The sequence below is a fragment of the Helianthus annuus genome, chromosome 15 (genome assembly GCF_002127325.2).
Source record: "Helianthus annuus cultivar XRQ/B chromosome 15, HanXRQr2.0-SUNRISE, whole genome shotgun sequence".
Classification (NCBI taxonomy): Eukaryota; Viridiplantae; Streptophyta; class Magnoliopsida; order Asterales; family Asteraceae; genus Helianthus; species Helianthus annuus.
Window position 1 is genome coordinate 6683931 of NC_035447.2, and position 72089 is coordinate 6756019.

The following is a 72089-nucleotide window of genomic DNA, read 5'->3' on the forward strand; positions in this document are numbered from 1 at the left end:
TATATAACACAGGACTTTTGTATTTTATATATAGACGGGCGTACCAATTTTTCCAGCCTTTTTTTGTATTTCGCTTGCATTGAGACATCCTTAGCGCTGTTGTCCAAAACTTCTACCTTCATGTCCCTTAAATTAAAGCATACACAATAGAAATGAGCTCCGTGTAAGACTGGTACAAAGATGAGGGCATGTTCAGGTATCTTTTTGACATCAGCTGAAACTAAAACCGGTTCCATGTTGTCTCCGAATGTTTTTGCTCTTGATTTTGCATTTTTAATGTAGTCGTCTTCATTCTGCATTTCAAATTAATCGTGTTAAACAATATTACTAAAGTTGACAACTTAAATTGCAATTCCAATATGATCAGCCTTACCAACATATTTACTGAACAGAACAGGCGTGCGATGCTCCCCTTTAGCTTGAATTTTTCTTCGTAATTCAACAAATCCGCCCACGCGCTTATTACCAATATGTGCACCTCGATTCCCGGCAATAATGATTCGAGCGGAGATCTCATCACCGGCACTCCTTTCTTAGTTCTAAAGACAACATCCCTAATGTATACAAATGTGTTTTATTAAATGTGTTACAATTTATTCATCAGAATCAGTTTCAAACTATTGTGTGAAAATATTATTTGTAGAAACATTCTTAAATTAAAGTGCATGTTGATAACATACCACATTGATCCCCAGGCTGAGAACATGTATGAGCTGACGGAGAGCTCAGCGTTTTCAAGCTTTGCCTTAATCGACACTGCCCGCTTCACGTAAGGAGACCTTAGAGCATCGGTCAACTCTGTTTGTCTTTCCGGTCTTATTTTCGGCTTTCCAAGGTCCAGATCGTGTATAAGCTGCCCACGTCTAATCGTATATTCGTACTCCTCCTGTGTTTTCTGGGAGATTGGTGTGACAGCGAGTGCGGTCTTCTCCATTTCTTCAACCTGAGTCTTCTGTGCGGGCGGCTCAATTACTGCAAGCAGAGTCGTCTGTGTGGTTGTCTTGTCAACCGTCTTGCATACCTCTTCTGCCAATGAAGGTGTCCACTGCGACAACTGTGACATATCCAAATTCTCCTTATTTGCCTCTTTTTCCGGTGTTTTATCATCAGGAGTTTGTGGTTGTTTGGTTGTCGCACTCGTTGATCCGACCTTTTTCAACTTATCTGTCCACAATTTGTGTACTTCTTTGATTTTTTCACTTTGAGGGTACAATTGGAAACCTTCTGTAAAAGTGTCGGTTATCCTTTTTACACATTCGTCGAATTGATTCAAGAACACCTCCAACATTCCCGCATGTACCTGAATTACATCATACACACTTTATCATATCCTTATTGCTCCAATTATGCAACGTGTTTTTACCAGAGTTATAATGTGTTTTTTCCTATCAATATTTGTGGTTTTTTTTAATTTTTTATGTTATTTGTGTTTTACCTACCAGCAGTGTGTTTTAGCAATCAGAAGGTGTATTAAATCAGCATTTGTGTTAGTTCCAAATCCTGCAATATGTTTTTACCATTATTAAAGTGTTTTACCATTTTGGAAAATGATATTTACCAATCATTAGTTTGTTTTTTTATTATGCTCATCAGTATTCTGTTTTACCAATAAATAGTGTGTTTTAATAATTCCAGATTCAGTTTTTTGGTATTCTGAATGTGTTTTTTAGCAAACAGAATGTGTGTTTTAAATGATCAGGCTGTTAAACCTGTAATGTGTTTTACCATTCTTAAAGTGTTTTACCATCTTGAAAAATGATATTTATAAATCATTATTTGGTTTTTATATTTTTTCCATCATTATTCTGTTTTAACATTTAGCAGTGTGTTTTACTAATACCAAATATGGTTTTTAGGTATTATGATTGTGTTTTAAGATGTTAAGTGTAAATACTTGGAAAATTAAAAGATTACCTCGTCGCTTTGTGTCGCTGGTGTCGATCCATATTGAGATGCCATAGATGAGCTAATTCCCGGCTGACTTTGTTGTGTTTGTCCCCACTCGCCGGTTTCTCAGTAGTATCTTTCTATATCAGATGTATCTATAAAAGGCACTCGTTCTTGGCCAGCTTCTTCATTCATGCAATCTGCGAAATCGGTATGGAAACCCGCATTAACCGGGATTTCTTCTACAACACGCGCATTTTCCGGGCCACTTTCATTACAAATTTTCTTCTTCCCAGCCTCTCCGGCTTTCGGCAGCTGCTTTTCAGTCTGTTTTTTTTTCGGTACCGGTGAGACCGGAGGTTTACCATGTGTTTTACCGGCCGGCTTCACAACAGATTTTTTCCTTTTTTCCGGAACACATTTGGTAATGTGTTTTTCAGCCTTGGGTTCATCTTTTTGCTTTGTTTTCACTACTTCTGCTTCGATGTCATCATCACTCTTTTTTGCAAATGGATACCTTTGTTCCGGTTGCAACTCATACTCTTCCACTAAGATTTGATCTAATCTGACCGAGTCCAACTTTATGCTTACTGCCTCGATATCGTCATCATTGATATCTTCGATGAGATGCGTTGCTCTTTGTTCACCTTCTTTGTATATCTTCTGGTCACGTATCAACGCAGCCTGTAAAAAACCAAATAACGAAACTGACGTCAGATGTGTTTTAAAGTTTTGGTATACTTCAGGTTGTGTTATATCACCTATAATACTGTTTAACTTTTCTTAGAATGTGTGTTGATGGTTTTTATATACATAATGGTCTTCAAAATATGTTTGTGAGTATATCGGTGCATTACCATTTTTTCGAATACAACATTAATGTGTTTTACCAAAAACAGATGTGTTTTAAAGCACATTATTTTTTGTTTTGACTTAGGAAATTACATATGTATTTAGAACATACCACTAGCAATGGCATTGGTCCAAGGAAGGGGTCCTTTGGTGTCCATGCTTCCACCGTTCGATCCAGACATCTGATCATGTACTCACACCAGTTAAAACTTTTGATATCCTTCCCTCGATGCAAGGCTGGTAAAAACTTCATATTAATTGATGAATTCGTAGTTGTCTCTCCCAGAAGTGTGTTGTAGAACAACAAAAAGTTCAACACAAAGATCCGTCCGCTCGCTTGTTGCCCCTTCATGTATGTTTTGAATTGAACAGGCGTCAAGCGTGCAGGATCACTTTCGAATTGTCCTTTCCATTCTGCCACAACCTCGTGGAAATCAGCCCTTGCTCTCCCTACTTCCTTTATTTCTTCATTCCCTCTCGGTACTCTGAACACATCGTGCACCAATTCCTCTGTTATTTGAATGTGGTGGCTACCGCAATTCAAGACCCGTGTTTTAGTGTCGTAATTATTTACCAACCACCAACTCAGAGTTGAGGGAATCTGACCCATTCGAAAGCTAAGTATTGACCCGAAACCTATGTTTCGGACAGCCCCCCGTTGATTTTCGTTCAAAGATTCCACTAACTCCCCCATGTGCTTAAGAGCCAATCGCAAAGTTAGTTCCCCATCAGCAAGTGGTATGTAATTCTTTACCGGTTGTGGCTTCTTGCGTGTTTTAGAGTCTTTGATTGATGTAGCATCTGCGGGTTGTTGTGTTTTCTCAACAACTTGTGGACCCGCACCTGACCTTGTTTTTTTCCAAGGTGGGTTGTCAAAATCATCATCAGAATCGTCTATTGTCGTACCTGACAAAACACCAATATACCAAGCCGGTCAGCAAGTCAGTCTTTTAAGTATCTGAAATTTAGTTCTTAATATTAAGTTTACCGTGTGCTGCTTCTTTAATCGGCTTAACTGTTTGTACATTCGCAGCTTTCTTTTCATCCTGTATGATTCCAGCCTTTTTGTGCTTCCTCTTCTTACCGGTATTGTTTCCCTTTTTGATTGTGTCGGCTGATTTAAAGCCCATAAAATTTGTTAGTATTATGCTGTTGTGTTTTAACTCATTAAACATATGGTTTCACGTTTGTTCATTTAACTTACATATGGGAATTTCACTTTTTTCTTTGGTTCCGACTGTAATACGACATTTATATCCATTACGTTCGGAAAGAGATGTGCAATGTCAGACAGAAGGGTACCGGCAGGCGGTTGTTGTGTGGACGATACTTTGTTGTCTATTGTTTCTTTATGTTTTTTAACACGCTCAACTGTTTGTAACAAAAAATAACACAACTGATCAGACAGGTGGCCATATAAGTTACCCACCCCCCCCCCACACCCTTAACTGCCACAACTAACCGTACCCTGTAAAGGTGATCCTTCTTCTGTGTCTGATTCATCCAGTATTATTGGCTTGTCCGGTGGGTTTCCGGGTACCCTTGAAAGCCATTTTCCTTTTATTCTCTCACTTTTTCTCCGTTTGACTGAAAACACATCTTTATTATTTATAAAACACATTTCTACTGCCTTATCTAATAAATTAACCTTAAAACAAAGCATGTTCACCGTAAACTTATAACCAAAATGACCTTAAAACACATATGCTTTACGCACACCTCTAATAAAAAACCCATTAACAAAAACAGTTTTTGGATAACACATCATTAACCTAACCGTAAAACACAACATGCTAAAACATTCCAATAAAACACATCTTGTTCAAAACGTGTAAATCAAACATATTTTTTACGAAAAAAGCACTTACAGGCTGACAGTAAAACACATCTGCACTGTTCAAGTAACAGGCTGACATTAAAACACATTTCAAGTAACATAACCATTAACAAACACAGTTTATGGAGAACCCACCACACAACCTATCCTTAAAACACATTATCTTTACACCTTTCCCATAGTACATAAAACACATTTGTCCATTGAAACCATCTAACTACCTAACCTTAAAACACATCACTGGAAACACACCCATAAAACACATTTGGGGCAAACTCATTAACATAGAGAATTGGTCCACACACAACTCACACTCACAAATTGATACTCTATACAGAGTGTAAAACCTATATAAACATTCCATATCACACATAACCAACAACAAAAAAATCAAAACAAAAAAAACACAGTCATCCCCAACAATCGGAAATCATACTCACATTTTTTACTCTAAAACACATACCTAAGGTTCTCGCTACTACAACTTTGCTCCCGGATACTGGGTTTTCACTTTCACCGACTTTGATTTTGCTGGAATCCATCTTGTTTAAATCCTCTTTTTTTTTTGAATTTCTTACCTGCAAACATAAAACACTTCAATGTAGACAACTATCGAACCCTAATCGCCTTCTAAAACACAGCAACCAATGTCCAATTGATCTTACGTATATAAAAGATTGAAAATCTCTTATCTTCATCCATGATTCTCGGTATTTTTGGTATGAATTTTTACTGATTTCCTCAATGGTTTAGAGAGAGAAAGTGAGAGAGAGGGAAATTCGCGTGTATTAAGGAGATGTGATGTGTTGACGGTTATACTTGATTGTTTTAAAACACTGTTAAGACGATTTTGCCCCTCATCATTTAAAACATTCTATTAAATTTAGTTGAATATTATAATCTTGTCATTGATTTGATCTCAACCATTAAACACACCAATCCAATGGACAATATCGCTTCCTAGACTTTCTAGGAAAAACACACTTTCCGTGCGAACCCTACTCTTTTACCATATCCATACCCTTATTATTATTATTATTATTATTATTATTATTATTATTATTATTATTATTATTATTATTATTATTATTATTATTATTATTTGTGTATGGAATCTAAAAATCAGTTAAATTCAACGGTCCAATGGTTTTTGGAACGAAAAAGAAACAGACCTTTTAATTCATGCAATCTTCCCCTCTTTTTCCTCCGTTTTTTCACACAAATTGATCTCCCTCCATCAATCTTCTTTCTTTTTTACTCAATCGATTCATCATTCCACCAGGTTATCATAACATGATTACATTAAACGCACAATTTCGCTAGGGTTTGCTTCCAATTCGTCCATCGTAAGCTTCTATTTCAATCAATTTACATCCTCCCAACCCTAATTTCCTGTTCGTATGCTTAATTTCAATCAATTTACGCATATGAACCCTAATTTCCGGTTTAATTTGTTCCGTATGCTTAATTTAAATCAATTTACAGCATCTGAGCCCTTAATTCCGGTTTAATTTGTTCCGTATGCTTAATTTAAATCAATTTACAGCATCTGAGCCCTTAATTCCGGTTTAATTTGTTCCGTATGCTTAATTTGAATCAATTTACAGCATAGAACCTTTAATTTTGGTTTAATTTGTTCCGTATGCTTGATTTGAATCAATTTACAGCATCTGAGCCCTTAATTCCGGTTTAATTTGTTCCGTATGCTTAATTTGAATCAATTTACAGCATATGAACCTTAAATTTTGGTTTATTTTGTTCCGTATGTTTAATTTGAATCAGTTTTATAGTATATGAACCCTAATTTCCGGTTTAATTTGTTCCGTATGCTTAATTTGAATCATTTTTCTGCATATGAACCCTAAATTCTGGTTTAATTTGTTCCGTATGCTTAATTTCAATCATTTTGCAGCATATGAAACCTAATTTCCGGTTTAATTTGATCCGTAAGCTTAATTTGAATCAATTTACAACATATGAACACAAATTCCGGTTTAGTTTGTTCGGTATGCTTAATTTGAATAAAATTACAGCCTATGAACCCTAAATTTCGGTTTAATTTGTTCTATATGCTTTATCTGTTCTTAGTTTCTGTAATTTGAATCAATTTACAGCATCCGAACCATAAATTGTAGTTTAATTTGTTTAATCTGTTCCGTATGTGTTCTCAGTCCCTAATTTTTGTAATCTGAATCCATTTGCAGCCTCTGAACCCTAAATTTGGGATCTGATGATCCAATTTAGGGCGATTTTTGGTCGTGAGATGTACGTGATGCAGATTTTAAAGGTTTAGATTGGTTAACAATGGCTGCCACCAAGGGAATAATGGATCACCTGATTACGGCCACCTGCGAATGGATTTTGATGTTTTGGATGTTCGTAGAAGCGGCTATCGCATATTCGCTTAGGAAATTTGCTAAATACTGCAAGTTACAGAGACCGTGCTTGTTGTGTTCCCGGCTTGACCATTTGTTTGGGAATGAAGATTTGCATTTGTTTTGTAAAAAGCATCAGTTAGATGTCTCGCATTTGATATATTGTAATGTTCACGAAGAGCTGGTTGACGTGCGCGAAATGTGTGAAGATTGCGCGAATTCCGCGAGTTTGGAAACACGGTCTAATTCGGAAAGTTACAGGTTTGTTGGGGAGCAAAGATCATATTATGCATGTTCTTGTTGTAAAAGTGGTTGGAAAGAAAAGTCAACGGGTCAACAACCGATTTGGTCGAATGTTAGTTCAAGGGGGTCTAAAGCTACCACAAAACCTCCTTTGCCTCGTGTTACTCGGCATGGGAGGCCAAAGAGGCCGAAGAATAAAGTCAAACATCGGCATAGGGATGCATTGTCTCCCGTAGGACAATATCCCGGAATCAAATTTACGTCTGATTCGGAGCTTGAATTTCTTTTTTCGGATACTGATGATGGTGGCTTCAAAGTGGTCGGGATCACTGAAAGAAGTATGAAAAACGACGAGAATGATCTTCTTACTCAGTACAAGAATCTCGGAAAGCATGCTCATAGTACTCCTGATCTCCGGTCTTCATTTCTTCTTGAAGCACACCTTAACGAATGTCCTAGAACTCGATCAAGAACACGGTCCGCATCTTTGACACCCGATTGTCTAATCAGGCATAATTTGGTTGAACTGAAACGAAGAAGCGATCAATTTGACCCGTTGAAGATCGGGATAGATAAGAATCCATCATCATCAATGAACGCTAAAACACGTGGATCATTCGACGGTTCTATATTCTTGAATACCAATATTGGTAGTCAGAATCGATGCAACATTTTTTCACGGCATTCGTTTAGTGCTGCTGATTTGGGGTCTGCAATTCGTCTAGAGATGCAAAATAATAATCCTTTACGGCAACGTTCTGCATCTTTAACGCCAAATATGCCATCTGGTTATGGTTTGGGAAATGATCATTTACGACAACGTTCTGCATCTTTAACACCGAATATGTCATCTGGCTATGTTTTGGGAACTGATCATTTACGACAACGTTCTGCATCTTTAACACCGAATATGTCATCCGGTTATGGTTTCGGAGAGCATCAAATGCCGAAAAACGTTCATCCAAAAGAGAAGAAACACAAGAAAGTATCATCTCATCGGTATGGATATTTAGATGATTCTGTCGTCTTGATTAACGCGGGTAAGCATCATAACCGAAGCAAGATTCCTCGACGACATTCGTATAGTGTTTTCCAGCTTGGCGGTGATATTCTTCTAAACATGCCTACTGACGAAAGTCAAAACGGTTCTATTCTTTACGCTTTCGATGACTATAAAAAGCTGAAATCACGTTCACCAGAGCAAGATTTTATGAATACCATGCAATTCGCACAAAAAGAAGATGAAGCTTACACGCCATTACAACCCATTAGCTTTATTAGAGGCGATTTACCAGTCGCTTTTATCGACAGGAGTAAATGGTATGGATCTTTTTTAGATGATTCTGCTGTCATGCGTAACACAGGTATTCAGTATCAAGACGTTACTCCTCGAAGGCATTCGCATAGTTTTTTCGATCTCGGCCGTGAATTTGTTCTAAAGGTGCCCGCTAACGAAAGTTTAACAAACAGTTCTGCGTCGTTTGCACCAAGAGGTTCTATTAATTATGGTTTTGAACAACCGAACAATATGAAATTCCAAACGAGGCCTAATCCTTTTGCTGATTCTGTTCGACGCCCTCGTCGAAAAAGTAAACGAGGCAAAAAGTCAAACAGGATTAGCGGGTATGAATCGTTGGATGATTTGGTTGTTTCATTAAATGATGCTTATAATCATGGTTTTGGAGAACCGAAACAGCCGGTATTCCAAACATTCCCAACGGTGCATAATTTTAATCAACCAACCTTTTTTTTAAACAAGAATCAAGGAGGGTATCAATCCATGGATGATTTGGTTGTTCCGTTTAACACAGGTTTTTACGAGAAAAACAAAGATCCTCGAAGGCATTCTTATAGTGCTTTCGAGCTCGGGAATGCACTATTATTAAACGTGCAACCTATTGATAGAAGTTCAACCATGACACAAAATGGTGCTTATAATCATGGTTTTGGAGAACCGAAACAGTCGGGATTCCAAACGATGAATAATTCATCTCATCCACTTGTGTTTTTAAACAAGAATCAAGGGTATGGATTTATGGATGATTCTGTTGTAACGCGTAAAACGGTCATTGATAACCATAACCATTATCATAACCAAAACAAGCTTCCTCGAAGGCATTCGTATAGTATTTTACAGCTCGGCGGTGATATCGTTCTAAATATGCCGGTTGATGAGTCCATCAGTCAAAGTTTCAGAGACCCGCAAAGGTCATTCCAAAAGGTCGAAAGAGATCAGAATTTGTTTTCGTTACCTCCAACAGGATCGGTTAAAAGATTCCGTCCATCGTATGATGTCGGAAGTGATTTACCGATAGATAAGTCGAAATGGCATGGCTCTTTTGATGATTATTTGATCTATCGTAGCATGGCTAGTCAAAGTCAAAGTAGTAATCCTCGAAGGCATTCGCATAGTGCGTTGGACTTGGGTCGAGCACTTCTATTAGAGATCAATCTCGAAAACAGTTTAAGAAACTTCAATGCATCTTCGGCACCACACGGGTCAACCGGACATGGGTCAACCGACTCAACCGAACATAACCGGTCTCATCATCATAGAGCTAAGAGAAACAATAGTCAGTTGCCACCACCATGCCCCATGAACCACCCATTGGGTTCGTCATCCGATTCTAGAAACGATCTACCAACGTTTTCTTTCGATACGAATCACGGGGTTCGATCAATGGATGATTCTTTTTTCTCACATAAAACCGGTAATCATAATCAAAATCAAAATCAATATCATAACGGTAATCCTAGAAGGCATTCTTACAGTGCATTCGAGCTCGGGTGTGCACTTCTGCTGAATATGCAACGCGAACGCGATACAAGCTCAACACGTCGATCTGCATCTTTGACACCAAAGATCCAAATAGTCAAAGAAAGTCAACTTCCAAACTTCAAGAAAGCCGAACCGTCATTCGTATCAGTAACCACCATTACAGATGATTTATCCAATTTATCCAGCACTTCTTTATATAAACCTCATGGGTATCTATCTTGTGATGATTCCGGTGTTTCAAAAAGCGGTCAAAAACGATCGAAGAATCTCACGAGGAATTACTACAGTCATTCTGATCTAACATCTCCAGTTATCCTGCAAATGACTCTTGATGAAGGTTTGACCAAAAAGTCAGCATCTTTGACTCCAGATTTTGGAGATATAAATTCATTGAAATTCCAAGCTGGATCAGCTTCATCTCAACAAAGACGCAAGAAAAACGAACGTTCGAAAGCCAAACGAAACAAACGATCAAAAGCCAAGAAAGGCAAGAAACCGTTGAGAAAAGTAAACAACGTTAAACCCACGAGTTCAACAACTAACGCTCTAAGTGATGCATCGTATGAATCTTTCGAAGATTCTGATGCATATGAATCTTTTGATGATTCTGATACATATGAATCTAACGCGGATAGTCAAAACCGGTTCAATATCTTTTCACGAAATTCCCAAAGTGTTTCTGATTTAGGATCTGCAGTATTTCATGAAATGCAGCCCGAAGACAGATCAAGAAACCGATCCAAATCGTTAACACCAGAGTCTTCTTATTTTTTCGATGATCCGGTGCAATTCACAGTTAAAAAAGGCCAAGAAAAGAACCCTGCAGAAGTGGAGAAAGATAAGAAACCATTACAATTACCGCCAACATACCCGCCAAAAGAAATGGATTCATCGAGTACTGCGAGACCCAGTTTGTGTCCTACTTGTTCGTTAGATGGTAGTGAAATCGACTACTTTGGTTTAGAAAAGGTGAAACGACAAGCGGAAGATGATGTCCGATGCATGCGATTACTACAATCAGAACTAGAAGCCGAACGAAACGCTGCAACTGTGGCTGCAAATCACGCAATGAATATGATCACACGATTACAACAAGAAAAAGCCGCTCTTCAAATGGAAGCTTTGCAGTATCTACGAATGATGGAGGAACAAGCCGAATACGATATGGAAGCGTTACAGAAAGCCAACGAGTTAGTTGAAGAAAAAGAGAACGAAATTCAAGATCTGTTAAACGAACTGGAACAGTACAGAGCCAAATACGGCTATGACCCATTGAACCTGAACGCTGTTAAAAGTTTTGACGATGAAAAACGTTACATTTTGGAATCGCTATCGACACTAGAAAAGAAGATTAATCAGTTGTCGAATCGGGCTCATGATAAATCTCCAGAAAGTGACTTTTTGAAACTGGAGCGTGAAGTTTTCGAAATGAAAGAGAAGATGGAAGCATTGCAGGCTGATCTTGATCTTATTAAGCATGTTTGTAACACACTTCATGCTAATGAGGGGATTGAATTTATTCAAGAAATAGCTCATCAGTTACAAGATATGAGAAGAATAATGTTTGATAGAAGATTAGTTTCCAGCAATTAAGGATGCATCCTTCAACAAAACCATGGTACGTAATCGAAATAAATCTATACACTGTTGTAAAAAGTAAATTTTATTCCTCCAATTTGATAAACTTAGGCGCCTGTAAACGAACCGAACATTCATGAACTTGTTCGGCGGGATGTTCGTTTATTTAATAAACGAATGAACATGAACACACGTTTTGTTTGTTCATTCGTTGTGTTCATTTATGTTCGTTTATTACATTTGTTTATGTTCGTTTCAATTTAAATACATAAGTAGTTAAATTAATATAAATATTAAACATAAAAGGAACTTTCTAACTATTTTATAAATATAACTGATTAGTAATTGGGCTTTCTAGTAATAAAAATGGGCTTTCCAATGTAATTCATCGTAATTAATCACTAATTAATATAAACAATTACTTTATGTTTAGTAAATTATGTTCATTTGTGTTATTTATGGTTTGTTAAATTACGTTCGTTTAAGTTTGTTCGTTCACGTTCGTGAACTGTTCATTTAGGTTTCAAACGAACGAACATAAACGAACATGAACATGCCCATTTTCTTTCTTAATAAACAAACATGAACAAAAAAATGTGTTTGTATGTATGTTCGTGTTCATGTTTGGTTAAAGTTAAGTGAACGAACACGAACACGAACACGAACATGCCTATGTTTGTGTTCATTCGGTTCATTTACAGGCCTAATAAAATTGTTCCGTTTGTCAACTTTTCATACGCCAATTTCGACGTGTTTACTTATGAATGAGTAGGTTTGGGACTTGGGTTGTGTTTTATCTCAAAAGTGTTTACAAATTATTATATACTTTTTTTTTAACATAATTAGCAAATGAAACATTTACAAATCTTTCTAAAATTGTCAAAAAAAGTGTTTACTGTCAACCTGACCCGACCCATATTAGACCAGGACCTGCTTAACCTGTTTGACCTGCCCATCTTGCCACCTCTCCTGCTGGTTTATAAACGGTAATCTAATTTTCTACTTAAAATCATCTGATGCGGTTGCTTGCATCTTGTCCAGTTTCCTGAGTTGATAATGAGCATAAGACGAGTGACCCGTTCCTTGAAAATCAGGCTCGGTTTATTTATTAGCAGCAGGTGCAGTCTTTCCCTCTTTTCTGTATATTGTATGTATGTCATCAACAATTCTCTTGATTAGCAACTGATCTAGGTATTTACATTTTGCTCCAGTTTGTCATTTTGATATGCGTGCTACGACTGCAAGAAGACTTTTTACCCGTCCGACCCGTTCAATTTTTACAGCTTTTTTTTGGTCACTTTTGTGAAGTTGAATATGATTCCTTGTACATTTGTGGTATTGTAGTTTAGATGGAATTATGTCTTATGTTTAACACTGTGAACACCACTAATAAATGATTCATTTCATTAAGAATCATGGTTTTTGTTTTTTCATTTCGTCTTTTATAGTTTTCGACTTAATCATTTTGGTCATTCCAAGTTCAAAAATCCGTGTCTTTGTAATCGTAATGTCTTATAGAGAAAGCACGAGTTAATCTATTTCGGGGCTTAAGATAAAAATAAAGAAAGGTTTAGCTTACAACTGAAGTTAAAAGAAAGATGTTTTTATTTTTTACTAGTGTTATATATAAATGATTCTTAATATATAACTTATAATATAGCATTTAGTGTGAACCAAATATAGGAAAAATATTTTTTTGGCCTTTAAAGCTTTGTCTTCATAAGGCTGGTCATATGAAATGATAAAATGGAAAATCACTTGTATACATATGCCCATTTTGACCAACCAATTTTAAGAAAATAGCATTTTGACTAAAAGTAGTACATACATGGCATTTGACTTCTGATAATTTTACAAGAAATACTTTGACCATACTGACATATTGGCATGTGATTCATGTGATTTAAAGTTTTTTATGAAATTAAATTTTTTACGTGATTTAAGCTTTTTCGTCGATAAAAATGCTCCACTCTATAGGTGAGAATCACCTTTTTTGCTTTATTTTCTTCTTTTGACTTTTTGTGTGGTAATGCAATTTCCTCGATTATGTTTTTTTTTACGTGATTTATATGCATGACGTGTAACATTATTCACTAAAAACTCTTAAATTTTGTAAAGAGATAACTATCTATAAAATGCTTATATTGTGTAAATCTTATATCGTCAATTTAATTGATTATATACTAAGACCGTGAAATTTAATCGTGTCAATTTTTTACCGTCTTTTTTTCAATTTTTAAATTATTACTAAAGTAAAGGCTATACAAATTTTCTTATAAAACATACATTTTTGGTTCAAATGTACATAATGATTATTCATAAACTTAATTGATTTTATATAAGACAGATGACTAAAAAAGATTGTAGTAATATATAATTATGCATCGGATTTTTATTAAGTTGTGAAAATTTTGGATAAAAATAATAAAGATAATAAAGAGAATTATAATAAAACTATTCTAAAGCACGTGACTAGAAGGGCGTGAGTCAAAAATCATCACGTGGTGAATGTATCCAATAGAAGCAATGAATCTACTTCCAATGAGTCAATGAATATACTGTTCATATTAACGTCATTCTTAATTTGTTTGTATTTTAACATAAAGTTTGATAAAGTTATTTGATCCACGAATATACAATCTTGTCAAGTTAAAATATGTTGATTAAACATGTGCTTCAAATATATTTTTTTAGTGAGAAATTTGGATCACTAACGGATTACTGGAGTATTATCATGTCATTGGTGGAACCATCCGATCATATACATTTATGGCGAAGCTTGAAAATTTTCACCGGGGGGTCGGAAGTCACCAAATCTAAAAATTCTATATAAGTATTTTTTTTTATAAAACCGGGGGGTCGAAAACGTATATACCTAAAAAAATTACACGAAACGTACATACATAACAATACTGAGCGAAAAGTTCAGGGGGTCGGACGCCCCTTACGACCCCTCGAAAGCTACGCACTCTATGCAATTTACGAAAACCATAAATTATGACAGGGAAAATTCAGGCAAAATTCAAACAAGTCTAGTTAAATTCAACCTTCATTATTTTGGTTTGAAAATCGCGTTTGATTCCAAAAATAAAATCCAATCTTGATGCAATTCGATGAATAATAACTAGAGTTTATTCATTTTTTCCCTTATAAATTAAAACCAAATAAAAAAACCGAAAAACCAAGAATGGACAAGGAAATGGAATGGATGAGGGAATGAAATGGACGAGGTAATGGAATGAAATGGATCATTCCATTCCATTATGATGTTTGGTTACTCATATGTGAATATAATGAATTATTACTTTTTATCATTTGATAAAAAAAGATGAAGTAACGAAACACAATCGTATTAAAAACGACAAAATTTAATTGCCTCAATAATAATAATATTTCAATGGTAAAAAAATTAATAATTATTTTTTTATATACATTAATATTAGTATTAATAATACAAATACAAATATATTTCTTTCCATTCCTTGAAGGAATGAAAAAAACACCCATTTATCAAGGAATGAAAATTGTTATATTTAGAAGGAGTTACATTCTTTGGAATGCTCCATTCCATTACCAAATGATAACCAAACATGTTTCCTTTCATTACATATTCTATTCCTTCATACCAAATGCTACCTAAAATCGAATCTAAAGAGGCATATGAAATTACTTATCAAAGATGCAACATTTCTTTTTGAACGGCTTAAATTATATTAAATACGATTTTTTCGGGTTTGAACCCTTGATCTAAAGGAGATCAACATCTCAACTCCAATAACTAGACTCCATCTTAACTTTTGATATAACAATCACCACTTGAAATTATTTGTTATTTATTCAATTATTTTTCAGGTAAATGAATAGTCTTTAATATGGATTTTTAAAATTATTCAATTTATCTATTTACTATAAAACAATAAAAATTGATTAAAAAACCACTTTAAGCAAGAAATCCTTCACGGATGCACATTTCTCTATCAAGCACGACCCCACTTTGAGCAAAGAAATCCTTCATATATGCAGTGGCGGACCCAGGAATTATTTGTTGGGGGTGCGGATGAGTGGCTCAAGCATATTTTCAAGGAGTGCGGTCGGGTTTTTTGCATAAAATATACACTGAATTTTTTTTTCCAAGGGGTGCGCCCGCCCACCCTGGACATAACCTAGGTCCACCCTTGCATATATGCACATTTAATCAGAAAATATTTTTAATGGGTGTAGCCGAAGGATTTAACTAAAATTTTAAAAGGTGCGATTGGAATTTTGCACTATAAAATATACTATTTTTTTTTCAAAGGTGCACCCGCCCAGAGTGAAACAAAACAATGACCTTAGACTCTCACTTTTCTAGGGCATCAAATTATAAAAAAAAAATATGTAGATTAATTTAAATATGACATTGTTGACATTAAGGTATAAAATCTATAATTATGCATACACACGATGAGATATGAATCATAAGATCTAAAACAATTTTTTTAGAAAAGGATCCTAATTTTATTATCCTCTTTGTCCTCTACTCATCATACGATACACATCTGCATAACATTTTTAAACAATCATATACCTCTATACTTACATATACAATCATGTTGCCGTATACAAGCTTATACAATATCACACAGAGTCCTATACGTTAGCAATGAGCATTTTTATTCACCGAGTACCAGTACAGTATCAACACGGTATTCAATTTATGTTTATACTTATTTTCGATCAGTGGCGAACTTTAAGATTTTCGACAAGGGTTCGAAAACATATATACCCAAAAATTTCTATAGAACCAGGCAGTCAAAAACGTATATACCCAAAAGTTTCTGTACAAAAACCACACATATTACACTACTGAGCGAAAGATTTCGAGGGGTCAGACGCCCCCCCGACCCTTCTAACATGCGCCAATGCTTTCGATACCTATGTTGGTTTGATACCGATCTTATCCCTATTACACACAAGCCATACACCCTATACAACATGATTATTATAATATAAAATCATCTTTATTTATTCTTTCCCAACCACACGTTAAATTAAGGCTCTCCTTGTTCAGTCACGCCAAACCGCCTTTGTTTCAGTCACATGCTACACTAACTCTTTTCTTTCTTTGCTTCTTCATTTTTCTCCACTTTCTTTCCATCTTACCCACCATTCTTCAGGTATCATTTCAATCTTTCTTTATTTCTCCTTCAAACCCTTAATTTTCTTGCTGTTTTTCTACCAAAATGTCGATAAAAATCTCTTCTTTTTCCAAGATTTAGGGCTTATTGTAGTGAATATCATGGAATTTTATTGTAATTAGCTAATTTAGTTGGATTTATTAGAAACCCTTTTGTAGTTTTGTTTAGGATATTAATTTGCTTGATAATCTGTAATTTTAAGCTGCTCTGTTTCTTGATTTTTTTTCAAGAATTTTGTTTGCTGTGTTTATGCAGATGGAAAACCCTTGTGGGGAAGGGTTATTAATATTAATAAATAAATAAATAAATAAATAAATAAATAAATTAACCTTTTAAATAAATGTGTAAATTACTCAGATAAAAATTCTTGCTTTTTTTACTTTTAGAATGAAAAAAAAATATATATATTAAAAAAATAGAGCTGCTAAAATTGGGGAATGGGGAATAATCTTTGAGTTTGAAATCTGGGTTTCATATGATGGAATTTGGTCCGATAATTGGTGGCGGTTTGTCGCATCATTCGGCTTGTTGAGACGTCCCATTCGATTACTTATGGGTAGTGACATGACCCGTTAACGCGACATGAAGTTAAACAAGTTAGTGTTTGGTGTAAATGGCTTGATACGTTAATGACATGATTAAAAAAGTGTATAAATGGGGTTAACGTGCTTAATCTGTTTATGACACACATAACACGTTTGACTTGTCATGTTAAATAAGTCGACATGACATGACAATTTTATGACTAGTTCATTAAAACGACGTAGTTTATAATAAAGGCCCAAACTATCTACACACCAAGTGTGTAGATAGCCACACCCAAAAAGGTGTTTTTTGTCCTATATGCATACCCTACAGTGTCGAGCTGTGGCTAAAGCGCGGCGTTTTGGTCCGGTTAACCAGACAAAGACTGACGAGTCTGTTGACCGGACCAAAACGCCGAGCTTTGGCCCTGTTTTGGTCCTGTCAACCAGACAAAAAACTGACCGGGTGTCAGTCTTTTGTCTGGTTAACGCGGTCAAAGCTCGGCGTTTTGGTCCGGTCAACAGACCCGTCAGTCTTTGTCTGGTTAACCGGACCAAAACGTCGCGCTTTAGCCACAGCTCGACACTGCAGGGTGTGCATATAGGACAAAAAAACACCTTTTTGGTGTGCCAACAGGCAAATGGGTGTGTGAATAGGTACACCCTTTATAAATGATAAATTTGAATCGTCTTTTTGGAAACTTTTATTTTATTGTGTTTAGTTAAATGTGTCGTGTTCAGGTTTATAGGTCATGTCAAACGTGTTGTTTTGTACACGACACGTTTTTACAACTACTTACGACCCCTTTGCAAATTTATTTTCGCAGATATGGGAGACAGATTTCGGTTAGACGAAGACGATAAGGTTATGTTCGAGAGTGTATTGGGTCATGAAGCTGCCAGTTTCTTGATTTGGTCAGCAACAAACAAGGTTCCAGACGAATTCCAACCGAAAACCAGCAATTTAGGGGTTCAAGACGGTCTTCGCAAGATTCTCAACGGGTCAGACTGGAGTTACGCCGTTTTCTGGCAAGTTTCCAATTCGAAATCCGGGAAATCGGCTTTGATTTGGGGCGACGGGCATTGCAAAGAATCAAAGCAAAGTGAAGCCCGTAAAGAAAGCGACGAAGACGTTAGAAAAAAAATCGTTCTTCAGAAGCTTCACTCATGTTTTAAGGGATCAGAGGAACAAAATCTGCAGTTAAAGATGGATTTCGTATCCGATTTAGATATGTTTTATCGAACCACGATGTATTATCTATTCCCGTTCGATAAATCTTCTAGCCCGTCTCAGGCGTTTAACACGAGTCGATCGGTTTGGGTTTCCGATGCCAAAAGTTGCGAAGAAGAGTACCAATCAAGATCAGTTTTAGCAAAACTGGCCCGGTTACAAACCCTAGTTCTTGTTCCGGTTAAGAAAGGAGTATTGGAAATCGGTTCGTTTAAGTCGATCCCAGAAGACCCCAGTTTCGTTACGATGGTTAAATCTTTACTTAACGGATGCCACCCGAAAGTACTGCCGAAAATCTTCGGTCAAGATTTAAGTCTCGGTGGTGCGAAATCCGGTGCGTTCAGCATCAACTTTTCACCAAAAGATGCAGATGCTTTGGATTTCGGAGGTCAAACGTATAAAATACGGTCGGATCAAGCGTTTGGCGGGAATTCATCGAACGGGCATAGAACCGATTCGCAAACGAACCACGTGATTGGTGGGATATTGAATTCGCAGGCGATGATGTCGGATTTTGATCAGTGTAATCAAGATTCATCTTTAACGGATAGAAAACCGAGAAAACGGGGTAGAAAGCCTGCGGATGGGAGAGAAGAACCGTTGAACCACGTGGAAGCGGAACGACAACGGCGCGAGAAACTGAACCAACGGTTCTACGCGTTACGGGCCGTGGTCCCGAACATTTCGAAAATGGATAAAGCTTCTCTTCTCGGTGATGCCATTTCGTACATAACCGATCTTCAATCGAAGATACGAATCTTGGAAGCTGAAAAGGAGGGCCCGGGTCAACCCGAGGTTGAGTTCATGGCCCGGAAAGATGACGCGGTTATACAAGTTAGTTGGCCGTTAGATGTCCATCCGGTTGCGCAGGTCATAAAGACGTTTAGCGAACATGAAATGGTAGTTCATGACACCGATGTTTCGACTACGGAAAACGGGAAAGTCGTACATACGTTTTCGTTTCAAGCACTCGGTGGTGGCGAGGCGGCAGAACGGTTGAAGGAGAAGCTGGATTCGGCTTTTTCGGACTGATTCGGGTGTTCTAACATGTTTGTAAGATAAAATGTTGGGTGTTTAGATCATTGTGTTTTGTTTGATATAGAAATTGTTTGATTCATGTTTTTTGGTAGATTTGAATACATGGAAGATTAAAGTCATGGCACCAACATGTAAATTCTTTATGACTTAAGTTGTTACTTAAATTTTGTAATTTAATTAAATAATATATGTGTTAGGAGTTATATTAGAATTTCAAAAGTTTGTATATAATAATTAGAGTGAATTTCTAGGATTGTCCTTTATCTTTATACCCATTTTCAGGCGTTGTCCTTTATGTTCAAAATTGACGAGTTTTGTCCTTTATGTTTTCATATCATACACGTTTTGTCCTTTAGGCCTAACCCAATTAGTTTTTTCAGTTAAATTTGGTCATGTGCTTTGCACATGAGGCCATTTTTGTCAATTAAAAGGTAAGTTCAACGGCAGATTTACAGCTCAAAGCTTCTGCAACTTTAAAATTGACAAAAATGCCCTCATGTGCAAAGCACATGACCAAATTTAACTGAAAAAACTAACTGGATTAGGCCTAAAGGACAAAACGTGTATGATATGAAAACATAAAGGACAAAACTCGTCAATTTTGAACATAAAGGACAACGCTTGAAAATGGATATAAAGATAAAGGACAATCCTTGAAATTCACTCTAATAATTATTTGAGTGAGTTTAGGCCACTTTTGACATTTCAGTCAAAAAATGAAACCTTTTGTATCTGGGTCACCGAGGTTTCATTTTTGTTGCTATTTTCATCCAATTGGCAAACCTAGTTAGAATTTTCTGTTAACTTCTCACTTTTTTGTCGGTTTCCTCATTTAAATGAAGAATATAATCGTCATTATATGCCATAATATATTATAATTAAACGAGAAAAACGACAAAAAATGGGAGAAATTAACAAAAAATTCTAACCCAGTTTGTCAATCGGATGAAAATTTATATAATCTTAAAGAGGAATGTCGGTGGACATTCCTCTTTTAACCCCTCAAGTTTTTTCAAAGTTCATTTTTAACCCTTTAGACATTCTTTTTTGGCATCTAAGTTTTTCAATTTTCATTTTCATCCCTTTTTAGGCCCTTTTCCTCTTTTAACCCCTCAAGTTTTTTCAAAGTTCGTTTTTACCCTTTAGACATTCCTTTTTGGCATCTAAGTTTTTCAACTTTCATTTTCATCCCTTTTTTAGGCCCTTTTTATAAAATGTCACTTTAACCCCATCGAGAATATATATATTCTGTTTTTTTCTTAATACATTCGGTCGTTAACTTAAAAAAAATTGTTGTGTGCTTAACTTTATGTACGTGTTGGTATAAAAATGTGTTGGTCTACGTTTCGATGAAAAAAATTGTTTGAAAACAAGTCGGATAAAATATAATACGTTTTTGTGCTTACTTTTTTTATGTATGTTTCGATGTCAGTTTGGCTCAGAAACGATTCAGGTCAAATATAGTACGTCTTGATTTGACAAAATAAATTCAAGTTGGTCTACGTTTCGAAGTAAATTTTGTTTTCAATTATAATACGTTTTCGAGCATACTTTCTATGTACGTGTCATTTGTTTAAAATTAATCGGGTCAAATACGATCCGTCGATTAAATTCGATTTGTCTACGTTTTAACGTAAAGGGTCGTTAATAATCTATATATAATCACGCCGCATATCGGTACAATATTCGAGTTTGTCTACATTTCGACACAAATTTCGTATACGTTTTCCTATAAGTTCCGATTTGTCTACGTTTCAACGTTAACTTGGTGTACACTTTCGTGCTTTATTTTGTACATTTCCTACATATGATTCAAGTCGCATATTCGTTTTGACTTGACGGTATTCGAGTTAGTCGGGTCGCATATAATATCTTATGATTGTATGTTCAATTTACTTTACGTTTTGATCGAATCACGATGCTTATATAGGTTAAACTGACTTCAATTGTACGCATAACTTAACGCTTGGACTAATTCATTTGACGTTTACGAAGGACCCGCGCCGCAACGCACGCAGGTATTATTACTAGTGAGAACAAAAGTGAAACTTTAGAGGGCCAGATACAAAAAGTTTCATTTTTAAACCGAAGTGGCAACAATGACCTAAACTTCGGGATATTTTGGCATTTTACTCTAATTATCTAGATGCATGAAGTCTAAAGAAACCGAAATAAGTTTGTGTATAAAGATGGTGAAGAATGAATGCAATCTGAGATGGGTTTCTTGTGAATTTGCATAAGGAAACCATGCAGGTGTGGTGGTAGGGTAGAGTGAGAAGACGAGGGGTAGGCTCATCTTTTTTGTTATATTTTTTTTTTCTGTTTAATTTTAATCTTAGGGGGTAATCTAGTCATTTCACACACATTTAACTAAGAAATCTAACAAAAGTTAATAATAAAGATCATCCGAATTCAAAAATTGCATTCAATGTGACAACTCTGTAATTAATGAAGTCTCGGGACCAACTCTGTAAAAATAACAAACCACAGTAACCAACTAGACATTTAACTCTTTATAAAACAAGTTTTAAGTCCTCCGTTACTTTTTCGTTTAATATTTCTTAATTGCATATAACATGTTAATATTATATTTTTTTTAACGGTGTTATGATTATAGAATAGGGCCATCATATATTGTAAAACCCAAAATATTACAATACACGATGTTAATATTATATATTCAACATTCTGTGATTTTTAATTTTGTTTTTTTTATGTTTTTAGTGAAATTTTCATTTTATATCTATTTGTGTATTGTTGGCTGAAATAAAAGATAACGGAAAAATGATGAGAAAAATAAATGTGATAAAATAAAGTGATTAAAGTCATTTCATTATCTTGTCCGAATGAAAAGTCATTCAATGTTGTTTGATATACATCATTATTTTTGTTTTTCATGGCATTTTCTTACAAAAATTATTATCGGAGAAAAGAGAGAATATATAAATTGTATGATCTCATTTCCTAGAAAAAAAAATTAATTTTTTTTATCGTATATTATCTATAACTAACAAATAACAGATTATATGTATCATATTTCTAGGCACCATATAGATCTGGTTTCATATCTTATTGCTAGTTGGTACATACAACACATAAAGGTTGATATCTTATTGCTAGTTGATACATAATTTAATAAACAACACAAAAAGTTACGTTCATTAAAAAAAAAAACACAAAAAGAAACAAATGGAAATCACGAACAGTTCATTTACTTTTTTGCAGCATATAAATGGTTGGGTTAAATGAGTGTTACAATATGGAGAACAATACATTTATGATGCATTGGGGGTGATTCTATCCACATGTTTTACGACTACCGGTGGAAGGGTTTGGGTTGGGGGCATTGCTTGATATGTGATATGTCACACCCCCAAAATTCACATGCGGAGTACCACCGCTTGGAGGCGTGACATGACCAGGATCAAGCCACCAATCATATTGAACACAACATAAATATTAAAAATAATCAATGAAACCCATCCCAATATAATTGATGTTCAACAAAACATAGTTTGAGTAGCGGAAGCATAAGTATGTAAACCCAATGTAAATCATAAGTTCAATTGTTTAAACGTTTAACATGGCATCCACGATCCATGTCCCACAACGACCTGCTCCTCCCTGTGCAAGCTCCATAAGTACCTAAGGTCCTGCAAGGCATGCAGCAGAGAGTCAACAACTAGTTGAGCGAGTTCACAGAAAGTAAGTTCATAATAGCAAAACGTATGTTCATTTAGTGGGGGCTTCCCATATCTATACTTACTAGTGGTGGGGGCTTCCCATATCTATACTTACTAGTGGTGGGGGCTTCCCATATCTATACTTACTAGACTATTTGTAACAATGTGTTCTTCTTAGCCCGAGAACAGGAATACGTACAAGGTCACGTAGGTTTTACGTGAGTGCCCTTCCCCGAAGACAGTGGTACGCGTGGGGTTTACGTAGGTTTTACGTAAGTGTCCTTCCGACCCGGAAGACAGTAGTAGGTATGAGTTTACGTAGGTTTTACGTAAGTGTCCTCCCGACCCGGGAGACAGTGGTAGATACTAATTTACGTAGGTTTTACGTAAGTGTCCTGACTAACCTGAGGACGATGGTATATAGTCTAGCAATAGCGTAAGTACGAGTAATTATCCATTTCAACCTTCCAACCCATTCCCAACCCGGGAATCCCATGCCTTGGCTGTGTGAACTCACCTTGGTTTGCTCGGCAGATACACAAAGTTCGATTAAGCTATATGGTGATCAACCACGTCCTAGCATGGTTATTATAAAAGTCAGGTTCTTATTCAAGTATAACACGTATGTCCTACACGTATTGTACACAAGTATAAACATGGCATGCACAAGTATTCGTAGCAGTTTAATAGCAATCACGTAACAAGTCCAAGTATCCGGCCCAATCAGTTGGGCTCGTACAGTGAAAGTCCAATAGTGTTCAAGTGCTCACGGTCTCGAGTCGAGACTAACGATTTCGAGTCGAGACTAGTCGGTCTCGAGGTGTACTGGTTTCGGGGTCTCGAGTCACAACAAAGGAGGTCTCGACTGGTGCATATATCACTCGAGACTAGGTGGTCTCGAGTCGGGTCTCGAGTCGCAACAGGACTCGCAATACAGGTCTCGGGTTGTTCTGTTTTGTGTCGGTGATGAGGTCCCGAGTCGAGACTAGGTGTTCTCGACTCGCAATCCATGTCGAGACTAGCAGGTTGTAACAGTTTCCTTATTAGCAGCTCAATTAGTTCCGTAAAATCAGTCAACAAATTTAGCAGTTTCATAATCAGATCAAATCAGCTATTATTCGATAATTATGAACATTCATATCATCATCATCAAGAACAAACAATCGGATCATCATACAAACATAAACCGAATCATTTGACTATCATGCAACCTAAATCACAATCACAAGTCATAATATCACAGCCGAGTAACAAGCACACATTCGAACCGATTAGCACATTACCAATCCGATTTAATCATACATGCAGCCGATTTCATGAACACTAAGAATCAACAACATAATAAATCATGCTAACAAGAACCCTAGATCATGTAATCCGATAGATAACAATATCATCTCATAATCATACATATTACACATGCAATCGACGAACTTAATACTAACCGAGATGAGAAGAGGATGATCCTAATCCAAAAGCTTCGATGGAAAGGGATGTTCGGCTGCCTTTGGTTCCGATCGAGAGAGAGAGAGAGAGAGTGTTCTAGGGTTTGTGTGTGTGAGGATGTTTGCAAGTAAATGGAAATCTAAACCCCTAATGGGTATGTGTTTGCGAACCAAGGGAAGTGGGCCGAACCCTTTACCGGGTTGCCCTCTTGGTCTCGAGTCGGATGTGTGTAAACCGAATGGGTTTGATGTTCGGATAAACGTTTGGTTCATGTAACACATAAACATGTAGCTAAGTCATGCATTCATTCAATCGATATAATTCACGTAATCACAAATAGTTCATACAGTTAACACTTAGTACAAAAGACGGTTAAAATACGAGTTGTCACATTATCCCCAACTTAAGAGAAATTTCGTCCCGAAATTTGGTACGCACTCACTGAGGAAGCCAGGTAAGTTCTATCGTTCACTGGTTTTCCTGGGGTGTCACATCCTCCCCCCGTTGATCTGGAATTTTGTCCCGAAATTCCGCAGTAGTAGCTTCAGCCTCAGTAGTGGTTGTACTGTTCGCGAATAACTGGGGGTACTTTTCTTTCATCTGATCTTCTCGTTCCCAGGTGAATTCTGGGCCACGACGGGAGTTCCAACGAACTCGAACAAGAGGGATTCTCTTGTTTTTGAGGACCTTAACATCCCGGTCCGTGATTTCAACTGGTTCCTCGACGAATCGCAACTGCTCGTCGATAGTGAGTTCCTTCAGAGGAACTATGAGGGTCTCATCTGACAGGCACTTCTTCAGATTCGACACGTGGAAAACATTGTGAACTGCACCGAGTTCAGCTGGTAGGTTTAGTCTGTAGGCTACTTTGCCTATCCTTTCTATGATTTCGAATGGTCCGACATACCGCGGATTGAGCTTGCCCCGTTTGCCAAAACGAACCACACCCTTACAGGGTGAGACTTTGAGTAAAACCCGATCCCCGACCTGAAATTCCAATGGCTTCCTACGCTTATCCGCGTAGCTTTTCTGACGGTCGCGAGCTGCCGCCATGCGTTGTCGTATTTGTGCAATCTTTTCCGTGGTGTCCACTATAAGTTCTGGACCCGTGATCTGACTATCCCCCACCTCTGCCCAACAGAGAGGTGACCGGCATTTACGCCCGTACAATGCCTCGAATGGAGCGGCTTGTATGCTGGTGTGGTAACTGTTATTGTACGAAAACTCCACTAAAGGGAGATGTTTTTCCCAGCTGTTGCCAAAATCGATAACACATGCCGGAAGCATGTCTTCTAAGCTTTGAATCGTGCGCTCAGACTGCCCATCCGTCTGAGGGTCATAAGCCGTGCTCATATCTAACCGAGAGCCAAAAGCCTTGTGCATTGCTTGCCATAGTTCTGATGTGAATCGTGCATCGCGATCCGAAATGATAGAGGTGGGCACCCCGTGCCTTGAGACTACTTCCTTCAAGTATATGTCTGCTAGTGTGGAAAACTTGTCTGTTTCTTTGATCGCCAGGAAATGAGCAGACTTGGTGAGTCGATCCACGATCACCCAAATCGTATCGTTCCCACGCTGGGATCTAGGTAGGCTAGTAACGAAATCCATGGAAATTTCCTCCCATTTCCAATGTGGTATCTTTGGTTGCTGAAGTAAGCCTGCTGGTTTCTGATATTCTGGCTTAACTCTTGCACAGGTCAAGCACTTGCCGACATAGGTAGCGATGTGGGCCTTCATGCTAGGCCACCAATACGTAGTTCTGATGTCGTGGTACATTTTATCCGACCCTGGATGTACCGAGTAGCGCGATTTGTGAGCTTCATCCATCACTAGCTCACGCAAGTCGCCATAAAGTGGGACCCAAATACGCCCTGTTACATAGTAGGCACCGTCTTCCTTCTGTTCTAATCGTTGCCTTGAGCTGCGTAAGGCTTCAGCCCTGACGTTTTCTGGTTTCAATGCTTCTACCTGAGCATCTCGTATCTGTGCTGGAAGACTAGACTGAATGGTGAGTTGCAATGCTCGTACGCGTCTAGGTAGAGTGTCTTTTCGACTGAGAGCGTCAGCCACTACGTTGGCTTTGCCTGGATGGTATTTGATAGCGCATTCATAATCGTTCAGTAGTTCAACCCATCGACGTTGACGCATGTTCAACTCCTTCTGCTTGAAGATATGCTCAAAACTCCTGTGATCGGTGTAGATAGTGCACTTGGTACCGTACAGGTAGTGTCGCCGTATCTTAAGCGCGAAAACAACAGCTCCCAGCTCTAAGTCGTGCGTCGTGTAGTTCCGTTCATGAACCTTAAGTTGGCGCGAAGCGTAAGCAATTACCTTGTCGCGCTGCATTAATACACATCCAAGACCCTGAATGGATGCATCACAATAAACCACGAAATCGTCCGTGCCCTCTGGCAATGAGAGGATAGGTGCACTGTAGAGTCTATCCTTTAAGTGCTAAAAAGCGGTTTCGTGGGGTGACACCCTTCTGTGTCAGTAGCGTAAGTGGATGTGCAATCTTTGAGAAATCCTTAATGAATCGCCTGTAATACCCCGCCAAACCCAAGAATTGGCGTATTTCCGTTGGTGTACGCGGTGCAGGCCAGTTCCTGATCGAATCAACCTTGGATGGATCGACATGGATCCCATCCTTGTTTACTACGTGGCCTAGAAAGTGGACTTCACGAAGCCAGAAGTCACATTTCGAAATCTTGGCGTACAGCTGTTCTGACCGAAGAAGTTCCAAGATAAGCCGTAAGTGCTGTTCATGTTCCTCCTGACTCTTGGAGTAGATCAGAATGTCGTCAATGAATACAATCACAAACTTGTCTAAGTAGGGTTTGCACACCCTGTTCATAAGGTCCATAAAGACTGCTGGTGCGTTCGTTAGCCCGAATGGCATGACTAGGAACTCGTAGTGGCCGTAGCGAGTTCTGAATGCTGTCTAGGAGACGTCCTCCTCCCGGACTCTCAGCTGATGGTAACCTGACCTCAAGTCTATCTTAGAGTAGTAGCACGACCCTTGCAACTGGTCGAATAAGTCGTCTATGCGCGGAAGAGGGTAACGGTTCTTCACCGTCACCTTGTTAAGTTCCCGGTAATCAATGCACATTCTGAAGGTACTGTCCTTCTTCTTCACAAATAACACTGGAGCTCCCCAAGGCGAAGAGCTAGGACGAATAAAGCCCTTATCCAAGAGCTCTTGTAGTTGCGTAGAGAGTTCTTCCAATTCTGTTGGAGCTAATCGATACGGTGCTCGAGCTATGGGTGCTGCTCCCGGAGCGAGCTCGATTTGAAATTCGACCTGACGATGAGGCGGTAGACCAGGTAAATCTTCAGGAAACACCTGAGGGAAGTCGCGTACTACTGGAATATCTTCCAATTTCTTTTCCTTTGCTGATGCATCAGTGACAAGTGCCAGAATGGCAGTGTGGCCCTTACGCAAACACTTCTGAGCCTTCAAGAAGGAGATGATGCCAACCACAGCACCACTCTTGTCGCCTTGAACTTCGAGAGGTTCCCGACCAGAACGAGGGATACGAACAATCTTCTCTTTGCACAAGATCTCTGCGTGATGTTGAGATAACCAGTCCATACCAATGACGATGTCGAAACTACCCAAAACTATGGGGATGAGATCGATCGAGAAAGTCTGACCCGCGAGGATAAGATTACAACCCTGAACTATGTGCGTGGCCTCTAGACTCTTACCATTAGCTAACTCTACGACATGCTTGGTGTTTAGAAGTGTGGGTGTACGTTTTAACATTTGGCTAACTTTCAAAGACATATAACTTGTATCCGCACCCGAATCAAACAAAACAGTAACGTAAAAATCGTCGAGAAGAAACTTACCCATAACTACGTTGGGATCATTCCTTGCGTCGCCCTGACCCAGCACGAAAGCTCGACCCCTAGCTTCATTGCCATTATTGTTCCCACCGTTGTTACCATTGCCCTGATTGTTATTGTTGCGATTCTGGTTCTGGTTCAATTGAGGGCAATCACGTTTGAAATGGCCTTCAGCACCACACTGAAAGCATCCCCTGTTGCCTCACTGTTGCTGGTTCTGTGGAGCTGGTAGTTGCGGTTGCTGATTCTGATTCGCAGGTCGTGGGCTCCTACAGTCCTTGGCCTCGTGGCCCATCTTGAGACACCTTTGGCAACGACCCTTGTTCCACTGGCCGCTGTGGTGCCTGTTACAGTTGTGGCACTTTGGGAGATTTCCTTGATACCTTCTCTGCCCACGACTACCAGAAAACTGCTGACTGGGACTCTGGTAGTGGTCAGTCTTCTGTTGCTGAGCCTGAGACTGAACTGTTGCTGAACCTTTGCTAGAATCCCCTTCCCACTTTCTTTTGTTGTCACTGGGGGTAGCAGGAGTAGCGGCTGATGTGGTAGCAGTAGTAGCGCTGATACGTTTCGGTAGCTTGTTGATGTGTGTAAAATGCAACATATAAATCACATCAATTAAGGCATAAAACTAACCCTTTTTAAGTACTAATGTTGGAAAAAAAGTGTTTTTGTCTTTCTTTTGTATTTTCAGGATGAAATGAGCTCAAAATCACAAAAGAAGCAAAAAGACAACTAATTCTAGCATAAATACAAGAAAAGGAATAAAAGTAGACTGCCCGGACCCTCAACGGCACCCCCCAAGGCAAAGAAGAGAAAACAGAAGACTGAACACGCCCCGTGTCCAGCGAACACGGGGCCGTGCCCAAGAAGCAGCAGAAAAGACAAACTAGTAGAAGCTTCCATTGCCCACCACGGGGCCGTGTCCAGCGGGCACGGGGGCGTGGTGAAAGTACAGCAGGCGCATTAATTGTAATTGCGAATTACAATTAATGAAGAGAGAGAGTGTCAGACGGGCACGGGGGCGTGTCCAGCGGACACGGGGCCGTGCGCAGCCTTCTGTTCAGCCTATAAATAGGGGTGCTTGGTTTCATTCCATCTCATCCCTTGGCACACCACCTCTCTCACACTTCATCCACCACCCACCACCACCATAACACCATCATCCACCACCATCATCCATTGTCCATCATAGAGTGTGTGAGTCGTCTCGCGATCCAAGATTGATCGTAAGAGTTCTTGACAATCAAGGCCATGTTTGCCTAAGTCTCTTACATCACTTGGTGAAGACAAGTGTTTAGTATAATACTTTTTATTTTTAATCTTTTGCACTTTTTATTTGGTTTTGTATTAATGACTTTAATAACTAGTTACTTATGTTGAAGGTGATCTTTCCTTATCGTTTGTCCGTGGTGTCTTGGCGTTATTTTACTGTCTATATAAAATAAAAGATTTTCACCATTCATATCTCCACGGTATATATGGAGGTATGTTGGCTACCTGGTCGGGGGTTAAGGGAACGGTTTGGTAAGGGTCTTGCCCTTGTTCAGCGTTTAGAGGTCCTGCTTGGGACCTGGGTCAAATTTAGTAGGATCTCCTTCAATACCCATAGGTATTGGATGGCGGGGATCCAAACTCTTTGACCCCCTCATAAGTTAACTACTATTAATACTATAACCCGGCTATTTAGGACTGTATCCCTGCTGACTCAGACTACTTAGCCGAGGGTAACGTCACCGCCGAAAGCGGGGCCTACCACAATTTGCATTAATAACTTAATTCATTATCTTTCAATAATCCGACCCTTTAGGATTGTATCCTTGCTGACTCAAACTACTGGGTTGAGGGTAACGTCGCCTTCAAAAGAGGGGCCTACTACAATAACTAAGATAATCTCTTAAACAAGTGCAAAAGTGCAAAAATAATCAAAGGTTATACTAACACACGTGTCGGATCCAAGTGATTCATCTTGTCTATCTGTTTTTATTTTATTTTATTTTTCAGCATTTAGTTAGTTTTTATTTTTTCTTAGTTTAAAACATTTTTTCTCACTTTTTGATTTGATTAGACGTTGAGGATAAACCGGTATTAAAAGCTCTTGTGTCCTTGGACGACCTCGGTATCTTACCAACACTATACTACGTCCACGATGGGTGCACTTGCCCATATGTGTGTTTAGTGTTAGTAAATATCGTGTTTTATAAATTTAAAACTTGGCTAAAAGTGTAAAAAGGGGCTTAAATATACATCTAAAATATAACACACTTCACGCACATCAAGTTTTTGGCGCCGCTGCCGGGGACACAAGGATTTTAAGAAAGTTAGGAATCAACGGCCTAATCATATTTTTATTTTTTTCTTTAATTTTTAGGATTTTTCGTAGATTTTCAGCTTCTGCAGAGCTCAGCACGGGGCCGTGCCTGGTCGGACACGGGCCGTGCTCAGCATCGTTACTTGCAGTTTTTGTTTTCCAAGTTACAGAAGGCTGACCACGGGGCCGTGCCGGTGCAACACGGGGCCGTGTCCAACTTCCAGTAACTGGGATCTGGAAAACAATCACTGAAATTCCGACCACGGGCCGTGTTCGCTCAACACGGGGCCGTGGTGAACCTTCTGACCAACATTCTTTTCTGTTTTTGTTGCAGGACTTGGAACCCGACGCCAACCTCACGTAGTGTATGAGCTCCAGTTCCAATAAAGACATAAAAGAACCACTAGAAGAACCCGAACGCTTTCTCAGAAAAAGGTTAAAAGCCAAAAACCAAGAGAAGGTTTCGGGTGATCCACCTCCAATGGCGGACCAACATACCCTTATGGATTATCTACGACCCACCGTGGGTAATCTAGGCGCCGCTATCAATGCTCCGAATGTCGAAGCCAATAACTTCGAACTTCGGCCGCATTTGATACAAATGCTCCAAAACTCCGCAACCTTCCACGGGCTTGCGGACGAGGATCCCCATCTACATATAACTAATTTCTTGGAAATATGTGATACCTTTCGGATCAATGGAGCATCAAACGACGCCATCCGCCTCCGTATGTTTCCCTTCTCACTAAAAGACCGAGCGAAAGCTTGGCTCAACGCCCTCCCAGCTGGATCGGTAAACACCTGGGATGAACTAGCCCAAAAATTTCTATATAAGTATTTCCCTCCTGCTAAAACTGCTAAGTTAATGACTGAAATTAATACATATTCACAAGAGGACGGGGAATCCTTATATGAAACTTGGGAAAGGTTCAAGGAGCTATTACGCAAGTGTCCCCATCACGGCCTCGCAATATGACAACAAGTATCCACTTTCTATAATGGATTGTTGCCACACACTAGGCAGACACTTGATTCTAGCTCCGGGGGACTTTTAGGTAACCGACGCCCACACGAAATGTATAATCAGATTGAGGAAATTGCTCAAACCAATTTTCAATGGCATACCCCCCGGGGAAATAAGTCTATCGCCCCGGGCGCCCATAAGGTCGACGAAAGCACTTCTTTACAAGCCCAAATCGAGGCCCTTTCTTCAAAAATAAAAAAATTGGAAATAACAAAAACAGTCTCGGTTATGGCTTGTGAAGGATGTGGTGGGTCACATGAAAATTGGAGTTGCATGAAAGAAACGGACGATCAACAAGAAATGGTAAACTACATTGATAATAGACCTAGGCCGTCGGGTCCCCCAACGGGAACTTACAACCAAGGATGGCGAAACCACCCAAACCTCGGTTGGAGGGAACCCGGCAATAGTAGTAACCAACAAACCCAACGAACAAACTTTCAGCAACCAAGAAATGAGTCACAAAATTTCACTCAACAACAAGGTGGACGAGAAAGGCTCGAAGATACTATATCTCGCCTCGTCTCTGACACTGATAAGAAAAACTCGGAAAGATTTCTACAATTAGAATCTAATTTTAGAAATCAACAAGCTAGCATTCAAAACATAGAAAAACAATTAAATCAAATAGCTCAAAATTTTTCCGAGAGACCGCAAGGCGCATTACCTAGCAATACCGAAACAAACCCAAAGGCGCAAGTTCACCTCATCACACTACGAAACCGCACCGTAGGGCCTGCAGAAGTGCCACCGCCAACGGAAGAAACAGTACCGACACCTCTGCATGAGAAGAACTCTCCTCCATCACCAGAGCCGACCAAGGCTCCTCGAGTTCCGTACCCTGGTAGGTTAATTCGTCAAAAGACAAATGAGCAATTCGCAAAATTCGAAAGTCTGTTAAAACAATTGCACGTCAATATTCCTTTTATCGAAGTCCTAACCCAAATGCCCAAATACTCTAAATTCATGAGGGACTTCCTTACGCATAAGAAGAAAATTGAAAATTTGCAATTAGTCAATTTAGGCGAAGAATGCTCTGCCCTCGTGCTCAATAAACTTCCCCAAAAGAAAATCGATCCCGGAAGCTTCACGATTCCGTGCTCAATAGGGGATCGCCCGTTCGCAATGCCTTAGCCGACCTAGGGGCTAGCATTAACCTCATGCCCTCATCAATGTTCAAAAGACTCGGCTTGGGAACCACGAGCCCTACAAAAATGAGCATACAACTCGCTGATCGATCCGTCAAATTCCCACAAGGTGTCATCGAGAATGTCTTGGTAAAGGTAAGCAGATTCGTTTATCCAGCTGACTTTGTCATACTCGATATGGAGGAAGACACCGAGGTCCCCCTTATACTAGGGAGACCCTTCCTTGCCACAGCCCAAGCAGTGGTAGATATGAATGACGGGACACTCACCTTGAGGTATGGGGATGATGAAGTGAAGTTCGGAGTTGGGAAGAGAATAGAGGACGACGACCCGGTCAATTACATGAAGGTTATTGATTCAAGCTTGGATGCTGCTCTCCGACGGTGTAACATGGGACGCCAGGCATCCCACTCAGAAAATATATAACCTCGAATCGGGTCTAGCCAAGGACCCTTATAAACGTGGCGCACCACGGAGGCATTCCGCGGAACTATCCTTAGTTTAGTTTAATCTTTTAGTTTTATTTTGCAGAATAAAACACACTCATGGTGGTAATGGATGAAAAGGGGAACGAGAAAAATGGACCCATGCACGAAGAACAGAGCAACCCGACACAAATCTCCATCACAGAAGGCTCAACACGGGCCGTGCCCAACCAACACGACCCCGTGCTGAGCCACCTGCAGAAAAACACCCAGTTCAGGTAACTGGACACGGGCCGTGTTCAGCGGACACGCCCCCGTGTCCAGGCTTCTGTTTTAATTCTTTAATTTTTGTTACTGGCACCTGACCACGGGGCCGTGCCCGGTCACCACGGGGCCGTGTCCAGGATGCCAGTAACATAAATCTTTGCTTTTTAACCTACTTTTACACATTCTAATCAACCAAAAACCTTATTTTTGGACACATTGAGGACAATGTGTAATTTAAGTGTGGGGGGGATGCTAAAACCTTAACTTTTGCAAATCCTAAATACAAGCCTTACACAAAACTCTATTGGAACCGCTAAACACCCCAAATTTTTTTCAAAAACTTTTTCGTTTTTTTCCTTGTCTTAGTTTAATTTGGGAATAACAAGTTCTAAAAAGGTTATATTTTTACAAATTTACAACCGATAGCGTCGTGATAACAAAGAACCAACATAAGAAAATTACGAAACGGCATAACAAGTCTAGTTAAGAATTCGATTATATATACTTGATCACATTAAAAACCCATTCCCACAAAAGTGAGTTTTGAGCCTTTATTGAGCATAAAAATATACATATTTAGACTAAATGCTCATTTTTCGTTTCTTGTGTGAATAGCCGCTTGGTTCTTACAACTCTAGAACTTGCCACGACGATACATTCCCGGTCCTTACCAACTTAAACCCAAGTAAGTAAGTGATGGAGACATTAGGACTAACCATATTTTTCTTTCTAAACCATTATTTTTCATTTTTTTTGCCACCTACCCAAAATCCCTCTAGATAGCCCCTTTGAGCCTAAACCTTTCATTTCATTACCCCAAAACTCTTTTTACCCACCAAAAAAACCCTTTTTATTTTTCACCCTTTATTTTAGTAACAAGCTCGGTTTTTCGTAAACTCGCCTTTTTATGTGATGAAAAAAAAAAAAAACAATCAATGATGAAGTCAAAAACAAACAAAAGCTATATAAAAGCTTGTTTGGAGAAATACTTCAAAATAAAAAGTCACTAAAAACAAGGTATGTCACGGAAACCGACGCTTTTTACGATTTTCGCCCTTTTTTCTAACTAACCCAACCAACCACCTTTAACCCAAGCCTAACCCTTCACCCCAAAAGTCCTCTTGATATTTACAAAGGTAAAAAGTTAAAAAGGAGAAGGATTGATTGCTTGGCAAGCCTATGGAAGGCGTAAGTTCCATGCCGCTCACGAGTGATTCACTAAAAAAAAATTTACACCTTCGGCCGAGTGTTGAGTGATATCCCGCGAGGTATGTGAACTTGTATATAAATGGAATTTTAATAAGGCATGCTATGCCCGAATAAGTAATTTATCTTATGAAACGTTCAAAATAAATCATAACGAATAGGATTGTAAATAAATAAAAATAAAACTTACAAAGTCCTTGGATTCCCGACACTCTAGGACAAGCTAAAAACTTTCTCTTCTACCTATTCCATTTGGGAGTGTAAGCCACATTTAAAGAGTTTTGCTTGAGGACAAGCAAAAGTTCAAGTGTGGGGGTATTTGATGTGTGTAAAATGCAACATATAATTCACATCAATTAAGGCATAAAACTAACCCTTTTTAAGTACTAATGTTGGAAAAAAAGTGTTTTTGTCTTTCTTTTGTATTTTCAGGATGAAATGAGCTCAAAATCACAAAAGAAGCAAAAAGACAACTATATCTAGCATAAATACAAGAAAAGGAATAAAAGTAGACTGCCCGGACCCTCAACGGCACCCCCCAAGGCAAAGAAGAGAAAACAGAAGACTGAACACGCCCCGTGTCCAGCGAACACGGGGCCGTGCCCAAGAAGCAGCAGAAAAGACAAACTAGTAGAAGCTTCCATTGCCCACCACGGGGCCGTGTCCAGCGGGCACGGGGGCGTGGTGAAAGTACAGCAGGCGCATTAATTGTAATTGCGAATTACAATTAATGAAGAGAGAGAGTGTCAGAGGGGCACGGGGGCGTGTCCAGCGGACACGGGGCCGTGCCCAGCCTTCTGTTCAGCCTATAAATAGGGGTGCTTGGTTTCATTCCATCTCATCCCTTGGCACACCACCTCTCTCACACTTCATCCACCACCCACCACCACCATAACACCATCATCCACCACCATCATCCATTGTCCATCATAGAGTGTGTGAGTCGTCTCGGGATCCAAGATTGATCGTAAGAGTTCTTGACAATCAAGGCCATGTTTGCCTAAGTCTCTTACATCACTTAGTGAAGACAAGTGTTTAGTATAATACTTTTTATTTTTAATCTTTTGCACTTTTTATTTGGTTTTGTATTAATGACTTTAATAACTAGTTACTTATGTTGAAGGTGATCTTTCCTTATCGTTTGTCCGTGGTGTCTTGGCGTTATTTTACTGTCTATATAAAATAAAAGATTTTCACCATTCATATCTCCACGGTCTATATGGAGGTATGTTGGCTACCTGGTCGGGGGTTAAGGGAACGGTTTGGTAAGGGTCTTGCCCTTGTTCAGCGTTTAGAGGTCCTGCTTGGGACCTGGGTCAAATTTAGTAGGATCTCCTTCAATACCCATAGGTATTGGATGGCGGGGATCCAAACTCTTTGACCCCCTCATAAGTTAACTACTATTAATACTATAACCCGGCTATTTAGGACTGTATCCCTGCTGACTCAGACTACTTAGCCGAGGGTAACGTCACCGCCGAAAGCGGGGCCTACCACAATTTGCATTAATAACTTAATTCATTATCTTTCAATAATCCGACCCTTTAGGATTGTATCCTTGCTGACTCAAACTACTGGGTTGAGGGTAACGTCGCCTTCAAAAGAGGGGCCTACTACAATAACTAAGATAATCTCTTAAACAAGTGCAAAAGTGCAAAAATAATCAAAGGTTATACTAACACACGTGTCGGATCCAAGTGATTCATCTTGTCTATCTGTTTTTATTTTATTTTATTTTTCAGCATTTAGTTAGTTTTTATTTTTTCTTAGTTTAAAACATTTTTTCTCACTTTTTGATTTGATTAGACGTTGAGGATAAACCGGTATTAAAAGCTCTTGTGTCCTTGGACGACCTCGGTATCTTACCAACACTATACTACGTCCACGATGGGTGCACTTGCCCATATGTGTGTTTAGTGTTAGTAAATATCGTGTTTTATAAATTTAAAACTTGGCTAAAAGTGTAAAAAGGGGCTTAAATATACATCTAAATAGTTTCGTGTAAGCTTCGATTTCTGACCCCGTCATCTTCAGGTGATAAAGCTCCACTTCCAACTTGTGGATGTCATCACGCGTGCAGTATTCTCGCTTGATCAGTTCCTTAAAATCGTTCCAAGGGGTGGCGTTAGCAGTTGCCAACCCTAAAATCTGAACTTGCGCGTTCCACCAAGTTAGCGCAATTCCTTCCAAAGTACCAGTGGCGTATTTCACCCTGCGAGCCTCAGGGCATTCACACATCTCAAACAGTGACTCGAGCTTCTCAAACCAATGGAGTAGTCCCACTGCTCCTTCCGTGCCACTGAATGTACTTGGACGACAGTCCATGAAGTTCTTGAAAGTGCAAACTGGTTGCGGTGCGTGTTGACCTATTGTGTACGAATAGGACAAGGTTAAACACAAGAGTTGGTTTAGGAGTGTAGGACCTAAAGATCCTAGTGTGAGTTATAACTACAGGATATACCTCCTGCTTGTGCGGTTGCAAGTGCCGCAGCAACTTGTTCGTTAATAAGAGCCGTCAACTGGGCTTGAGTCATGTTAACACGTCCAGACATGATCTTCATAGTAAAAGTAGCATAAGTGAGAATGGTTCGCGAGTAATGCGATGACAGAAGAGTGTAAGCACATAGGTATTCTCATATAATAGTGTCATGTGTATCTAAGCATACTACGAGCAAAGTTCTATATAATCTAGCAAGTAGGCAAGATAAACATAAACCATATTACCTAGGATGTTGAGTCTTGCACGTGGAGCGAAGCGTCGTTGTGGATCGTTGAGAGCACTGTTCTGGTTATAGTCTGGTTTTAATAAAAACGTTTTTCCCCTTTACTAAAACCGAGTTCTCTATAACCAATGGCTCTGATACCAATCTGTCACACCCCCAAAATCCACACGCGGAGTACCACCGCTTGGAGGCGTGACATGACCAGGATCAAGCCACCAATCATATTGAACACAACATAAATATTAAAAATAATCAATGAAACCCATCCCAATATAATTGATGTTCAACAAAACATAGTTTGAGTAGCGGAAGCATAAGTATGTAAACCCAATGTAAATCATAAGTTCAATTGTTTAAACGTTTAACATGGCATCCACGATCCATGTCCCACAACGACCTGCTCCTCCCTGTGCAAGCTCCATAAGTACCTAAGGTCCTGCAAGGCATGCAGCAGAGAGTCAACAACTAGTTGAGCGAGTTCACAGAAAGTAAGTTCATAATAGCAAAACGTATGTTCATTTAGTGGGGGCTTCCCTTATCTATACTTACTAGTGGTGGGGGCTTCCCATATCTATACTTACTAGTGGTGGGGGCTTCCCATATCTATACTTACTAGTGGTGGGGGCTTCCCATATCTATACTTACTAGACTATTTGCAACCATGTGTTCTTCTTAGCCCGAGAACAGGAATACGTACAAGGTCACGTAGGTTTTACGTAAGCGCCCTTCCCCGAAGACAGTGGTACGCGTGGGGTTTACGTAGGTTTTACGTAAGTGTCCTTCCGACCCGGAAGACAGTAGTAGGTATGAGTTTACGTAGGTTTTACGTAAGTGTCCTCCCGACCCGGGAGACAGTGGTAGATACTAATTTACGTAGGTTTTACGTAAGTGTCCTGACTAATCTGAGGACGATGGTATATAGTCTAGCAACAGCGTAAGTACGAGTAATTATCCATTTCAACCTTCCAACCCATTCCCAACCCGGGAATCCCATGCCTTGGCTGTGTGAACTCACCTTGGTTTGCTCGGCAGATACACAAAGTTCGATTAAGCTATATGGTGATCAACCACGTCCTAGCATGGTTATTATAAAAGTCAGGTTCGTATTCAAGTATAACACGTATGTCCTACACGTATTGTACACAAGTATAAACATGGCATGCACAAGTATTCGTAGCAGTTTAATAGAAATCACGTAACAAGTCCAAGTATCCGGCCCAATCAGTTGGGCTCGTACAGTGAAAGTCCAATAGTGTTCAAGTGCTCACGGTCTCGAGTCGAGACTAACGATTTCAAGTCGAGACTAGTCGGTCTCGAGGTGTACTGGTTTCGGGGTCTCGAGTCGCAACAAAGGAGGTCTCGACTGGTGCATATATCACTCGAGACTAGGTGGTCTCGAGTCGGGTCTCAAGTCGCAACAGGACTCGCAATACAGGTCTCGGGTTGTTCTGTTTTGTGTCGGTGATGAGGTCCCGAGTCGAGACTAGGTGTTCTCGACTCGCAATCCATGTCGAGACTAGCAGGTTGTAACAGTTTCCTTATTAGCAGCTCAATTAGTTCCGTAAATCAGTCAACAAATTTTTAGCAGTTTCATAATCAGATCAAATCGGCTATTATTCGATAATTATGAACATTCATATCATCATCATCAAGAACAAACAATCGGATCATCATACAGACATAAACCGAATCATTTGACTATCATGCAACCTAAATCACAATCACAAGTCATAATATCACAGCCGATTAACAAGCACACATTCGAACCGATTAGCACATTACCAATCCGATTTAATCATACATGCAGCCGATTTCATGAACACTAAGAATCAACAACATAATAAATCATGCTAACAAGAACCCTAGATCATGTAATCCGATAGATAACAATATCATCTCATAATCATACATATTACACATGCAATCGACGAACTTAATACTAACCGAGATGAGAAGAGGATGATCCGAATCCAAAAGCTTCGATGGAAAGGGATGTTCGGCTGCCTTTGGTTCCGATCGAGAGAGAGAGAGAGTGTGTTCTAGGGTTTGTGTGTGTGAGGATGTTTGCAAGTAAATGGAAATCTAAACCCCTAATGGGTATGTGTTTGCGAACCAAGGGAAGTGGGCCGAACCCTTTACCGGGTTGCCCTCTTGGTCTCGAGTCGGATGTGTGTAAACCGAATGGGTTTGATGTTCGGATAAACGTTTGGTTCATGTAACACATAAACATGTAGCTAAGTCATGCATTCATTCAATCGATATAATTCACGTAATCACAAATAGTTCATACAGTTAACACTTAGTACAAAAGACGGTTAAAATACGAGTTGTCACATGATAGGTGTGGGTTCCACCAGTCCGCACTCAAAAAAGTAGGGTGTGGAAGGGGCGTGGCCAGGCCGACGTTGGGGTGCCACGTGGCATTCCTTTTATTTTTATTTTTTTAAATTTGACAATTTATAATGACACGCGTTTAAGTTGTGACACGTGTTGCCGACCTGCTGTTGGTATTGTTGAAAAGCTCGACCCCAATACGCGGTTTGACTGCGATGTAGAGTACGTTGGGCATCGACAATCGATGTAACAAGTGCGATTTCTTCCTCTTCGGTCCAATGCACCATGTTTACCTGCGTTTTTTTTTACCTTTTTTTTGTGTGGGTGTGGCCGTAGGGCTGTAAACGAACCGAACGTTCAGTGAACAGTTCGTGAACCGTTCGGTGGGAAGTTCGTTTATGTTCGTTCGTTTAATAAACGAACGAACATGAACAAGAAATTCCGTTCGATTAGTTAAATGAACGAACATGAACAAATGTCTCGTTCGTTCAATTGTGTTCGTGAACGTTCGGTAAGGTGTTCGTGAACATTCGTTCGTTTATGTTCGTGTTTTAATTAAAGATTTTTATACTTTCATATATTTTATCTATACTTTTTATACTATTAAACTTTTATTTATATCATTACCCTAACAATTAAACTAGGAAACCCTCTTTTACCTTGTTTATGCACCATTTCCCTTTCTTTTCTCATTATTTACATCGACGAATATGATCTACCTCCGTTCCACAATAAGGGATTCAAGTTCTAGTGCTACTCTCTGGGCCATCCACTTTTATCCTTCATCGTGTTCGCCAAATTTATTTGTGTTTGCTTGTGTTCGTGAACCGTTCGTGAACACACTCATTTCCTTAATGAACGAACACGAACATAAATTCTCGTTTGGTAAGTGTTCATGAACCGTTCGTGAACACATTTATTTCCTTAACGAACGAACACGAACAAGGCCTCGTTCGTGTTCGTTTGGTTCGTTTACAGGCCTAGGTGTGGGTGAAGAAGATTGGGAGAATATAGTTTGGAGTTGGGTATTTATAGGTATAAATGTAATTTTTTTTACAAAAAACTTGGTTTAGCATAACGGCTACCTCAAACTGTTCAAAAATTAAAAAAAATGACCGTTTGGCTTGGCCACCCAAACCGTCCAATTTCTTTAGCCATCCAGAGCCCGCCACGTCACCCAGCCATCCCGCCTCACGCTAGGCAGAATAATTACGCCAAACGGGCAACGCCAAATCCAACGGCCGAGCCGGGGTGATGTAGCCGACGTTAAACCCCCTTCCAAACCCCATCCAACGCCCCATACTCAGCAGTCTAACCAATTGTCATCGTAGGATATACATCCATTGTCATCGTAGGATATACATCCAACGACAAACATTGTTCTATTTTTAATGTAGCCTTGAAACCTTACCCAACATGATAGGACACTGGTATGTTAAGTACATTGTTTAAGTATTGCACTTCATAAAAAATTCTCAGAATATTTTGATTATTTTCACTATTGTTAAAAACATCTAACTAAAGTTCATAATTCCACCAGTTTATGAACACCAACAACATGTAGATCTTTTAATTTATCAAAAGGATTAAATATGTGAAGATTAAGATTATGTTCACAATAACTTCAAGAACGTATATACTGTTTAGAAATGTATACTAGTTCGATCAAATTAACACGATGAGCGAAAAATCGGTCTTAACAAAGCTTCGTAACTGATTGGGTTAATTGTATCTTATAATATCTAGAACAACACGTTACTACATACGGGTGAGCATAAAACCGAAATAACCGAACCCCAAAAAAAAAAAAAAAAAAAAACAGATGGTTTGGTTTCGTCTTTATCTAAAAATTGATTTTTTGGTTCAGTTTTAGTTTAGTTTTGCTTGTACCCAATAATTGAACCGAACCAAATCAAACTGAAAAACCAAAAAAAAAAAAATATGTACATCATTTAAACATATATGTATGTATACAATAAGTACATATACATACATGAGTGTGTATGACATGTTTATATTTTTATATTGAAATTATGAATAAGCATGTATGTCTATGTTTATGAATTTATGGACACATCCTTTTACTTGAATATTGTTACTGAATTTAAGGATTATAATATTTTATTTTTGAATGTTTTTTAAAAAAATTAGTAAAATTTATGCCCAAATGTGTGATAATCAACCAATTATAAGTTGATATAAAAACTTAAGCTAAAAGTTTCAAACCCAAGTTCACTATTTTGGGCTATTTTTTCAGCCCAGATGCAAAACATAGAACACCAAAACTGAACCATACCATCCTGTAAAACCAAAACCAAACAGTTTTCAAAATCCCGAAAATTGAATTTTTGGTTTTGACTAGCTATGATGTGTCCAGACATAATTTTTTTTTAAGTGTAGGGAAAAGATCAAATAGGAAGTTAATTTTCGCTAGGAAGGATAGAAAGCCATAGGATTATGACATGTGGCAAATTTTAAAACAAAGAGAAAGGGTATTTTAGTCAATCCAACTCCTTCTTCTTTCTTTTTCAAAACCCAGTAAATTCAAAACCTACCATTTTCAAAACCCACCATCTTCAACTATTTCTTCACTTTCTATCTCAATAATCACTACATTATAGTGCGATTTTCATCACCAATCAATGATTCAGAACCTGATCAACGTGTTCTTCAGCTTTTTTTTGAAGAAAACCCAGTTTAATTTCATAAAAAAATCTCGTTTTTTTCCGGTGATTTTGGAGATAATCACTCGATTCGTTCGATTCGAGCGTTGATAAGTGTTTCTATCATTCAAAATTTGTCAATTGATGAAGAAATCGGCTTCGATCCATGTAAGAAATTCTTTAATTTCATTTTCATGATCTGGGTTTTTGATTTAGTCATTGCGTTTTACGAGATCTTTGCGGGGGTCCGGGGGCGGCAGCCCCCGGTAGCGGGGTCCCAGGGGCGGCAGCCCCTGGCGGGGTCCAAGGGGCAGAGCCCCTGGCTGGGGTTGAGCTCAGCTAAAAACGCATCAGAAAATTTAATTTTCCATAAATTGGCTCATTTAGGTAAAACACATTTTTTAGGTGTTTTCAGTCCATTGCGTTTTAGAATTAGTCATTTTTAAGTGTTTTCTGGCCATTGTGTTTTACATATAAGATATTTCTTTGTGTTTTTGGTGCATTGCGTTTTAGGTAAAACACTTTTTTATGTGTTTTCAGTCCATTGCGTTTTAGAAAACAGACATTTTAAGTGTATTCTGGCCATTGCGTTTTACAAATAAGTCATTTCTTTGTGTTTTCAGTCCATTGCGTTTTAGAAAACAGACATTTTAAGTGTATTCTAGCCATTGCGTTTTACAAATAAGTCATTTCTTTGTGTTTTTGGTGCGTTGCGTTTTAGGTAAAACACATTTTTATGTGTTTTCTAGCCATTGCGTTTTACAAATAAGACATTTCTGTGTGTTTTCTGGCCATTGCGTTTTACAAATAAGTCATTTCTTTGTGTTTTTGGTGCATTGCGTTTTAGAAAAATGTCATTTTTTAGGTTTTTTTTTCATTGCGTTTTACGTAACTGGTGGTTTTTCTATTGCGTTTTACGCAACTGGGTTTAAAATTTTTTTTTTAAATATAGCAATAGTATTCTCGTTTTAAAGATAAAAAAACGCTCGTTTTTTTGGTGCAATTTTTATAAAAAAATAATGTCGTATGAAAGAGTTATTAACGTTTAAAAAATGGGGGAGAATTGGAGGAGAGAGAAACTATTGGCTTGGATTGACTAGAATGCCCTTGAACAAACTCACGCGCCTCTTTTCTTCCTTTCAATTTCCCTGATTTAATCTTAGCCCTTGATTAACTTAATGGATGGTCAAGATCACTTCCTATCTTTCCTAGCCAAATAAACTTCCTATTGTATCTCCACCCTTTAACTCTAACACCCTTAATTTTAAACTTGATTTTATAAATAAAATACACCATCTCACCTAAAATATTGGTCACATAACAAAACATTCCTTAATGGAGTTTATAAGTACGTCAACTTTAGCCAAGTAATGACTAAAGTTGAAACTTTTTAAAAGTTGATTAAGAAATAGTTTACAACCCATGAACAAAGTCTAAGTAAAATTTAAAACACTGCGGAAGCTTCAAGAGTCGTGTTCGGTTCTTCTACGTTGCTTGACCATCATCCATATGATCCACCTCATCACCTAGGATCAAAACCGTTAAAGTATTAGTTTTGACATTGTTATACAACACATAAACATAAGATCCAACATCAAATATTAGATAAATAAAATAAATAAAAGTTTTCTGGTTCCACCGTAACTTACGGTGTCACCGTAAGTTACGGTGAGTCCTGGAAGTCTTTTGGTCCACCGCAAAGCAGAAGTGAACCACCGTAAGTCCCTGACCTCTACCGTAAGTTACGGTACCACCGTAACTTACGGTAGTACCTGGAAATTCATGCTTTTGTTTGGTTTGGTTATTTCACTAAAACCCAACTCTCAGATTTCAGTTTCTAGGATGCCAATACATTAAATCTCACAATTCTAATATGTTATATATATTCCATTATCAAAGGTTCAATTCATCTTAATCCGGAGCATTAACCATGTTGTACTTGATTATTCAACCCGTTTGGCTCGTCTAAGGAATCCTCCATTGTGACGACTACCAAAGAGTTCCAACCAATCTGATCCATTATTCAATATAACGACATCACCGCTTAAATTCAAAACAACCCTTATTCTAAAATCCAATTACGCATATAATAATCATCCAATCTACTTAATGTAACGGGTCAAGTTACATACCTTTAAAGCAAGCCCTTCAAACGTGCTTCTACACCGGTTTGCCCGCTTGATGTCCCGGCTTCCTTTCCTATAGAGTTCAATCACTTTAGGTTTAGAACTCTTTGTTTCACATACATAACGCACATTTCGTCATACATCATAATTGTGCGTTTTTAACTTAATAATTCGGTTTTAAGCCTTCTTTGATGTAACAATTCTCATTAAAATTTATAATTAGAATAATAATTAGTCAATAAGGAAACCCTAATTGAGACACCCAAGTAATTATGCACTAACCCTAAAATTTTCGAAACAATTGGAATCAGGATCAGGGCCCCTAAAACTCAGGGGGGGTTAAACCCTAATCGATATTATCCTTATTATTCGTTGTCTAAGTTGAGTTTAACAAAACTGTTAACTCACCCAAGCTACTGGACACGAAACCTACCCTACCCTAAATTGGCATCCCAGGCGATACGCGGGAGGTTCCCCGAATTCTGTCGCGAGACGCGGGAGATGCCAATTTTCAGTATAAATAGAGGGCCTTGGGACTTGAATCTGGGAGTTGAAACGACGTAAAATCGTTGTCTGTACGTCGAGTTAAGGTCGTTTTACTACAATTAAACACACACTGCACTCGAATTGCTGCCGCAAAACAGGGTAATCACTCGATTGCTATTACGATTCATTTTCCGAGATCAATATATCCAAAGAATGTTTAAGTGCCGCCCATATCAGGGTAATACTTTGTCGTTCGTCGTTAAATCGATGGATGTTTAAGTATTGCACTTTGTCGTTCATTGTGAGAATTTGATTTCGTGAGTTATCGTGACTGCTGTATTGATCACTAACCCAGTTTTGTGTGCATTATTGTTGAAATTAGGTTAACAAGGCTAAATCATATTCTGTCAGTACTAAATCTGCAATGTGAGTCATTCTCTTTTTATCAACTGTTTTACAATACTCTAAATTATTTTCATAATTATAATTACAGTGATTAAGTTGATGTAATCACCAAATTACAGCCAGTATGTGGGGTATTGTGCACATTACTACAGTTTAAATCATTTTAGGTGGGCGAACCTAATTTAATTGATTTACGTCATTCATTGGGGCAGCCAATGGTGATATGACCACTGTCACAGATCCGGTCGAGTGACAAATACTGTGGATAGTTGGTTGATATCAGAAACATGCGTAAAAGATCTTAACACTGTGAATTATAATAAATGTGTCTTTTCAGTAAAATGAATGATTCACTCAGTATTTCCCGCTGACAAAATCTTTTTCAAACATGTTTCAGGTGATCTACTGTAAATCAGGAAAAGTGCCGAGGAGCATTTCAAGCTTAAAATAGTGGCTCAATATAAAATAAAGAAATATGTTTAAAAATAAAGATTTATCAGAAAAATCTTATTATTGTAAATTATCGGGGTTTTATCCCGAATTGTGAAATGAAATAATCGGGAAAAGTCTTTAGCTTTCAACGATCCTGATGTTAAAATTCCGCTGCTAAAATCACATAAATAAATATCACGGGATTTCTGTCCCGCGGCTCCTGAAACGGGTCAAACCGGGTCGGGGGCCGTGACAGAAATAAGGTGGTATCAGAGCCACTGAGTTAAGCTAATTAAGTATTTAAACGATACTTAATTTTTCCTGATTACTCTTTTGTGATTGTGTGTTTTATTTAAACTGATTATTTGTTAGTTATAGTATGGGTAAGCAAACGCTGCAAGATATCTATCTTAAATTAGATAGGTCAGTTTATGAAGAAGGAAGTTCATCCAAAACTAAATTTTCAAAGCACCCTACAATTCCTGAAGAAGGAATATTTGTGCGTAAAGCACAGTATGAGAACCCACTTTCTCCTAGAAAAAGGAGTATGATTATTAAGAAAAGTAAGGAGCAAATCCGAGAAAAGAGGATTAAAAAGGAAACCCATGATTTAATCAATAAATCACCTTGGGAAGATAAGCTAGATGAAAAATGGGCAAATTTGTATATGCTAGCTACTGTAGCAGAAAATGCAAATCTTTAAAGTACCCTAAATCTAGTAATAGCACTTCTTAGTAAGTAAGTAAATAAATAAATCTGAATATGTGTTCTTTCTTGTATTTTGTACAAATAGTGTGCAATAAAACTTTGATGTTTATCTGTTAAACTTTGTTCCAAAGTTTTAACTTAGCATTTTTGTGCATTTTGCATATATGCTACACAGCATGAACGAGATATCTGAAGCTTTTCAGAACCTCAATCTTTACCCAGTGAAGATAGAAGTTTCTCAAGAATTTACTGGATACTTTGCTGATGTAGATCAACCTGTAGAATTCCATGCTCCACCTTTGGCAAAACCAAAACGAAAGAAAAAGAAGAATTATGTGTGGGGACATCGTATCCGTAGGAAAAAGCCAGTCCCTAAACTTCCTAAAATAAACAATCCTTTAGAAATAGCAAAAGAACGTGGTAAACAGCCAGAAATAGAAATTGAAGTCGAGGAAGATACTAGGCAAACGGGAATACAGTTTGAGGAATATTCTCAAGAAATAGAAATGGAAGTAGGGCAAAGTTCTAGACCAACTCAGGTAGAAATCGGAGAGAGCTCTAATCAAAACAAGAGAATTACTTTTCAGGAAGAGATAGATACTCTATTGGCAAACTGTGAGATTATGCAGCCTGTTAATACAAATATTTTTACCTATCCTATCGAAAATCCAATCCCTATGAATTTTGCACCAGCAATCCCAGAACCAATAGTCCATGCCTAACCTGTAGAAATGGAAGAATGGTGGACGAATGATTGGCAATTTCAAAATATTGTCAACGACCCTTATTCCTTCCTTCCACAATTCGACCCAGAACCCCTACCTAATCCACCAATGAGCACTGAGAATATGGCTGAACTTCGCCATTTCGGTGAAGAATTGATGGATGCAGGGAATAGAATCAGAGAGATAGGGGGACAGATTGCTTGGAAGTATGATGAAAGGGAAATGCGTTTTTAGAACAACAAATGGTGAGGGATAGGAAGGTGGTAAACCATAGTTGTGTAATAGTATAGTAAATAAGTGAAATCAGTTTGTAACATAACTCCAAATAAAATTTGTAAAATATCTGTGTGTAGTGATGCATACTATAACGGATATGAAATGGAATCTAGAAATCGATAGTTTTGACTATACGTGTATTATAAATTGTCTGATTGTTTATGTATGATTACTATTTATCAAATACTAATAAAAATTATTATATATTATCAGATGGCAAATAGTGGTAATGAACCAGTAAATGAGGTTAATCAATCGGAGCAACATCCAGGGGATCAATATATGACTAGACAAGATATTGAAAATATTGTTGCTCAAGGGATAGCCAATGCTATTCCAGCATTTGTTGCCGCTGTGAAAAATCCAATCGAACCACAACATATTATTCCTAGTAAACATACTATTGAGGATAACTTCAATAATAGTATAAACGGGGGTAATAATCATACTAATCATGATAATGAATTCCAGCACACGCTGCTCCCTAAGAAACGAAAGGCTGCAACACCTGGTTGCACTTTCAAAGAATTCCTTGCTTGTAAACCCACTGAATTTGCAGGCAATGAAGGGGCACCTGCATCGCTGCGTTGGTTAGAGAAAACCGAAGCAGTGATTGCAATAAGCAAGTGTGCCAGAGATGATCAGGTCATGTACGCATCGAATCTGTTTAAAGAAGGAGCACTCGAATGGTGGAACACTGTGTTACAAGCTAAAGGAAGAGATAGGGCTTATGCTATGACTTGGGAAGAATTTAAAAATCTCGTAGAAAGAAAATTCTGTCCTGAGTATGAAAAGGAACAAATGGCAAATAAGTTCCTAACTCATCGGATGATAGGTGTGGATTGTCGTGGTTATACTTCGACATTCTTTGAATATGCTAGAGTGGTACCTAACTTGGCTTCGCCAGAACCGGTACTCATTTCTCGCTATATTTGGGGATTAATTAGCGAAATTCGAAATATCGTTAAAGCTGCGAGACCTCGCACTATTGACGATGCAGTAGAATTAGCTAACACCCTAACTGATGAACTGATACGCACAAGAGATGAAGATAAGAAGAAGGAATTAGCCCAGAAAATTACCCAAGGATTTAGGATGGGTAACAATAGTAATTTCAAAAAGAGAGGAATAGGGCGATCTTCAACTATGCCGTTCTGCAAAATTTGCAGGAAGAACCATTTTGGAAAATGTAATAGAATTTGCAATTTTTGCAAGACAACAGGACATCGTGAAGAAAACTGTAGGAAGAGATCCATAATTTGTTACAATTGTGGAGAAGCCGGACATTTCAAAACAGAATGTCCTAAGTTAGCCAACCCAGTAGATAACAAACCCAAGGCAGCCGAAGGAGCTACTAAAAAGAATGCCAGAGCATTCCAGCTAACTACTCAAGAAGCAGAGCTCATTCCGGATGTCATAGCCGGTACGTTTCTAGTTCACAACGTTTATGCAAAAGTATTATTTGACTCTGGTGCAAATCAAAGTTTTATAAATACTTCATTCTGTCAAGCTCTTAAGTTACCTTTAACTACCGTTAGGCAGATTTTTACAGTCAAAACTGCAGATGGAAATTAAGTAAAAATCAATCAGGTTTTGCAAAAAGTAGAAATAGAACTCTCAGGTCATAAATTTGTTGCAAACCTATTGCCTATGAAATTAGCCGAGTTTGATGTTGTGTTAGGAATGGATTGGTTAATAGCCAACCATGCTCAAATCATTTGTGATAGAAACTCTATAGAAATTCAAGCACCTACTGGAGAGATAATTAAGATTTCAGGAGATAAACCTCGGAAGCCACTGAAGTTCATATCAGTAATGAAAGTTGCTAATTATGAACGGAAACAAGGAATAGTATATATGATTTCAGTAATCATTTGTACTAAAGGAAAAGAACTTAAGGAAATTCCTGTAGTCTCAGAATACCCAGATGTTTTTCCAGAAGATTTACCTGGATTACCACCAGATAGAGAGGTAGAATTTAGGATTCATCTAATTCCAGGAACTACACCGATAGCCAAGGCACCCTATCGATTAGCTCCTACCGAAATGCTAGAATTGAAAAAGCAATTAGATGAATTACTAAGTAAAGGATTTATACAACCTAGTTCATCCCCTTGGGGTGCACCAGTGTTGTTTGTGAAAAAGAAAGATGGATCGATGAGAATGTGTATTGATTATAGAGAATTGAATAAGGTTACAATTAAGAATCGATACCCATTACCTAGGATTGATGATCTCTTCGATCAATTACAAGGAGCTAGATATTTTTCTAAGATAGACTTGCGCTCCGGATATCATCAATTAAAGGTTTAAGAGGAAGACATACCTAAAACTGCTTTTAGGACTAGGTATGGACATTATGAGTTTACAGTCATGCCCTTTGGATTAACTAATGCACCTGCAGCATTTATGGACATGATGAACAGAATCTGTAAACCATATTTGGATAAATTTGTAATTGTTTTCATAGATGATATACTTATTTATTCAAAAAGTCAGATCGAACATTGCCAGCACTTGCATGCACTCTTAACTTTGTTAAGAAAAGAAAAGTTGTACGCTAAATTCTCAAAGTGTGAATTTTGGCTACAAGAAGTGCAATTCTTAGGACACATGGTGAATCACGAAGGTATTCACGTAGATCCTGCTAAGATAGAAGCAATTACCAATTGGAAGGTTCCGCAAACTGCAATGGAAATTAGAAGTTTTATAGGTTTAGCCGGTTATTATAGACGATTTATTAAGGACTTTTCCAAGATAGCTGTACCATTAACTAAGCTAACCTGTAAAGCTACTAAGTTTGAGTGGGGACCTAAACAAGAAGAAGCCTTCAGAATTTTAAAACAGAAATTAACCAATGCTCCAATCTTAGCTTTACCAGAAGGAACGGAAGATTTTGAAGTGTATTGTGATGCTTCAAAATTAGGATACGGATGTGTGTTGATGCAACGCAAAAGGTAATTGCGTATGCTTCCAGACAATTGAAAAAGCACGAAGAAAACTATACGACTCATGATTTAGAATTAGGAGCTATAGTCTTTGCCCTTAAAATATGGAGACATTATCTGTATGGAAGTAAGTTTACTATTTATACAGATCATAAGAGTTTAAGATATATATTTGGGCAAAAAGAGTTAAACATGAGGCAAAGAAGATGGATGGAAATCCTGAGTGATTACGATTGTGATATTCAATATCACGAAGGAAAAGCAAACGTAGTTGCAGATGCCTTAAGTCGTAAGTATCATGAACAGCCAAAGCGAGTCCGTGCTCTTAGAATAAATCTACAAGTTGATTTAATGGAACAATTGAAGGAAATTCAGGAAACGGCAATCAAGGACGATGCCGAAGGAATGAAAGGTTACCTAAAAGAATTAGAACAAGGAAAAGATGGAATTTGGAAATTCCACAAAAGCAGAATTTGGATACCTAAACAGGGAAATTTAAGATCAAAGATTTTAGAGGAAGCTCATAAATCTAGGTATACTATACACCCAGGAAACAATAAGATGTACCAAGATTTAAGAAAAAAATTTTGGTGGATAGGAATGAAAAATGATATAGCCGAATACGTATCTAAGTGTTTAACTTGTTCACAAGTTAAAGCCGAACATCAGAAACCTTCAGGTCTACTACAACAGTTAGAAATGCCTGTATGGAAATGGGAACTTATAACAATGGACTTTGTTACTAAGTTACCCAAAACCAGAAAAGGTAATGATGCTATTTGGGTGATCGTGGACCGATTAACCAAATCCGCTCATTTTCTACCAATAAAGGAAACCTTTAGCATGGAAAGGTTAGCCAAATTGTACGTAGATGAAATAGTATCCTTACATGGAGTTCCACTCTCCATCATATCGGATAGAGATAGTCGTTTCACTTCCCGTTTCTGGACAAGCTTCCAAGAATCAATGGGAACCCGACTCAATCTAAGTACTACATATCATCCACAGACAGACGGACAAAGTGAAAGGACGATCCAAACTCTGGAAGACATGCTCCGAGCATGTGTAATTGACTTTGGAGGTAATTGGGATAACCATTTACCATTAATTGAATTCTCCTATAACAATAGTTATCACTCAAGTATTGAAGCCGCTCCATTCGAAGCACTGTATGGACGCAAGTGCAGAACACCGGTATGTTGGGCGGAAATAGGAGAAAGTCAATTATCAGGTCCAGAAATCGTACAAGAAACCACAGACAAGATAACTCAAATCAAGGAAAGATTGAAAACAGCCAGAGATCGCCAGAAAAGCTATGCAGACAATCGTCGCAAGCCACTCGAATTCCAGATAGGAGACAAAGTACTCTTGAAAGTATCTCCTTGGAAAGGAGTATTACGATTCGGTAAGAAAGTATTTATCAGAAATAGTGGCTCAATATAAAATAAAGAAATATGTTTAAAAATAAAGATTTATCAGAAAAATCTTATTATTGTAAATTATCGGGGTTTTATCCCGAATTGTGAAATGAAATAATCGGGAAAAGTCTTTAGCTTTCAACGATCCTGATGTTAAAATTCCGCTGCTAAAATCACATAAATAAATATCACGGGATTTCTGTCCCGCGGCTCCTAAAACGGGTCAAACCGGGTCGGGGGCCGTGACATTTGAGGCATTTCAACAAACTCTATATAGGCAGAATTTTCATACCATTCATATTCAAGTTCATAGCTTACTATTTAGCTAACTCAACATCAATAAAGCTCTCATTTAGCATGTAAACATCATACTTTTTCTGAAATTGCTTTCTATGATCAATTACACTAGAATAATCATTCTAAACCCTAGTGTTCATCTTCATCTTGTAAAACCCATAACCCACCTTCAAGGTGTTCATGGAATTTCCTGAATTTGAACATGATTTCACATGTAGTTGTTTAGGTTTCACTTCTAGACACTATATCATCCCTAATCTAACCAATTAACACACATGCAACATCTAGTTTCAGATTTTCCAAAATCATGAGAATTTCAAACGAAGAATTAACACGAATTTTTACATACCTTGTAACCCTCTTGTGATGAGGATCACTATTCTATGTTTAGATTTCGCTTTTGATCAGATTTAAGCCTTCAATTTGATTGTTTTGTGAGGTTAGGGTTTTTTTGGAATGGGGATGTCGCCCCCTGCTTCTTCTTGATCGACCAACACTTCAATTTTTGGAGTGTTTGGTTTATTTTTTTTATTTGTTCCATCTAATTAAGTTTCAGATTTAACAACTAAGGTCCCTCTATTTTGTTCAACATATAGTTTGGTAGCTTTTAATCACATTATAAGCTATTTTTAGACTAGTTAACTAACTAGGTTAGAATTCCTAGTTAGTAAACTCCCATTTATTTATGCTTTATAATTATGATATAATGTTTTATATTTTCGGGGTGTTACAAGTCCACCCCCCTTAAAAAGGGTTTTGTCCTCGAAACCGAAGTACGTACCAAATAATGTAGGGTGGAGACGTCGCATTTCCTCTTCGGATTCCCATGTAGTGTCCGAACCTTTTCTGTGCTCCCATTTGACCTTGACATGATAAATCACCTTGTTCCTCAAACTTTTCTCTTTACGATCTAAAATCGCAATTGGTTTTACTGTATAGTTGAGGCTGTTATCCACCTCGATATCATCGTAGTGGATATGAGTAGTTTCGTCGGCCAAACATTTTCGGAGATGTGACACGTGGAATGTGCTATGAATCCCACTCAACTCTTCGGGTAATTCAAGACGATAAGCTACTTTACCAACCCGTTCAGTGATTCTGAATGGCCCAATAAATCTCGGGCTTAGTTTCCCCCTTTTTCTAAATCTAATAATGCCCTTCCATGGGGAAACTTTTAGCATAACCATGTCGCCAACCTGAAATTCAATTGGCCTATTCCTTTTATCCGCATATGCCTTTTGCCTGTCTTGAGCCGCTTTCAAGTGTGCTCGAACTATGTCGATTTTCTCATTCGTAGTTCGGATTATATCAGTAGGTGCTAACCCTCGTGGACCCACTTCTCCCCAACATACCGGAGTTCGACATTTTCTGCCATATAACAGTTCATACGGGGCCATCTTAATGCTCGCGTGATAACTATTGTTATATGCAAATTCGACCAAGGGTAGATGGACATCCCAACTACCTCCGAAGTCAATAATGCAAGCCCGCAGCATATCTCCCAACGTTTGTATTGTTCTTTCACTCTGTCCATCCGTTTGAGGATGGTACGCAGTGCTGATGAACAACTTGGTTCCCATTTGCTCTTGGAAATCCCGCCAGAAATTTGAAGTAAACCGGGTATCCCTATTAGACACGATGGATACCGGCACTCCATGACGTGCTATTATTTCATTAGTGTAAACTTCTGACATCTTTTCTGACGTATAAGTCTCACGAATCGGAATGAAGTGAGCACTTTTCGTCAATCTATCCACCACTACCAATATGGCATCGAAACCACGATTCGTCTTAGGCAACTTGGTTAATAGGTCCATTGTAATATGTTCCCATTTCCAAACCGGAATTTCTAACGGTTGTAGTTTGTCGTATGGTTTCTGGTGTTCCGCCTTGACTTGTAAACATGTCAAGCATTTTTCCACATGCCTCACCACATCCCTCTTCATTCCGGGCCACCAATAGTTTTGTTTCAAATCATTGTACATCTTGGTCGCACCTGGATGAATCGAATAACGGGATTTATGAGCTTCATTAAGTAGAAGCGCCTTCACTCCACAGGTATGTGGGACCCATATCCTTCCGGATCGAGTCTTCAACCCGTTATTCCCATCCGACAAATCTTTCAACTGACCTATTATTCTTTCTTTCTTCCAATTCTCTTCTTTCATTGCTTCTAATTGCGCCTCTCGAATACGTTCAAGTATACCCGAGGTCACCACGAGTTGCATCGATCTTACTCGTATTGGGACATAGTCCGCTTTTCTGCTCAGAGCATCCACCACCACATTAGCCCTTCCAGGGTGATAATGTATTTCACAATCGTAGTCTTTCACCGTCTCCAGCCATCGCCTTTGTCGCATATTTAACTCCTTCTGATCGAAGAAGTATTTCAAGCTTTTGTGGTCGGTGAATATGGTGCACTTTACCCCATACAAGTAATGCCTCCATATTTTTAATGCAAATACCACCGCTGCCAACTCGAGATTGTGCGTGGGATATTTCTTCTCGTGTATCTTCAACTGTCTCGAGGCATAGGCTATTACCTTGTCCCGCTGCATCAACACGCAACCTAGCCCTGATAATGAAGCATCCGAATAAACCACCATGTCTTCAACTCCGTCCGGCAATGTCAATACCGGAGCTTGAGTTAACTTTTCTTTTAGCGTTTGAAACGCTTTTTCTTGATCGATACCCCAAATGAACTTTTCTTTCTTTCGCGTTAGCTTTGTTAGCGGTGACGCAATCTTGGAAAAATCTTTAATGAATCTCCTATAGTATCCCGCGAGCCCCAAGAAGCTTCTAATTTCCGAAGGGTTCTTCGGGGGATTCCACTTTGACACAACCTCGATCTTGGACGGATCCACCAATACTCCGTCAGCGCTTATGACATGGCCAAGAAATTGTACCTCTCGTAGCCAAAAGGCACATTTAGAGAATTTTGCGTATAACCTCTCTCTCCTAAGTGTCTCCAATACCTCTTGTAAATGATGTGCATGCTCCGCTTCACTTTTCGAATACACCAAAATGTCATCGATAAACACGATGACCGATTTATCCAACATTGGTTTGCAAACCCGGTTCATGAGGTCCATGAAAGCCGCGGGTGCATTCGTCAGCCCAAATGACATTACGAGAAATTCGTAATGTCCGTATCTCGTACGGAAAGCCGTCTTCGGCACATCTTCTTCTTTGACCTTTAATTGGTGATACCCCGATCTAAGGTCAATTTTTGAAAACCAGTTCGCACCTTGTAGTTGGTCGAATAAATCATCTATCCTCGGGAGCGGGTATCGGTTCTTTACCGTGAGTTTGTTTAACTCCCGGTAATCGATACACATGCGCATGCTCCCGTCTTTCTTCCGCACAAACAATACCGGTGCGCCCCAAGGTGACACACTCGGCCTTATGAATCCCTTATCAAGCAAGTCTTGAATTTGGGACATCAGCTCTTGTAATTCCGACGGTGCGAGTCGGTATGGAGCTTTTGCTAGGGGTTTCGCGCCCGGAATCAATTCGATCCCGAACTCTACTTCCCGTTCAGGCGGTATCCCCGGTAAATCCTCCGGAAACACATCTTCATAATCTCGCACTACCTGTACCTCTCCAATCTTTCGTGATTCTTTTTCGGGCTCATTAGCGTATATTATGAATGCCTTGCATCCCCGCTTCATAAGCTTGTGAGCTTCCAACATTGAGCATACTATAGGGTTGCCTCCTTTTTCGCCATAAATGGTGACATGTTTCCCGCTCGGAGATGTTAGTTTTATCTCTTTACGAAAACACACTACCTTTGCATGGTATTGAGATAGCCAATCCATCCCAACGACTACTTGAAATTCTCCCACTGACATCGGGATTAGGTTTATCAAATATTCTTCGTCGTCGATGCTCAGTTTACAGTTTTTACATACATCACAAACAATAAAGCTCTTGTTATTACCTATCTCTACTTCTAAGGGTACATGTAATTTTGTTAGAACAAATGAAGGATGTCGAATAAATCCATATGATACAAAGGATTTATTCGCACCCGTATCAAACAACACGTGTGCAGGAATTGAATTTACGGCAAATATACCTGAGACCACGTCAGGTTCAACCTTTGCTTCTGCGGTGGTGATGAAACAATGGTTAACCGGGCAGGGTTAACTCACTGGTCTCGTCAAGAAGGGTTAATCCATTCCTCTCGAGGATCGCTGGCTGGATCACCGGTGGGTTGATCTCCTGCACAAGGAAACAAACCGTGACTCGTAACAAGGAGGATGGGGTGGGGGGTGCTCCTTGTTACCACTCTCCGGCGTGAGAATCAGTAGTTTGCTTGGGAAGCAAAGTAAGATAGTAGTAGTAGTGAGAGAGTTGAGAAGAGATACCTCAAACCTGGTTTGGGGTTGGTATTTATAGCCGAGGAGTGAAGGAGGAGGTGGATGGATAGACTGACGGCATGCTGCACCTTTGCAGGTGTGTCAGACATGTCGGCCGTTGAGACGACGCCACGTCAGTCTGTCGCTTCAGTAGATCTGACAGGTGACTGCCATTGGTTCCACTTGCACTGTGGTGTCAGTCCCACTTGTTGAGCGTATAGGATGCGGTGCTAGCCGCATCGCTGTCTGCGGTAACATCTGATGTTATCGCGTCTCTTGCTAGTGATCAAGAAATACGCGAGATGCGGTGCTGGCCGCATCGTCGCCTGTGGTGACTGTTGCTGTTGTCCAGCTTCCTTGTATTGATAGAAGTGTTCACTGGACGCGGTGCGAGGCCGCATCGCTGTGAATACTTCCGTTTTCATGCACCAGATGTGATGCTATGTCGCATCACTCTACCGTTCTCATGTTCCATGTAAGTCCTCCTTCGTTACTAGGTAGTTTGGATTCACCCCTTGTGTCAATGCGTTCTCGCATGGGCACAAGTAGGTTGTTAACTGGTGGGGGTTTTGATGAGGGTAATGGTCACTCGCGGTCGATGCTGACGCGAGATCTGGGACCATACCCCTTCAAGTCCCCCCAGTCTAGTGTTGCTGCCACATACAAGTTGTATGTGGGAGGAGTACTGGACTATGGTGTTTAGAAGGTAGTTTGGAGTCTGGAGAGGATCCTAGACCATGTGGATGGTCTTTTCTGTTTGTAGATCAAGCTGGAGGTCTGGAAGGGTCTTTTGACGCCTCTTCCGTACCGGTGAAAATGTTTCGTCTGATACGAAATTCTCAGCCTTTGGCTGGTTGCCACCTGTTGGTGTGCCGAACCAACTGGAGGAATTAGTTGGAGGAAGTGTACAAACTTCGAACCAATCTTTGAGATGTGGTTGAAGGTGTGCACAAACTTCGAGCCAACCTTTGAAGTGGTGAATGAAGAAGAGAGCATGTTGTTCCCATGATTGGATATCTAATGATGATTCCGTTCGTGGGGTGTTCATGTTCTTCCCATTAGCTCTCAAGTAACCGCACGTCTTTTGCAGTTACCTCGTTGCTTGACATTGTTGGCCACGGTTGTGGGAGCAACGTTGGGCACTTGCGTCATTGTTGGCCATGTTTGGTCGAACAATGTGGTTCTGGATAACGGTCAAATAAACATGATCATAGGCATGGTAATGCCCATCATTGTTTATTCTATCCAACGTACAAGTAGGGTAACAAAGTCATAAGCAGACTTGTTACCGCTTGTTCGACCGCTTGCTGTTCGACAAGGGCTCGTATGATTATTGTGGATTTCGTCCGCATCTCTTCCTTAGGCACCTTCCTTCCCGCTCCAATACCGAGGGGTTTTCCTTGGAGTAGTTTCGTCCCTCGATGTGGAGTTAGTTGTGACTCTACCGTAGCAACCATTTCCGGAAGCTATGGTTATGTCCGCAGTGACTCATGAGTGTCTGCGGTTTTGCATTCCCATATTCGCTCGAAACGGGTGTGTTGCTCGGATGTGGCTCTTGAAGGTTCAGGAGTCAGGGTTGCTGATGTGTGCGCGCGTACATTCCCTTCCTTCTTCAAGTTAAAGAAGGTGTTCATGTACCCTCTGCGGTTGTGAACCGGACATGAGGGATTTGAAGCTTGAAGAGAATGAAGGCAATGCGGTTTACCTATTTCTGAGATGCGGTTCAGTCCAAAGAACCACGCTGGTTCTGAGTATCTGACACACCTGAACGGGCTCGTGTGTGTCATTTCCGCATATTCCACGTGTGCTCGTGGGTAGTGCGGAAAGGTATTATACCCCCTTATAGTGTGAAGACATATATTTTTGCCTATTTTTAGGGGTATGTAAAAAAAAACGATATGCGGTATGGGTTATGGTGCGGGAACCAGAGAAACCGCATACTGCTTGCAATTGGATAAGGTAGTCGCTTTTTGTTACATACGTTGCTGAGCGCACGTGTGAGTTGGTGGAAGTTGGTGAGATTTTCTGGCATGTGCTGAAATGAAAGGACATTTGCACTGCCCGAGGCATTAAATGCACTGTAGCAAGGAGTATAAACGTCTCCTATGTCAGGTGCGTGGGCGGCCACGCGCGCGTGATAACCGTCAGCGGAAACGACGCTTGACACGTGGTGTCGCGTAATTCGTTCTTTTTGATCGTGATGATTCGTTTTCTCCCTCCTCATTAATTGCGATGGGTATATAAGGGGAAACCGTTCGTGGTTTCCCCTCACTTGTTCAAAATTTCAAAAAATTTGCCGGTGAGAGAAAAGAAGTTACTTGTCTTCTCCGATCAATTGTTTGAAGTTTCCGGTGAGGTTTTCTGAGTTTAGTGTTTCTACTCACTTTCTTTCGTTTCTTCGATATTTTCTGATGGCTGAACCATCAAGTCCACACAATGTGGAGGGTGAAAACCCTGAACAACCGGTAGTGGCGGAGGAAGAAGAGGGGGGGGGGCGCCGGTGGTGGTTTACCGGAGTTAAAGTGGACCAAGAAGAGCTTTGATCGTCTGATGCTTGATGTCCAAATGCCCCCTGAATATGGGGCCTGTTACCCTTCGGAGGGTGACACCGGTGCCGATGCTCCGGCCGGTTATGTGACCATGTGGGCAGACTTTTTTGGTGACTGTAATCTCCGGTTACCTTTGACTGTTTTTGTTATTGAGGTTTTGGAGTGGTACAAGGTCCACATTTCTCAACTGAGTCCGTTTGGTATGATTCGGATTCGAAATTTTGAATTCACCTTTCGTGCTCTTGGCATAGAGCCTACCGTTGGAGATTTCCGCCGGTTTTATCAAATGACGGTGTCCTTGGGGTTCTTTTCTTTCCGTCAGCGAGAGGGTAGTCCCAAACTGATGACTCCTCCCAAGGGGATGACGAAGTGGAAAATGAAGTTCTTTTACATCAAGGCTGCTGCGATTGTTGGCAATATGACGTTTCGGAATGTGACCGATACGATCATATCAGAGACCATTGCAGTCCCTAGCATGAAGTCGGTGGAGTGGTTCCCGCAGTTGCAGACCATTGAGTCGGTGAAGCTGAGCAACACACAGTTGTGGGTGTTGCGCATGATGCTCACAAGGAGGAACAAGAAGTCAAAGCCCGTGGTGCGGGAGAAAAGTGGTGGTACGTACTTTTCATTTGTTTAACTTTCTTATCCCCGTATACGTTACTGAGTTGTGCGTTTGCTATCAGAGGATGCTCCCTTATGGAGGATGTTTGCCCCGGATTTCCAGGGTCAGGTGGAAATAGTTGTTTGTGCGGATGGCGAGGAGGAGTTTAATGTTATCATTCGAGATAACTTCCGGGTGCCTACTGAGGCCGCATTAGCAGTTGAGTTGCCGCGGGGCAAAGGTATGTTTAGGAATCCTTTATTCTTGTGATAACAATAATGGTTGCACTGACTCACCTCTTGTATGGTTTTCATGCAGGTGATCTTGGGGCCTTAGGGGACCCTGATGCGAAGGGTGTGCCTAAGAGGCAAACGGTGAAAGGCGTGCGCTTTCGCCAAAAGAAAATACCGGAGGTCACTGTTGTGCCTCATCTGGTACCGCAGGCGGCAGGTATCTCTCACTCTTCTTTCCGTAGATCCTTGGATTATGTGATAGTATCTGATACCCTTGAGGGTTTGGGTACAGCTGCGGGCTCGCAGTCTGGTGCTGGGAAGAGGCAAGTAGAAGAGACGGCCGCTGGTGCCGGTGGACCGAAACGTCGGAGGTTGCAGTCTAAGAGGACTGGTCCGACATCAAAGAAACCTGCGGGTACTGTTGGTAAGTGTTGTATTGCTTGTCGCAAGTGTTATGTACAACTTGTGTTTTGATAGCTATTTGACTTTGTTTTGCAGAGCTTCAAGATAAAGATTTTTCTATCTTTGATGCTCCGTTGTCACCTCCGCATGCCACGGGTGCAGGTGCGGGTGCGTCAGAGGAACCTTCGGCACCCTTTGTCAAGGTGGTGCCTGATTCGACCGTGCAAACGGAGGGTACCGCAGAGAAGGTCGCGACCCAGATATTCGATACCGTTGATTCGTCCAACAATATGATCTCTCCCAATGAGGGTGATAATTTGGGTCTGCGGTTTTCTGATTCTGGGAAGCAAAAGTCTGATGCTGAGCCGCAAAAAACTGATGCTGGGGTGCGGCAGCATGATGCTGAGCCGCAGAAGTCTTCTGCTGGTGAGAAGGGTACCGGTTCGTCTGCCGGTGGTGCGGGTTATGATGGGCCTCCAATTCAGCCTGGGGAGTCTGAATTGGAGTATTATTATCGCACCTATACCCAGGGTCGAAGTACTGTTTATCACCGACCCCCCTGGACTGTTATGTAGGGGGATGATATTTCCAACGACCCCTCTGCGTGCAAGGAGATTCTGGGTGGTTTGGGCACCCCCTTTGAAGTAGAACGTGCCCGTGCTGCCCCCCGTGAGTTGCGCATCAATCAACTTTCCACCTTGCTAGTAGGAAGTTCCATAGTGGCTAACGCCATTTTGGAAGACTACAAGGTGTTAGGCCGCAGAGAGGAGGAAGCTGCTCGCCTGCGGGCCGAAGCGGAAGAGTTGATCAAGGCTGCTCGTGCGGGTGCGGAGCAGCTTGAGAAAGATAAAGCTGCGTTTGAGAAGCAGAAGCAGACCTCGGAGTGGGCTGCCACTGCTCAGCTGAAACAGGTTCGTACTCTTGCCAAACTCCTTTCTGATGAACGCAAGAGCTGGAACGAAAAGTTGTCCAATGAGCGCAAGAAGTGGAATGAATCTTGGGCTAAGCAAAATGACAATTTGTTCCGTGCTCGGCAGGAGTTGACGAACGCCAAGGCAGCGAACATTGCCTTGGGTAGAGAGAAGGCTGCAGCTGAGGCAATTGCGGTTAAAGCGCAGCAGGCAGAGGCCGGGGCCGTAAAGGCTTTTGAAGAGGCCAAGGAAGCCGGGGCGCGTGCTGCGAAGGCCCTGGAGGAGGCCGAAGAGAGGGAGAGCCGTTCTTCCAAGGCTCTTGAAGAGGCGAATGCTGAGCGCATTCGTTTAGATAAAGTTGTTGCCAGCCTTCAGGTATGACTTGTTACCTTTGTTTTATATTTCTCTGCTTTTTTGAGAATGTTTACTGAGTAAACTGTTTTCTGCTCTTTGACAGGCTGAGGTTCAGACCCGGGAGGTCGCGGTCACTGACCTCACAGCGCGCATGACTGCAGCGGAAGAGCGGGCCAATGTTGCCGTTGAGGCCAGAGATGCTCTGACCTCTTCGTTTAACCAACTGGAGGCTGACCGTGAGTGGATGCGGAGTCACGGTATCGCGCGTGTAAGTATCCCTTACCTTTATATTTGCTTGGATTAGTATCCGAGACTTATCCTTTGTTTACTGCAGATTGTTCAGGCTATCATGGACGCGCCTGAGACCGCAGCTGGTTTGGACTTGGTCAAGCAGCGTGCTCGTGACGCTGGTTTTAAAGCTGGTTATAACCGCTGCATTTCCCATATGAACGTCATGTCTGTAGGCGGTGTTATCGAAGAGCGATCCGGCTTTCGGGACGTGGATACCGAAGGTCGCCTGAACGCGGCCGTAGCCTCCTTTTATGATACGTCCCTCTCTTGTGTGGAGAAGTTGGACGACTGCTTAGAGGCTGCGGATTACGTTGACCGGCTGCGGATGCTGTATGCTGATGCCGAAGAGGAGGATCCCGCTGGTGGTGCTGGAGATGACGCGGGTACCAGCGGTACGAAATAGGGTTTAGGTTGGCAAGTGTGCCCCCTTTTTGTTTTCCTCTTGTATATACTAGGAACTTTATGTAAATCCATTAAGCATCGCGTGGGTGCTTGAATTTTTTGAATATAAAGTTTTTTGTTCAGTTTGTACAAGTGTTTTTTAATCCTTCAATGTTTGAACGTATGTATGCGGAACTTTACCCATTTGTGAATGGGGTCCAGTATACTCCATACTTTTGTCGTATGAGTACGCGTCAATTCTGTTATTTACCCCGTTAGGGTTTTAGAATTGTGTAAGCTTTGTAGAAGCTTATATATCCGGAACTCTACCCATTTGTGAATGGGGTCAAGTATACTCCATACCTTTGTCGTATGAGTACGCGTCAATTCCATTGTTTACGCCGTTAGGGTTTTAGAATTGTGTAAGCTTTGTAAAAGCTTATATATCCGGACCTCTACCCATTTGTGAATGGGGTCAAGTATACTCCATACCTTTGTCGTATGAGTACGCGTCAATTCCATTGTTTGCCTTTTTGGGCTCAGGAATTGTGTTAAGTGTTAACAAAACTTATTTATCCGGTCGGATAAATATGCAAGTCTTTTTGCCTTTTGCTGGCCTATTACAATATTTGTGTGTGGTTACCGCTTTGTATGGGTATCGCGAATGAAGATTTTGCCAATCTGTTTTTGGGATACCGCAAAGTGGAACACGCATTTGTAATAGTAGTAACAAACAATAATGTATAAAATTGCTTATTTATTTATTTGCCAATGGCCTGCGGCCCGATATGTTACATAGAAAATGTAGGAACATGGCTTACATATAACAGCGTCGAAGCTGTTGTGCGTTCCATGTTCGTGCGATAGGTTCGCATTCTAACGTTTGTAATTTGTATGCGCCTTTCCCTAAGACCTCTTTGATGAGGTAGGGTCCTTCCCACTTGGGGGCAAGTTTGCCTGGGCGCTCAGCATTAGATGCCTCGTTGTCGCGTAGGACGTAGTCTCCTGGATTGAAAGTACAAACGCGGACGCGCGTGTTGTAGTACTTTTCAAGTTTGGATTTATATTTAGCCTCGTTGATGGCCGCGTTTTCGCGCCTTTCTTCCAAGAGGTCCAAATCGATCCTGCGTTCTGTGATGTTGTCTAGTTTTTCAATAGCCAACATTCTAGGGGAGGGGAGACCTACTTCCGCGGGGATCACCGCTTCTGAACCGTAGACTAGGCTGAAGGGTGTTTCCCCATTGCTTGTTTTTGGGCTAGTACGGTGAGCCCATAGGATACTTGGGAGTTCATCGACCCAGCCACGCCTGGCTGTTCCCAACCTTGCTTTGATGCCCTCGACTAGGCTTTTGTTGATACTCTCAACTTGTCCGTTTCCTTGCGGATGTGCCACGGATGAGAATATGTGTTCAACGTGTAGTTCTTTAGCCATTTTTGAAATTCGTCAGCAGCAAAGTTGGTGCCATTATCGGTGACAATGCACATTGGTAAACCGAAACGGCAGATGATGTGTTCCCAAATGAATTTTCTTGTTATCATAGCAGTGGTTGAGGCGAGCGGTTTTGCTTCTACCCATTTTGTGAAGTAATCAACCGCTACTATGATAAATTTGACCGCACCCGGAGCGTCAGGGAAAGGTCCCACAACGTCAATTGCCCATTTCTGAAAGGGCCATGCGGTTGTGACGGGGACTAAGTTGTTCTTTGGCCGTAAAGTTTTTGGAGCATGACGTTGACAGTCGATGCATTTGCGCAACTCTTTGACGGCGTCCAGGTGCATGCCGGGCCAGTAATACCCGGCATTCATGATTTTGGCCACTACCATGCGCGGTCCAGCATGTATGCCACATATGCCCTCGTGTATCTCTCGGATGAGGTATGTGGCATCCTGGGGGTTGACGCATCGTAGTAGTGGTCCTAGGTATGATTTGCGGTATAGGATACCGTTTCCCATTTGATAATGGCACGCTTTGTATTGTAGCTTGCGTGCCTCTGACTTGCTTTTGGGAGTCACACCTGATTGCAGATATGTGATGATAGGTGTCATCCATGATGTTGTACCATATTGAATGACGTTGACTTGGCGCAGGGGTACCGAAGGATTTTGTAGAATTTCGATGCGTATCTCCTTTGCCAAGTGCTGGAAGCTGGTGGATGCAAGTTTTGATAGTGCATCCGCGGACTTGTTTTCACTTCGATTAATATGTCGGATATTGAACGAAGCGAATTGGGATGTTAGTTGCAGGGCTTGCTCGAGATAGAGGATCATGATATCCCCCTTTGCGGCATAGTCGCCGCGTATTTGTCCTGCAACCAACAGAGAGTCGACGTGTGCTTCCAGATGCTGCACGCCGAGTTTGACTGCTAAACGTAGTCCTGCCAGTAGGGCTTCATATTCGGCCTCGTTATTTGTGTTTTTGAAGTCGAGGCGGATGGCATATGTAAGCTCTTGGCCATCAGGGCTGACGAGTCGCAGACCTGCGCCCGCACCTTCCTCGTTGGAGGCACCGTCGGTAAATAGTGCCCAAGTTTCTGAGGAAGATGGCGTTGGTGCATGGTTTTGTGCTTGTTCGCATTCTTGGATGCGATTCACCGGCACTTCGGCAGCAAAATCAGCTAAGATTTGGCCTTTTATTGCGGGGCGCGGTTTGTAGTTCAACGTGTGCGCGCCCAGCTCTATTGCCCATTTTGCTAATCTCCCAGAAATGTCAGGTTTGGATAGGATCGGGCCGATCCTGTAATTGGTTAGCACCGTGATGACATGGTTCGCGAAGTAGCGTCGCAACCTTCTTGATGCGTGCACTAGTTCTAATACCAATTTTTCCATTATTGAGTACCTTGTTTCTGGGTCGTTGAGCATCTTGCTGATGTAATAGATGGGTGTTTGAACCCCCTCCCGCTCCACTATCAATACCGCACCTACCGCGTTGTCCGCGACAGATAGGTATAATATGAGGGGCTCCTCCTTGCGTGGTGCGGTTAAGGTTGGGAGTTGTATCAAACACTCCTTCATTTCCCGGAAGGCGTTTTCGGCCTCTGCGGTCCACTGGAATTGTTCTTTCTTTAAACAGTTCCGCAGGGTTTTGATGAAAGGATAAGACGTAGCTGCATGGTTGGCTAAGAATCTGTTGAGTGCCGCTAGCCTGCCGGCTAGTCGTTGCATATCTTTCATCGATGAAGGCGATGGCATGCTCTCGATCGCCTGGACTTTCTCCGGGTTTACCTTGAATCCATCTTTTGTCACGATGAACCCAAGGAATTTGCCTTCTTCCATTCCAAACGAGCATTTCCCTGGATTGAGCTTTATGTTAACGCTTCGCAGAGTCTGGAATGTTCTTTCAATGTCTGTGAGCATGGTATCTTCCTCCATGCTCATGACGACTAGGTCGTCCATGTAGATTTCGACACTTTTGCTTATTTGGCCGCGGAAAGTGTCGTTCATCAACTTTTGATAGGTTGCGCCCGCGTTTCGCAACCCAAACGGCATTTTTGTATAACAGTAATTCCCGGTGGGAGTGCGGAATGCCGTTTTGTCCTCATCCTCGATCGCCATTTGTACCTGATGGTACCCTTTGTAGCAATCGAGGAAACACTTCCATCTGAATGGTGCGAGATTATCGACCTTTTCGTCGATTTCCGGAAGTGCGTAACAATCCTTGGGGCAGGCGTTGTTAAGGTCTTTGTAATCGACGCACATGCGCCAGCCTCCGGACGGTTTTTCTACCATAACTGGGTTGGATAACCAAGTCTGGTATTTGACTACCCGCAGGATGCCTGCGGAGAGCAGTTCTTCGACTTGCTCTTGCATCGCCTGATTTTTAGCGGACCCAAGGTGGCGTTGGCCTTGGATTACCGGTTTGATACCTGGTGAGGTATTCAAGTGGTGTTGCGCAACATCACGCGGGACCCCTGTCATGTCTGCGGGTGTCCATGCGAAAATATCTTGGTTCCCGAAGAGAAGCTGCTTCAGGTGCGCTCTTGTGGTCGGGGACAAGGCGTGACCCCATTTAACCTTTTGTTCTGGGTATCTCGCGTTGAGAACCCATTTCTCTGGTTGGTTGCTGGGGGTAGGCCTTGCGACCTTGGTCGGACGTAGTTCGTCCGTCATCATGACGTCTTTTCGTGCGTAAATTATCGCGACCCCCGATTCGGTTGGAAAACCGACAGCAGAGTGGGGGACGGATGTAATCATATTGAAATCGCCTTGGGATTCTCTCCCAAGGAGTACGTCATATCTGGAGGTGTGAGGTAAAACCATGAAGTTCACCTCTTCTATTCTTGTGTGTCTGCCGCTGGTAAGACGCACAGGAAAAGTGATCTGGCCTAGGGGAAAGACAGTTTCCCCTGCGAACCCGGCCAATGGGTAATCTACTGCTTGCAACCGATCTTTGTCCTCCTGGTTGAACTGGTTGAAGCATTGTTCGTAGATTATGTCGGAAGTACTGCCCGGTCGATGAATAGACGCTCGGTGCAGTAATGTGCCAGTTGGCCTGTAATAACGACGGCGCGCCTGTCGCGCGGTCCGCCTCGGACTTTTGGAAAGACGACTTGCTCGTCTTTCCAGTCATTGTCCGGCCTTCTCGCCGCTTTGCGCGGCCTACCTTTGCCTCCGTTAATCATGTGTGTGGAGGCCACGTACATGGTCTTCTTTCCGGAGGAGGTACCTTCGCCATGAGGGGTGATGCGCTTGGTGGGTTTTTGCCCACCTGGCAAAAGGTGTTGCAGTTTTCCCTCTTTTAAGGCTCGCTCAATCTCCAGCCGGAGACTGATGGAGTTGTTTGTGGTGTGGCCCGAGTCCTTGTGGTACTCACAATAGAGTGTGAGGTCCTGATTTTTCTTGGAATTCATTGGTTGGGCCGGTCGTAAGAGCTGTGCGTCCGTAAGAAGGACTTCGCTTGGCGACACAGTGATCTCGGTCCAGTTGCGGTCCCGAGAATCTTTCTTTGGGGCCCGGTTGTCCCGTTGGGGATTGTAGTTCCTTGGGTCAAACGGGTTGGTCCGCGGGAAGTATGGTTTGGAAATATCGCGATTTCCAATGTCCCGGTTGCGTTTGTTGTTACGCTTGGACCCTTGGTGGGAGGTTTCGGCTTGGGGAAGTGCCTTTGCCACATGCGGTTCGAGAGATCGCTGCGTTTGGGCGTATGTCTTGACCGCGACCATGACATCTTCCCATTTTTTAGGCAAACCCTCCTTGCCAGAGATGGTCATGACCATCTGCCTGTCCCTAACGGCCTTGATGAAATGGTTCCGTGCCATTTGGTCTTGCACGTCACCTATCTCTAGGCACTCTTTATTGTACCGGACGACGAATGCTTCTAATGATTCGTCGTCCCTTCGCCAGATGTTCATGACGTCCAACGAGTCACGTATGTGACGTCGTTGTTGGCTGAAATGAGCGAGGAACTTTGCGTGCAAGTCCTCGAATGAGGCCAGTGATCCCACTGGCAAAGAATCGAACCATGCCCTGGCCAGGCCCGTGAGGGTCTGGGGGAAAAAGTTGCACCAGGTGGGTTCGTCCCAAAGGCCGTTGCACCCTGCGCCCATGAAAACGTTCATGTGGTCGTCCGGGTCGGACGAACCGTTGTATTTCCCGACACTGAATGGGAATTTTGTTGTGGTAACATGGGCGTGGGCAATTCGCGGGGCGAATTTGGAATTTTCGGCCGCAGCTTTGGGCCTGTATGGCTGGTTCTCAGGGCGTTTTGCAGCCCTGAGGTATGTACTGCGAGGGTGAGTGGGAGGAACATAGTTGCGTCCTCCCGGTCTGCTGTTGGTGTCATGCGAATCCCCGATATATGTATGGTCGTCCGGGTCGGTACGACCATACCCTTCGGTATATGGTTGCGGGCCCAACCGGCTCTGAATTCCAGAGCCATGTCGGGATGCTGACCGTCGTCTGTCCTCAACGTGAGGACCTAGGCGGGTATGCACTGATCCCCTGGTGTGGGACCCGTATGCGGAATCATCCTCGTTGATTGTGTGGATCGAACAGTAAGATGATCCGCGGTCTTCACGTCTGCTTCTCAAAGCGGGACATGAATGTGCCCTGCCTTCGTATTGTAAAATACGATCGGCAGGGGTGTGCGGTGCTGGGGTTGGCCCAGCTTGTATGTGCGCTTCCGCACAAGCGCAGTTGTATGTTGCGGCCAGCAAGGTGGCCTGTTGGTCATACCAGATGTGGGGGTCCATGTTCGGGGGGATCACAGATGCGTACTGTGATAAGTCATGCCCGAACGTTAGGGATGGACCCCTTTGCGTTGATGTGCCGATATGGCCCGGATTCGGTTCCGGTGGGGTACTCCCCACATTTCCTGTGTTGGTGGGGAGTGGATTATCCCCTGTAGTATTGTTTTGGTGATCAGTCATGATTTTGAGAGAGGACAAAGGATGATCGAAAAAGTGCTAAGAGTAGCGGTGGGCGCCAATGATGAAACAATGGTTAACCGGGCAGGATTAACTCACTGGTCTCGTCAAGAAGGGTTAATCCCTTCCTCTCGAGGATCGCTGGCTGGATCACCGGTGGGTTGATCTCCTGCACAAGGAAACAAACCGTGACTCGTAACAAGGAGGATGGGGTGGGGGGTGCTCCTTGTTACCACTCTCCGGCGTGAGAATCAGTAGTTTGCTTGGGAAGCAAAGTAAGATAGTAGTAGTAGTGAGAGAGTTCAGAAGAGATACCTCAAACCTGGTTTGGGGTTGGTATTTATAGCCGAGGAGTGAAGGAGGAGGTGGATGGATAGACTGACGGCATGCTGCACCTTTGCAGGTGTGTCAGACATGTCGGCCGTTGAGACGACGCCACGTCAGTCTGTCGCTTCCGTAGATCTGACAGGTGACTGCCATTGGTTCCACTTGCACTGTGGTGTCAGTCCCACTTGTTGAGCGTATAGGATGCGGTGCTAGCCGCATCGCTGTCTGCGGTAACATCTGATGTTATCGCGTCTCTTGCTAGTGATCAAGAAATACGCGAGATGCGGTGCTGGCCGCATCGTCGCCTGTGGTGACTGTTGCTGTTGTCCAGCTTCCTTGTATTGATAGAAGTGTTCACTGGACGCGGTGCGAGGCCGCATCGCTGTGAATACTTCCGTTTTCATACACCAGATGTGATGCTATGTCGCATCACTATACCGTTCTCATGTTCCATGTAAGTCCTCCTTCGTTACTAGGTAGATTGGATTCACCCCTTGTGTCAATGCGTTCTCGCATGGGCACAAGTAGGTTGTTAACTGGTGGGGGTTTTGATGAGGGTAATGGTCACTCGCGGTCGATGCTGACGCGAGATCTGGGACCATACCCCTTCAGGCGGTTAGTTGAAAAGATCTTGCCTTTGCTTTCGGGGCTTCACCCTTCGGTTCCTGCCCATCCTTCTTTCCAACCAGTTCTGGGCATTCCGACTTCTTGTGACCCGTTCGATAACAATTGTAACAAACCGTCACTTTCTCCGGGCACGATATAGCCATATGTCCTGTTTTCTTGCATATGGGACAAGGCTTATCCTTGTAACGACATTCGCCTTTATGACCCTTCCCGCAGATCCTGCAACTTGGCGACCCGCCTTTCGTATCAGATTTCTTTGCGGTTTCGTTTGTTCGTGCCTTCTTAGTAGGGCTTGGGTTTACATCTTGTGCTCTCCGTTCACCCCTTTCGATGCTCTTTTTCAGTTCGATCTCCCTTTCCCGAGCAGCATTTATGATCTCGGTAAGGGTCTCGTATTTGGAAGCGGTGATAAATTCCCTATATTCGGCACTCAACATGTTATGATAGTAGTATATCTTTTGTTCTTCATTCGTCACTAGATCGTCACAAAACTTCATCTTATCCATAAACGTTGCCGTAATCTTGTCTATGGTCTCATTCTTGTGCCTAAGTTGCATGAACTCTTCCTTGATTTTATTCATAACCGCTTTGGGGCTATGATGCTTCAGAAATGGCGTCTTGAATTCTTCCCAAGTCATGACCTTAGCAGCTTCAATACCGATCTCTCTCTTTTTGTTATCCCACCAATCTTTCGCTTGACTTCTTAGTTGACCCGTACCATAGGCTAGATAGTCATCTACGTCACAATGGGTCCTCTCGAATACCCCTTCGATATCACTTAGCCATCTTTGGCACACTATTGGGTCAACCTCCCCATTATATATTGGTGGTTTACAAGCCATGAATTCCTTGTATGAACAAGGCTTTCATCCTCCATGCTTTTCCTTTGCTAAATTTGAATCATCTTCTAATTTCTTGATTCTATCTTCTACCATTGATAAAACGGTGTTTTGAATTTTATCAATAAAGTCCGACAAACTGTTTTCGATTGCCTTTCCAACCTCTTCGGCAATCACTTCCCTCATTTGTTCGGTGACTCTTGGCACCGCATCATCATTACCTCCATCTGTCATCTCTATTTCTGAAATGTTTACATAAGTTGTTAAACATTCCATTTATAACACATGCTTTACTTGTTTGATTCTATCAAGTTCATAACTTGATTTAATCGTTCTTGCTTTGATTCAATCAAGTTCACAACTTGATTTAATCGTTCTTGCTTTGATTCAATCAAGTTCACAACTTGATTTAATCGTTCTTGCTTTGATTCAATCAAGTTCACAACTTGATTTAATCGTTCTTGCTTTTTGCATTTCTTGTATTTGAATGAGCTTACTCGCTCTTTTCATGCATATTTGTTCATTTCCCATTCTTTACATAATATATAACTTATTAACAGAAGTTAATTCTTACCGGACGATCGATCAAGCTTGAACCGAACACTTTGTAGACAACCTTAGGCTCTGATTACCAACTTGTAACACCCTTAATTTTAAACTTGATTTTATAAATAAAATACACCATTTCACCTAAAATATTGGTTACATAACAAAACATTCCTTAATGGAGTTTATAAGTACGTCAACTTTAGCCAAGTAATGACTAAAGTTGAAACTTTTTAAAAGTTGATTAAGAAATAGTTTACAACCCATGAACAAAGTCTAAGTAAAATTTAAAACACTGCGGAAGCTTCAAGAGTCGTGTTCGGTTCTTCTACGTTGCTTGACCATCATCCATATGATCCACCTCATCACCTAGGATCAAAACCGTTAAAGTATTAGTTTTGACATTGTTATACAACACATAAACATAAGATCCAACATCAAATATTAGATAAATAAAAGGAAAATTGGTATTTAATAAACCAACCTTTGCCCAGTTGGTAAATAATAATCCAACCTACAGAATTGGTATATAATAATCCTACCTATCAATATGTGGGTTCTCAATGAACCTCCGTTAGTTTTTTTTAACTGAAGTTAGTTTTTAAGTTTTATTTATTACACAAACAGTCCCTGTAGTTGTAATTTACTAGTTTTAACTATGAGTTAATAGCCAAAATGGTCCCTGAGGTCAAACCCCTTAGGCGTCGATGATCAAAGACAGAGATGGTGGTGGTGGCGGTGCGGTGGTGGTGGTGGTGGTGGCGGTACGGTGGTGGCGATGCTGTGGCGATGGTGGTGGTGGTGGTGGCGATGGTGGTGGTGGTGGTGGCGGTGCGGTGGTGGTGGTGGCGGTGGTGGTGGTGGTGATGGTGGTGGTGGCGGTG

At 40.7% G+C, this 72089-nt stretch overlaps 2 protein-coding genes and 1 non-coding gene across 3 annotated transcripts; 2 read left to right on the top strand and 1 right to left on the bottom strand.

Annotated features, from left to right (window-relative positions):
- Nucleotides 1–5745: 5745 nt before the first annotated feature.
- On the top strand, nucleotides 5746–12984 carry LOC110910429. The gene is made up of 4 exons (XM_022155071.2): nucleotides 5746–5922; nucleotides 6781–11591; nucleotides 12593–12669; nucleotides 12763–12984. Exon 2 carries the CDS (start codon nucleotides 6881–6883, stop codon nucleotides 11564–11566), a length of 4686 nt encoding a protein of 1561 aa, XP_022010763.1. The 5' UTR covers nucleotides 5746–5922; nucleotides 6781–6880; the 3' UTR covers nucleotides 11567–11591; nucleotides 12593–12669; nucleotides 12763–12984.
- Nucleotides 12985–16561: 3577 nt separating this feature from the next.
- LOC110910428 (transcription factor MTB3) lies at nucleotides 16562–19724 on the top strand. Its single transcript, XM_022155070.2, has 2 exons — nucleotides 16562–16707; nucleotides 18080–19724. Exon 2 carries the CDS (start codon nucleotides 18082–18084, stop codon nucleotides 19513–19515), a length of 1434 nt encoding a protein of 477 aa, XP_022010762.1. The 5' UTR covers nucleotides 16562–16707; nucleotides 18080–18081; the 3' UTR covers nucleotides 19516–19724.
- Nucleotides 19725–31669: 11945 nt separating this feature from the next.
- On the bottom strand, nucleotides 31670–31776 carry LOC118487758. Its single transcript, XR_004882701.1, has one exon. It is a non-coding gene; the product is annotated as a small nucleolar RNA R71 (small nucleolar RNA).
- Nucleotides 31777–72089: the final 40313 nt, after the last annotated feature.

What these genes read in the sequence shown, in the direction of transcription:
- LOC110910429 (XM_022155071.2), top strand. Translation starts at nt 6,881, where the DNA reads ATGGCTGCCACCAAGGGAATAATGGATCACCTGATTACGGCCACCTGC.
- LOC110910428 (XM_022155070.2), top strand. Translation starts at nt 18,082, where the DNA reads ATGGGAGACAGATTTCGGTTAGACGAAGACGATAAGGTTATGTTCGAG.